We start from the raw sequence: 70,008 nt of genomic DNA on the forward strand, positions 1-70,008 counted from the left end.
TACCCTCCTCTCCAACTGGGCCCTTGGTGTGGTGTGCGGGGCGGGGGCATTAAGGGAGGCTTTTCCCATCAGGCTGGGGGAAATTCCCCAGGGGTCTTCCTTCTGCCTTTCCTGGCCACCTCCCCCCTTAGGCCCTGCCCCCGCCCACATCTCCCCCGGGGTTATTAGGGATGATGTTCGGAATCATCCCCTTGTTGCTTTCATCTTTGACTTCAAAGCCTTTCCAGCACTCAGCCGGCCTCCTGCCAAGAAGGGGGAAATTGCAGCAGAAGGGGACAAATACCTCAAATACCTGAGACTTGGTCAACAAGGCAAGATCTAGGGGTTCCAGGCTCTCCCCTTAATCCCCCAGTTTTAGGCATTTCTCGGGTTAGAAGAGGCCAAAAGGCCTAAAGTGAAAGAGGATGGATTAGAGATGAGATCCCAGTCCAGACGCCAATCTCATTTCTCCTTTCGCCCCAGAGCGTAATTCCCATTTTAACCCAGTGCTGACCCCATGTTTTTCACCACCCTGGGCCCTAACGCTACTTGCAACCCTATCCCCAGTACCTCTCTGGGATCTGAATCTCATCGCGGCCCGATCTCCAGACCAACACTAACCTGCAGCCTTACCCTCACATCCTTCCTGGCTCCTGTTCCTACCCAGACGCTGCCCCTCCCAGAGCCAGCTCACGGCAGACACTCCCATTCTTTGCCACAGGGGCTTCAGGCCCTAGGCCCGAATGACTGGTTGCCTGCCTCCTTCCCAAGTGTCTCTAGCAGGAAAGAGACTCCAGGCCCATCTATGAAGACTGTCCCGACCCTAGCGTGACCCCCACCAGCACACTTGGACTCAGATTCCCAGAGCACAGGCTCCACATTCCTCCAACCTGTGCAATCCCTGCACCCTGGCCCCAGCCTGGCCATCTGAGATGGCCAAGGGACTGGGACTCCCACCTGGCCAGAATTTCTGGGGAAGAGAGGAAGGAAAAGACCAGCTCTGAGTGGGATGGAGGGAGTAAGGAGTCAGACCTGGCTTGGTTGTGGCCTGGTGCTGGGGGGATACCTGAGCAGGATCAAAGTGCCTAGGTCCAGGTAGGGTGCAGAAATGGACAGATGGCCACCCATCCAAGGGACTGAGACTTCACCCCCCCTAAAGTGGCTGGGAACTGTCTTTAATAAAGCATTTGGCAGCTCCCCACGGAGCTAGGTGGGGCTCTATCTGCTGGAGCTAATGAGCTTCCCTCTGGAGTGGCCTGTCCCAGACAGGCCTCAGCTCCTCCCTGCCACACCTGACATGGTGTGCAGACCCACACGCACGTGCGCGCACACGCGCACACACACACACACACACCAGTTTGCTCTCCACCTCCTCCTCCAAGCCCACCTGAAGCCCTCACCTAACCAGCCATAAGAAGCCCTGGATTTCCTACTTCATTTCCTCCTTCACAGCCCTTATTATATTCCTGCCTTTTTCCCCGTCCATCCCTAGGAAAGTGTGGTGCCTGAAAGCCCTGTCTGGAGCCAGCCAGACAGGTTCAAATCCCTCACTAGCTGTGTGACTTTGGTCAATTAACTCCCCCTCTCTGAGCTGACGGTCATCTATAAGATGAGGGTTCGTTTATTTAGCAAACATTTATTGAGCTTTCTTTGTGGCAGGCCAGCACTTTACATGGATTTGTTCAATCCTTTCAACAGCTCCACGACGCAGGTACCGTTGCTCTCATTTGACAAAGGAGAAATGAGACAGAGAGAGTTCGGAAAGGAGCTAGTCACCCAGCTAGTGAGCAGTAGAGCCATCCACAGGGGGGCATATATGTAAAGTGCCTGGCATACAGGGGGCCCTTATTCTCACGATGGCGGAGAGGGGACTGAGGCGTGGGCCACCTGACACCAAGGGCCCAGTTTCTCCCAACTTGGTCCGTAAGTTGCCATCTGCCCCCTCCCACCTCTGATCTCAGTGGAGTGGACCCAGGAATCTGGGAAAGAAACACATGAATCTCCAGTTGCCCACTTTGCTTCCTTGCCTCACTCCATCCTTCCTTCCTTCCTCCCACTTCCCCTTCCCTCCCCCGACCCCAGGGCTCCTGTCAGTGGAAGAGATGAGTTGCTGGCTAGAGGGAGCTGACTGGCTGCTACCCGTTTTCCTCCAACCCCAGGAAGTACATGGAACTTCTTCTCCCCTTCCTCTCCTTGGACAAGATGGAAGCCTTTCTCAGATCTCTGCTGAATTCAGAGTTAAATTGGAGCCCTTTGGGGTTGTGTAGCAGAGAAAGAGGGTGACAGATCTCGATGGAAATCCCAGCTCTGATACTTACAGGCTGTGTAACATCAGCCAAGTCTTTTTAAGTTCTCTGAGCCTCAGTTTCTTCAAGTGTCAGATGGCTAAAAACTAATATCAGCTGCCCCATAGAATAGTTACCTCCGAGATTAAATGTGCTATACTCAGAGTGCTTTACGTGAAAACATTCTTTTTTTCTGTTGCCTTTTGTGGAACTCCTCTCTCTCTCCTCTGAGGTGGTTGTTTGAGGGGTGGGGGCCTGGAGAGTTCAGAGCCAGGAAAGGGTCAAGGAGCTGAGCTACCTCCCTCTCTGGGGCCGGAGCAAGTGCCAGCCCCGGACCAGCTGCCTGGGGTGGGTGCTGGGTGCCTGGGACTCTGGGAGTGCTCAGGTTTCTCTCACCATTCCTGATGCCGCCTGGGGCTCGTTAAGGCTGCCCTGGCCTTGTGTGCCAGGCAGGAGGAGGCAGGCACAGAGGGGAGAAGCCATGGGCAGACAGAGGGGAAGGGGAGATGGTCGCCCTGCCCCATCAGTCTGTCGGTCCCTCTCTCTCCTCTCTCCCTCTCTCCCTCTCTCGTTCTCTCTGTTCTCTGTCCTCTGGTCTTTCTGCCCTTGTCTCTAGCTCTGTGTCCAGCTTCTCAGCAGTGTCTCTGTTTCTCTCTCATTTCACTCTCTTCATCTCTCCATTGTCCCCTGTCCTCTTCTCTGTCGGTGTCTATGTCCCTTTTCTCAGTCGGCTATTCCTGTTTCTGTCAGTCTTTCCCATTCTATCTCACTCACTTTTGTCTGTCTGTCTGTCTCCCTCCTCTCCCCCTACCCCATCTCAACCCCGAGGTGGCAGAGGAGGGAACGGACATGACATACAGACCCCCAGCTGTCCAAGGGCCAAAGCCAAGCATCCTGCCCTTCTCCTTCAACCCTTAGATGTCTGCAGCCCAAGCTCCCAGCAGCCTTGACCCCTCTCTGCCTCTGGCACCCTGGCCGCCCAGTCGTAGCAGTGGATGGAAAAGACAGACCCCTCCAGACCTTCCTGGACCAGCTCCCTGCCCCCAGCTGTGCCTGAGCCCTCCCCACCCCCACCCTCTCGCATCCGATTCCCCTAATCCCTGCTCCCCCGCCCTCCCCTCTGCCCCACTTTTCCAGGACTCTGATTGGCTGATTCTACTGACTGGACTGGGGGGGAGGCTGGCAAGGGAGGGGGCAGGGGGCAGAACCAAGGGAAGGGGACGCTGTCAGGCCCAGGCCCCTGGGGGGCCAGGGCCAGGCCACTGCCTGGGGGCAGCAGGCACCAGACACTGAAGGTATGAAAAGGGGCCGGGGCCGTCTCTGGAGGGAGTAGGAAAGGATCCCAGGGGGACCCTCTGCCCCCGTAAGGTCATGGGAGGACGGGGCTAAGCTTGCAGCCTCCTGGGTTTGCCTTTGTTCCTGGGAACCCCTGTTGCTGGCAGGGGGTTGCTAGAGCCATGAAGGGCAGCCAGAGTTCCCTGACTGGTTGACAGAGAAGTCGCAGAAGGGAGCTGGGCCAGCAGAAGCCCAGAGGGGTCCTGAGGGCCTCTGGGCCAGCCGTGTGGAGCCTGGCAGGGCTCCTCCCATGGCTCTGGGGTAGGAGGAGAAGATTTCAGGGACGGTAGTGGAGTGCCTGGCCCAGAGTTTCATTTCCCCTTGGGGTCAGACCCAGGCATTCCCCTCCCAGGGGCTGGTCGCAGTTCCTCCTGCAGAGCCTGAGCTGAACATTCCCGCGGCTGACAGAGGGACCTGGGGAGGACAGGAAGGTTGGGAGAAGGGGCTCTGAGAATGGCCACAGGCAGCCCACCTCCCAGATCGAATGCCACTTTCCTACCCCGAGACATCGACAGTTAATTAAGAATTACGGCTGGGACAAAATCATAACTCTTTGCGGAGCCTGAAAGATCCAGCAGCCCTCCTCTAAATACAGGCCTCAATATTCCTCTCTAAGCAGTGGGATGAATCACTCACCTGACAGTTCTCCCTGGGGTAAGACTTAACCTTTGGGATTCCCTGGGGGAAAGCAAAACCAGAAGAAGGGAGTAGCCAGGGGGGTGGGACTCCCGAGTCCTTGTGGTCCAGCAGGCTGCCTGCAGAGAAGGCCTGTGATTTTCCTGGGTCTGTAAAATGCCTAAAGGTCTTGGGGGAGGGAGGCTGGAGAAGGGGGAAGTGAAAATCACCCAGAAGGGAAGAACAACAGGTCTGCGCCCTCCCCCAGGCCCCCAGGGCACCGTGCTCCATTGCTCCGGAGCCAGCCAGCAGGGGAAGTGTGTGTGATGGGGGTCACACTTCTGAGTGTGGGCCCCCAGATGGGGAGTGGGCCTGCCAGGCTTGGGTTGGGCTCCCGAGCTTCAGTCTTCCTGCCCCACATAATGTTTTCTCCGGTCTTTAGGCAGCTTGAGCCGGGCAGGGCCCCTCCCTCTGCTCCGGCAGCCCCCCATCATGCAGCCCCCACTGGACCTCAAGCAGATCCTGCCCTTCCCACTGGAGCCAGCACCCACCCTGGGCCTCTTCAGCAACTACAGCACTGTGAGTAGCAGCCTGCCTGCCTTCCCCACCCTTCTGCCATCCCGGCTCCTTCTCTCCCTGCCCTCTTCTCCTCTTGTATCTAATTCCTTATGTCTTCTTAGGGCCCCATCTCCTTTACTTCTAGTCACTTACAAGTGTCGCTGGCTCTCTGGTATACTATTGGCAACAATAACAATAATAACTAATATCCGCTGAAATCTGGCTATGGGCCAGACACTGCTAGGTGTTTTATATGAATCATCTCATTCAGTCCACCATCGAGAGAAGTCACAAGACCTAGACTGGTGGTAGTGAGTACAGGAAGGTGGAAAGAGAGACTCTTCAAGGGCATCAGCAGCCTGTTTGTAAGCTCCAGCTCTCTGGAGCCCACCGTTGGGTGCGTAGGCTAGGGTCAGTGGGGTAGGGCTTGGAGGGCTGGCAAAGTCGTCTAGATTTAATCACTGTGAAATGGGGAGGCATTATCCATTCTTGAGCAGGAGAGTGAGTGGGAAGGAGCAGTGTTTGAGGCAGGTGAGTGGGGCAGCTGGATGGAAGGGAGCTGAGACTGGAGGATGCTAGCCAGTTAGGAGGCTGTCCCAGCAATAAGGGCCTGCAGGGGAACCTGGAGAGCCAGGCTGGGCCCGTGGCATTGGCAGAGTGAGTGAAGGAAGGGGGGTGGGTGAGGTTTTTCCAAGGAAATATTGACAGGCCACGGTGACCAACCAGGGTTTGGGGGTGGGGGAGAGAAGATGAGTCAAGGATGACTCCAGGGCTCAGGTCTCTGTGACTGGGAGAGAGAAGTCACCTTGCCAGGGGCAGGGGGTTAGAGGAGGAGGCTGGCCTGAGGTGAGACTGCTGAACGCACTTTAGGACGTGGTGAGTTGGTGGACCAGTGGGATGTTGAGCCCAAAATGTCCAACAGACAGTTGGAATCTGGCTCCTGGAGAGTGGGCTGGAGCTAAAGGCTTGGGGGAAGTCAGCTTTATTCAATTCAAGTAACCCACCATCAAACCATATTCAGTTACAGACACGTACTGAGCATCAACTATGCACCAGGCACTGCAGTAGATGTGTGTTTGTGTGTGTGTGTGTGTAGTTTTTGTTTGTTTGTTTGTTTGTTTGCCTGCACTGTGTGACTTGTGGGATCTTAGTTCCCCAACCAGGAAATTGAACCTAGGCCCTCAGCAGTGAAAATGTGGAGTCCTAATCACTGGACCGCCAGGGAATTCTATACTTGATCTCAGTAGATGTTTCTATACTTGATCTCATTTAATCCTCACCATAACCCAACAAAGTAGACATTATTATTCCAGTTTGACATACTGGAAGACAGAAACTAAGGCCCAGAAGGGTTTAGGAATTTATCTAAGTTGACGCAGTACGTGCCTAAGGTATGATTTGAACCCAGAGCATCTGACTCCAAATACAGTTTTCTTTATACCTGCTGCTTCCTCCAGACTCCTCCCAGAGAATCCAAACCAACATTTGCAATGCGCTTTGAGGTTTAAAAAGCATTTTTCATATCTCAGTTTTTATAGCAACTCTATGGGGTAGCTGTCGTTTTATCCTCGTTTTACAGACGAGAAAATTGAGTAATGACTATCAGGAAGGCGCTGTCCTAGATAAAATGGAGACATGAGGGTAAATATGACATGCTCCCATGCTAAAGGCGCTATATTCAGGAAAGAAGTATAGATGTGTATGCAGTGATCTACAATGCAAAACAGAGGAAGGGTTATAAATATCGTGACAGAGACACTAACAAAAATTCAATTGAACAAAAAAATTTTTGAGCACCTACTATGTGCTAGGCACTGGTATCAGGGACACAGGACTCAGTCTGTGCTTGGAGAGCTCATGGTGTAGTTGGAAAGACAGCAAGTTAGCATTTACCCTATAGTATGAGAAGAGCTGTGCTGGAGGCATGTAGCTTGTAGGGGAGCCCAAGGGGGTGTCAGGAAAGACTTGTTGGATGTGGTGAGGGACCAACCAGAGCTGAGCAGGAAAAAAAAAAAAGAAAAAGAAACAGCAGAGGAAAAAGGGATGGAAGCTGGAGCAGGTGACGTTATGATTTGGGCTTTGAAGAACTATTAGGATTTTAAAAGGGATTTCAGAGAACACTCAGACTGAAACAAGGGCTAAAAAAGAGCACTTGAGAAACTGCAATTGACTGGGTGTGACTGGAGCAGAAGGTGCTGGGAATAGTTTCCCCCCAGTCTACATACCTGATTTACATTTAACCTTGGGTCTCCTATCTTTGTCCCCATTTTATAGATGAGGAAACACTGACCCAGAGAGGTTAAGTGACTTTCCCAAGATCACAAAGCTACTTAGTTGATTCACATGGATAATCCCAAGTTTCTGACTCCCCAGGTTCATGGCTCCACGGCCTCTAGTGGGGAGGAGCTATTTAAAGCCATGAGAGTGGATAAGCTTGGAGAGAGTGTGGCCAGGTGTTGAGTGATACCAGCTTTGGCATCAGACTGGCAGGATTTGAATTGATGTTCCAAAAGTACTGGCTGTGTGACTTCAGGCAAGTTACTTAACCACTCTGAACCTCAATTTTATCAGCTGTAAAAGAAGACAGTAATAGTACCAACTCGCAAGGTTGTTGTGAGAATCGTATTACATAATCAATGCCTAGCACCTAGCACAAAGTAAGTTTTCAATCAGTGTAAGCTGCTATGATTATTACGTTATTTCATTGTTTTTATTTAATAGAGGATCAGAGAGAGAAAGGTAGCTTCCAAGGCCCAAGCCTTGGGGAATAAGCAGAATTAGGCAGTGGGAACAGGAGGAGGCCCCTGCAAAGGAAATGAAGGAGCCACAGGAGGGGGTGGGGACAGAACCAGGTTCCTATAGAGCTGGAGAAGCCAAGGGAGAGAGTGTGGCAGGCTGCATCAATAGTGCCAAATTCTGCAGGGGAATGAGGACTGCAGAAAAGCTGCAGACATGCCTTGGCAGTACTGTGCAGCAGTTAAGTACAGGGCTTTGGAGTCAGAATGCCCGGGTTTAAATTCAAATCCCAGTTCAGCCACTTACTAGCTTATGACCTTGGGCAAATTATTTAGCCTCTCTAAACCTCAGTTCCCTCATCTATAAAATGAAGGTAATAATAGTACTTCCTATTATAATAGTGGTTGTAAAGATTAAATTAGATAATCCATGCAAAGAGCTCTGTCCAGACGCTGGCACATTCCAAGGGCTCAGTCAACATTAGGTGGTGGTGATGGTATTATTATTCACGGAAGAGTCTCTCCTTCCCTGCACTAATACTTCCAGATGTCTCCTACTCCTACCCCGTAGACCCCTCCCTGAATTATGTGTCCCTCTGCCCTTGGAGATCCCTCACTGTCTCCCAAAGACAGCCTCTCTCTACATCCAGGCCCCTGCTTCGCTCATCTCTCGGCCCTAGGTGGAACGGAGGGGATGAGATCCAGAGATGAGAGAGCCGGAATCCTAGGACCTATCCAGAGAGGATAAGGAAGTGTTTGGGGCAGTGGGCTGTTCTGCCCTCCTGTCCCTCGTCCCCCAGTGCTGCCCCCACTCTACCGCCAGAGGGCAGCAAGTGCACGAAGCATAAGCCCTTCGAGAACCTGGTTCTCCAGCAGGTGGCGGGCGAGAGGAGGAGGCGGGAAGAGGTTAGGAATGATGTCCCCAGTTTGACGTCGCTTCTGCCCTGGGCGACCCCAGCTCCACCGTTCAGAGGAGTCACTAAGAGAGCAGTGCCTGACACCTGGGTTCCTGGGCTCGGTCTTGCATCCCTAGTTGGGGAAGTGACATGTATAAGGGGCACAGGGGTCGTGTGCAGAGGGAGCCGGGAAAGGGTCGTCTGCGGACTCGAAAGAGAAGCTGTCAGCAGAAGAGCGAGGGTAGAAGGGGTGAAAGAAAGGAGAAAGGTCCAAGCTAGAGAAACAGGGTCGGCCATTGGTAGGGATACTGGACCCAGCAAGGGTCCCTATTGGAGGAAGCCCAGTGGAGCATCTGGTCAATGCCCCGTCGCCAGGCCGAGGGGCCCTTCGCCAGGACCAGGTCTTTCTGGAACGAGTGTCTGGACATGGACACCCCGTCCTCTCTTCTTTTCGCCCTAGCGCCCCTTCATGCCTCCCGAGCTCCCTATCCCCGCCCCCGTCCTCGGCCCCGCCTCTGGGGCGGGCTCCGGGCCGGGCCGGCGCCGCCTCCCCTTCTCCGGGCCGGCCCGGCCGCACAGCCCCGAGCCACCCGGGCAACGAGCGCCGCGTCCCCGGCCTGCCCGGCCCGGCCAGGCTCGGCCTCCCCTCCCGGGTCCGCCACCCCGGGCCATGGAGCCGCGTCCCCCGGGGTCCCGCAGGGTAAGCCACCCGGCCCCTCCTCTCTCCCTGGCTCCAGCCGCTGCCGCAGCGCCCCCCCACCCCATCCCCGCCCGCCCCTGCCCGGCTCCCTACCTCTCCCTTCGCCCGGTCCTCGGGTTATCCGGCCCATCCCCCACGACCGGCGCGGCCCCAACCAATCTCCGGATCCCTTCTGGCGCCCCCCAGACTGCTGCCACCATACTGGATACCCCAGCCTCTGTTTCTCAGATCCTTGAAGTCCCCCAAATTTTCAGACTTCCCATCAGGTCCTACACCTACCCTCAAATTGCCACGCCGCCGGTCAGATCCCTTATGCAGCCCTGACCCCATCTCAGCCTTAGTCCCCTTCCTAGCATCCCTCCCCCACCAGCTTCCACCTGCTCTTTAGACACCCTCTAGCTCCTCTCTTTCCTGTTTCAATCCTTCCTGTCCCTCAGGTCTTCCCATCCCTGAGATTCCATCCCCCTTCCCTTTTTGCCTTTATTTGGGGCGGCGGGGGGGCGGTGCGGTGGTCAAACAGGGGCAGCGGTGCCATCAGATAAAGGGCAATGGAAGGAAATATAATCATAGCCCCTCCTGGTGTTCCCGATCTGGTTTCCCCCTTCCCTCCCCCTTGCCCTTCCTGATTCATTTTGCCCCAGCTTAGGGGAGCGATTCCCTTTCATGTCTGCTATTGGAGGGCAGGTGGGAGGAGACTGTTTTGTGGACCTTTCCAGACAGTGTCTAGGCCAAAATCCTAGGGAAGGGGCTCTGGAGTGAGAGGGCTCTGGGAGATGCTGGCCTTCACCCCTCCCCAGAGAGCCCTCATCTAGGTCACCAGGGCCTCTTGACCTTGGCCTGGAGCAGCACTTCAGTGGCTCATATTCCACCTGCGCAGGGATTGGGCCCAGGAACCCTCACCTTCAGCCTGGTGTCTCCTCAGTTCCCGGAGGAGAGGGTGGGAAGGACCCACCTGACTGGGTTGCTGCCCTCCTCTCTGCCCACCTCCCACCCCTAGTTGGTGTTTATGGACTTAAGCCTGAGGAGAGGGCTGTGCAAAGGAAAAGGCTCTCACCCTGGAGGAAGGACCTAAGCGGGACAGGGACCAATTTGCAGGGGGTGGATGTTGGGACAGTCAGCTCACAGGTCATCCTCAGGGCACTGGGTCCTCAGCCACTCTGGGGAGCAGGCTGGGGTCCTGGGGTGGGGCACAGACAGAGCCAGGGACCTCTGCTTTCCCTTCTCCATCCCACTCCTCTCTCCCTACCATTTTCATCGACTTAGGTTTCCTGGCCCAGATTGGGTTTCTGTTTGGGCTGAATTCCATTCCCCACCCAGCATGTGAGGACGTCCAGGGGCTATGGAGAACCCTGGGGCAGAGTTGGGGGTGCCTGGTTAGGGAGGACTGTCGTCCGGAGGCTGGGAGCTGAGTGCAACATCTGTCTCCCCTTTCTGATTAAAGCCTGTCTCCAACTCGGTCTGTCTTCCTGCCAGACACATCATACATTCACACCGATAAACACACAGCTGAAGATTGCACAACCTGACCATTCATGGCTTCGGCAGAGCCCCCGACACAGAACTGTTGATACAGAAATGATGTACACACAGCACGTGACACGCCTTCACACTCCACCCCTGCACAGATTGATCATAGACTGCCTAGACACACACAGACACACCCAGTCTTCCCCTGTTTGGCTTTTCCCTGAAAAGGACCTGGGCTTCCAGGAGGTGAAGAGTAAGCCACTGAGAGGGGCTGCTTCCAGCCAACGGCAGGCCAGGAAATTGACACTGGTCTGTCAGACTGGTTATCTGAACCTGGCTCCTGCCTCTGCCACTGCCAGATGGGATGGCGCTTTTCACAGGGTTGCTAAAGCCCCTTTCCTGACATTAACCCCAAGCAGCCAGTGAGACAGCTTTGGGGAGTAGAGGGGAGACAGGATGTGTGGGCTTTCCAGACCACCTTCTTCCCCCTGCTCCGTGTTCCCATCTCTCATCAGTGTCTCTTGGGGAATCATGAAGACCTGGGCACAGGGAGGGCCTCAGCTGAGGAGCTAAGGACCCCCACGTCTCCAGCAACTTTTTTTTCACTTGATCCTTCCACCTAGAAGATAAGGTTTCAGCTCTAATCTTGTTCCATGCTTATGAGAGATCCCAGCCATCACCCAGTTCTGCTCAGCCTCAGCTGCATTCCAGGCTCGCCTCTCCCTGGCCGCCTGGGGGCCAGAAGGGAGGAGGACAGGGCAGAGAAGCAGTGTTCATGCCTCTAGGCCCCTGGCTTTATCCCCATAGCAGAAAGCCTCAGAGAGAAACTCCCATCCTCTTCCCGCCTCATGTGAACTCTTGGCAGGAGACTGCAAAGACATCTGCTGACCCAGGGTGGGGGCAGAGGCCGTTCCTAATCCCTCCCAGCCCCATAGCCCTGCCCCAGAAGCCCTGTGACCAAGGGGAGGGAGTTCAGAAGATCCCCGGGCTGCCTCAGGCCAGCCCAGCTTCTTACATTCTCCTACTTATTCCCGCTGGAGCCACCTACTCTCTTCTGAGTTCTTTTACTCCCTCTAGAAGCTACTGCTTTAAGAGGTCCAGGGAATGAGTGTGTTAGAGCAACCTGGGTCCCAGAGATGGGAAGCTAGGAACATCTGTCTCCCGGGACCAGAAGCTTGGCTTGGTTGATGGTCTTGCCCCAGAGCAGAGGCCAAAAAAGGCTTCAGCTGAGGGCCCTAGGATCTGGGATGCTTTGGGACTTCCTGAGTGGGCCTCTGGTGGATCAGTCCAGGAGAAAGGTCAAGGTGACAGAGCTTGATCTTCATGGTATAACGGATGGAGACGAGTCCCGGTTCAAGTCCCGGCTCTGCTATTAAGTCATGCTCTGACCTTGGGCAAACCACTTCTACTTTCTGTCAAATGGGAGCACTGGGCCAGGGGATCTCTCAGGTCCCTTCCAGGGCTATGAAGATTGGGCTGGGAGGGAATCAGGGAGCTGAGGCTCAGAGTCCTCTGGCATGCTGGGGGATTGGGAGGAGGCTCTGGGGACTTTGGTTCAACCCAGCTGCTGCCAGTGGGGTTGTGATGGACATGAGCTTGTGCTGGGGTTCCTGGCTCACCCCAGCCTGCCTCCACAGATGGACCCTGTGCAGAAGGCTGTACTCTCCCACACCTTTGGGGGACCCTTACTCAAGACCAAGCGGCCCATCATTTCCTGTAATGTCTGTCAGATCCGCTTCAATTCTCAGGTAAGAAACCCAGCTGCTCACCCATCCACTGGCTGGGGCAGGGACAACCAGGGGATCTTAGGGGAGGGCAGGGTCTGGGAACTCTGGGTGAGGGGCAGGGATTAAGGGGATATGAGGGGGTACTGCAGGAGAGGCAGGGCTGATGGAAAGCACTCGGGAAGGACAAGAGATGGCTGTATATTTTGACATGAAGTATATAGCCCAGTCCTCTAAGGCTGACCCCTCCCTCCCTTGGGGACTGAGGCATCCCTGGCTCGGAACTTCTTGGAACACAGGTGGCCATCTGTGTCTGGGTGGGAGTGTGGCCTCTGGCCCTCTGGTCTTGGGTGCAGGGCTGAGTTATGTCATTGGCCCCCTGCAGAGCCTGTGCCCTCCTTGGCCTCTGCTAAACTCCTCCCCGGCTCACCCATTTCCCTCTAACCTCCTGGCTTCCTCCTCTCTCCACTGTCCTCCCTCCAAATTACACACAAGGCCTGGCCCCCACTGCTCTCCCAAGGGAGAAGCCACCCCAAACTCAGAACCCTGGTGTCTGGCCTCCCAGATTTTCTCCCTCGGAGGCTCTCTTGGGACTTCCGTGTGGGTCTAGAGGGGGCTTTGTGGCGTGCAGGTTCTGAGGACTTTTGGAAAAAAACAGCAGAGCCTCATTCTGCTGAGTCGGAAAAAGAAAGCATCTTCTGTTTCTCTACCCAGCACACGCACACGCACACACGCGCACACACACACACACACACACACACACACACACACACACACACACACACACACACACACACACCATGCCACCAGGCTCTGCACACACCTGCCCCACCCCTGGGCTGTCAATCTTTTCCTGCCTATCCACACCTTTTATTTCTACTTTACGCCTGTCTGGGTGACCTTGTGGTTCCAGGATTGTGTGTTCTTAGCAGGGGGTGCCCACAGTGTGGGGTGGAGCCAGGACCAACCCAGATTTAGACCTCCCCTTGACCTCGACCCCAGGCATCCCCTTTCCCAACCCTGGCTCTGCTCACTGCTGGAGGGTGGGAGACTGGAGGGGCCAGGGGCCAATAGTAAACAGCCCTCTCCTCTTTTTGCACTCCCCTCCCCCACCAAGCGCCTCTGTTTTGACAGCTGTCTCTGCTGCTCTCTCTGTCTCCAGAGCTGGGCTTGGGGCCAGGGTCCTCCAGGGTGTCCGCAGAGGCTTCAGGAAAAATGAGACCCAGAGGGGAGTAGTCAGGGTACAACCCAGGCTGCAGAGCTCCTGGGACTCCCAGCTTGAGGGTGGGAGTCCCAGGAGCAGCAAAGGCTGGATCCTGGGGCCAGGGGACACAGGCACAGAAGGCCCGGGGTCGAAGAGGATGCGGATTGGCTAGATTGCTCGGCCCCTCCCATTTAGGGTTCTCCTATAGGTTTGAGGCCCCCTTCCCTCAACCCTGGACAAGGTGGGAAGCCTGAGTCAGCAGGCAGGCCCTGGGTGTGGTGGTGGGGTAGAGCCTGGGCTAGGTGGGGACCCAGGTTCCCAGCGACTGAGTAACCAGGGTCCTCGACATGGGGCTTTACCTCTCCCTGGTGTAGGGGGAGGTTAAGTGCAGCCTGCTGAGGCCACCCCAGGACCTGAAGGAGCTCCATGGGAAGAATGTTCAGATGAAAGATGATCTCAGATCCCCTTTTCTTCCTCCATCCCTAAAGAGCCAGGCTGAGGCACACTACAAGGGTAATCGCCATGCCCGAAGAGTCAAAGGCATCGAGGCTGCCAAGACTCGAGGCAGGGAGCCCAGCGTCCGGGAAACAGGAGATCCAGCTCCCCCAGGCGGCACGCCCCCTAATGGAGAGGGTGTAGCCCCCCGTCCAGGTATGTCTGACTCCCCCCACAGCATCCTTCAACTGAACTTGTCTCCTCCATTCTGTCCCCACTTCCCAGAACTCTCCTCTGCTTTCATCTCTCTCTTCCTCAGCTCCCACCCCAGCCCCACCCAAGGTGAGTCCTGCAGCCAAACCCAGTGACGCAAAATTTCCATCCTGTCACCCCCACTGCCACCCCAGCTCCTCTCAGCAGAGCCCCCACTGCCTGTCCTCCCCACCTCCCAGTGACTCAGACAGGGGCTAGGGTGAGGCTACCTGGCAAACTTCCTCAAGAAAAAGGGAACCACCAAATCCAGGGAGAGACCATTTCATCTTGGGGAGAGGGGCAGGGGAGAGAATCCGGATATCTGAGGGCCTGCCCATGGGGGCTCCCCCTGGGGAGGACTGAGCCCAGGAAACCCAGGCAACTCCCTGGGTGATCTTGGGTAGATCTTTCTCCCTCTCTGGGCCAGAGTTTTTTGTCCCTCGGAAATGAGGGAGTGAGACTTGAAGATCTGTGAGGTCCTTTCCGGGTTTACAAAAAGCAACTCAGAGATTCTTTCTCCCTCGTGGCTGGTGGCCATCCTCAACCTTACTCCCAGCCAAGAAACTGGAAAGAAGGAATATCAAGACAGGAAGATCCGAGCCACCCCCATCCTGGGATTACCACATCAGATGTCAGTCATGGCAACTCCAGAGAGACCTGACATCCCCATGTCCTCCTTGTCCTTGCCTGTCCTTCCTGCCCTACCCTAAGGAGAATGAAAACTGAGGAGCTGCACCACCAGCTTGGGAAGCACTCCCCACTCTCACCACACATACACACACAAACACACACCATCCCTCAGGGATGCACAGATAGGGCGAGTGAGTGAGCTGAGTTCTAACTGTGTTCTGGCTGCTTCTCAGCCTGAACATCTCAGGTTAACTTGGTAATGTCTCTGTCAAAGGGGGATGATGATGGTGGCGGTGTAGCTAACGTTTTCTGTCTAGCACTGTTCTAGGTGCTTGATACCTATTACCTCACTTAGTTCCTAGGGTATCTCCCTAAGGAGGTAAGGATACCTGCCCTGCTTTTGAAAGCCAGGAGGTTCTGTCCGGATAGAGATGTGAGTGTGCTGTCTGGATTGGGATGGAGATAAATGATGTCAGAAATGAGGAAGAGAAAAAAAAGGGAAAGATCACAGGATGGACCAGCAAATGGACACTGGCAGGGCTCAGGAGGTCCCCTCCCACCAGCTCCCCAGCCCCACCCCCGGCCTCCCCCTGACCCGGAAACTGGATCAGCTGCTGGAGCAAGAATGGGAGCGCTAGAGTTTCCCCTGTGCAGAGGCCAGAACCCAGCGCTGAGGCCTGGGGCCTGTGCATCTTTAATCAAGCCATGAATTATAGAGCAGCCCACATCCCTGTTTCTTCCCTCTCTGGTTCTGCTGTTTCTGTTTCCCTTTTGCCATGTCTGTGCCTGTCTCTCCCAACTTCTCCTCACCTCGCTTCTGCCCCTTCCTAGAGTTCTTTGGCATGCCTCCTGGGGACTGGGCAGGCCTCTTGAGAAGGGGCTGGCCGGGCTGGAAGCCCAGGCTGGCTGGCAGGCCTTGGAGGGGAGGTTCCTTGTTCCATACCCCTCTCCCCCTCACCAGGCTGGCTGCCAGCTTCACCCTGGCTGAAGGGGAGGCTGGTGGGGCTGGACCCCTCAGCCATTCCCAGCTTATGGAGAATGAGCCAGGCACTGGAGTCTCACACCCAGCCTGCAGCAGCTGGACCACATCTGGCTCTGGTCCAGGGCGTGAGAGCATGCATGTTGTCACAGGGTGGGGACTCCTGGGCCCTTGCCCTCCAGGAAACGGGGCTAGGTCTCCTCCACATAAAGAATCTTCTCCGAAAGCCATCTGGGATGATCCCTATGTTTCTCCCCCAGTGACAGTTTCCATGGAAAATGGACTGGGTCCAGCCCCAGGATCCCCAGAGAAACAGCCTGGCTCCCCATCCCCTCCCAGTGTTCCGGAGACTGGTCAGGGTGTGACCAAGGGTGAAGGGGGGACTCCAGCCCCAGCTTCCATGCCTGGGGGAAGCAAGGAAGAGGAGGAGAAGGCCAAGCGGCTGCTCTACTGTGCTCTGTGCAAGGTGGCAGTGAACTCCCTGTCCCAGCTTGAGGCACATAACAAAGGTATGGGCTCCCCTCCCCCACGCCCACTCCCCTGTCCTTATCCCCTCCTGCTCACTATGTCCTAACCCTCCTGGCTTCCAGCATCCCTGGACCCTCAAAGACTTACCCTATCTCGCTCCCTAATCATCTCCCTCATTCCTTAGCCCCTTACCTCCTCAGTTCCCTCCCCGCCCTCGCCCTATTTCTGGTAACTGTGACTCTCCCCTGACCCACCTGTGTCTGGAAGGGTCCCAAGGGCCTTGGAAAGCCCCCACGCTTGATGCCCCCCCCCAATATTAGTAATTGAAAATGTGGGTATTTGAGGCATAGTAAGCCTGGAGAATTGTTTTCCACCTCTTACCTCCTGCCCTCTGGGGGCTCCAGGTACTAAGCACAAGACAATTCTGGAGGCCCGAAGTGGACTGGGCCCCATCAAAGCTTACCCTCGGCTGGGGCCTCCCACTCCCGGGGAACCAGAGGCCCCTGCCCAGGACCGAACCTTCCACTGTGAGATCTGCAATGTCAAGGTCAACTCGGAGGTCCAACTGAAACAGGTGGGTCCAAGGCCCTTTCCGAGAATTCTGGAGAGTGAACCTGCTGAGAGAGGAGGGAGGACAGGGAGCTTGGGTGAGACTCTTCTTCAGGCTCATCCTTTGGTGCCACAGAAGGGGCGGGGCCAGGTGCTGAGGTGCGATCATCCTGCTCCCTGGCGGTTGCTCCTTTCCCCGTGGTTCACAGCCCCCCACCCGCTGGTCCCTGCAGCACATTTCCAGCCGGCGGCACCGAGATGGCGTGGCCGGGAAGCCCAACCCCCTTCTGAGCCGTCACAAGAAGCCCAGGGGCGCCGGGGAGCTGGCGGTGAGGCCTGGGCGATGGAGAATTCGTCCAAGGGGCGGGGACCGGAGCGGGGAGGAGAGGGGATGCCGGCCGGCCCTGGGAGAGGTGGAGTTGGCGGGGCCACAGAATGACTTTTCCCTCTCCCCGCCCCTCTCCCCCCATGCAGGGCACTCTGACTTTCTCCAAGGAGCTGCCCAAGTCCTTGGCCGGAGGCCTGCTCCCCAGCCCCCTCGCGGTGGCTGCGGTGATGGCAGCGGCAGCAGGCTCCCCGCTGTCTCTGCGCCCGGCCCCCGCCGCACCTCTTCTCCAGGGACCGCCGATCACCCACCCCCTGCTCCACCCGGCCCCCGGGCCCATCCGAACTGCGCACGGACCCATCCTCTTCTCCCCCTACTGACCTGAACCCTGAACCCCCTCCCATTCAACGCCCCCCACCTCCAGCCGGGACCCAGGCCTCCGGGCTCCCAGTCCGTCCCTCCTCCCGGCACTCCCTGAATGATCTCTCTCCTTCCCCCCCACCCCGAGGTACGGGGTTCCAGGAAAGGGGAGGGGTAGCGGGGGAGGGGGGCTTCAGAAGGGGGGGAACACCCCAGATCTCAGGGAACCCCGCCCCCTGCCCTTCCCTCTCCCCTAGAAAAGGGGGGGCTGTCTCACCCCCGAGCCCCCTTGGAGACACCCCCCTCCCAAAAGCCATGTACATCCACCCCTTCCCCCCAAACCTAGCACAAAACGGGGTTCACAAGCCATGATCGGGGTCCAGGGGGCAGAAATGGATTTTCTTGGCAATAAGCAGACTCTGGGACTCCGGCCCCCTACCCCCAAACTGAAGCGCTTCCGTGAACACCCCCGTCCTCCGCAGGGGGAGGGGAGCAGGCGGGATCCTGGGTCCCTCATAAGCACTTTGGCTTTACCGCCTGCGACCTCACTGTGCCCGCCCCGCATCACGCCCCAGCCCAGGTCTAGCCGGGCCCATGGGCAGCACTTGGTGGCATCTCTGGCACTTGGGTGGGACCAAGTAGATGCCCCTATAGACCCTTCCCTCACCTTCTTCCTTCCCAGTCTGGATTCCATTCTTTTCACCAGCACCCATCGCCCAAGGGGTACCAAGGGGGGCAAGGGGTGTCCAGTCCAAGCCCACCCCCGCCTCGCCTTCCGCAAAACTGTGAGCAAAAAGCAATAGAAGCCTCGCCCCCGCCCCGCCCCTTTCCGCAGGATTTGCAGAGTCTGTAGCCTACCCCATCCCAGCTCCTAGACCTCATGGCTGTCCCCTCCCACCAGACACCTCTCCACTGCACAACTTGGGCGGGGTCGTGACCTCCCCCCACCCTTGTGGTTTCCGTATCGTCAGTCCTTCCAGCACAGACCCGGGAGGGGGACAGGCCCCCACTGGCCTTCCCCTCCCCATCAACTCTTTCTGCTTGACGATGTAGCAACCCCGGCCCCCAACCCACGTCTTTCCCTTTTCCCCCTCCCTGACAATAAAATCTGGATTCGTTGCCCTCCGTCCCCCAGACTCAGACTCTCTATCTTTGCCCGCTGATTTGGGAGCAATTCCATCAGGAAGTGTATGTGTATGGTGAGGGGTGGCCGGCACACAGGAAAGAGGGCTAGAAGAAGGAGGGGGACGGGAAAACGGGGCTGGGAGGAGGCAAGATCCGAGACTTGCGCAAAGTGAGCAGAGCTCCCCATCCCACTCACGCCTACTCCGGCCCAGCTCAAGTGTCAACTTGGCCCTGGGGAATCATTTCGAGTCCAGGTCTCGGATTGCAGCCACGGCTGATGAGAATTCGCTGCAACTCCACCAGGCGGCGCCAACGACATGGAAAAGGAGACCACTAGGCTCCAGTGCGTGTCTCTAGATTCTAGGCAGACAGGTCTAGACCCGGTCTCAGACAAAGGAAGAATCCAGGATTTTGTACCTCTGGTGGGAAACGCACGCCAGCAACACTCAAGGCATGGGAATAAGTGGGGGCAGGGACTTGGGAATCTGAGCTGTAGGCTCTGCTCGGCCCCATATAAACAGTGACCTTAGGGTTAGTCCTTACCCTCTCGAGAGACCTCAATTTCCCCATCTGCAAAATGAGCGGGTTTGGGTCTCTTAGAAGTTCGTTGAGGGCTTCCCTGGTGGCGCAGTGGTTGAGAGTCCGCCTGCCGATGCAGGGGACACGGGTTCGTGCCCCGGTCCGGGAGGATCCCACATGCCGCGAAGCAGCTGGGCCCGTGAGCCATGGCCGCTGAGCCTGCGCGTCCGGAGCCTGTGCTTCACAATGGGAGAGGCCACAGCAGTGAGAGGCCTGCGTACCGCAAAAAAAAAAAAAAAAAAAAGTTCATTGAGACTTCATGGATCCATGACTAAAGTGCTGGGACCGTGCCATTTACAGATATGCTTGAGTGCCTTCTCATCTGGTTTGCTAAACGGTCTATGGGACAAGAGGGCACACATCGCTCACTGCCTCCCACATGATGCTGGGGGAAGGGGTCTCTTCTCTGTCTTCAGAATTCGACTCAACCACACACTCACAAGAGCAGCCAGTGATTCTGTGACCCACCCCGCCCCCGCCTTGCTCTAGTCCAGCTGGGCAACAGAAGGTCAACAAGAAAGGCCAGACCAGAACCCAGTCTCTACATGGGCCCATCCTGAGTTGCATTTTCTTTGCTCACTTCCACCTCTCTACCCACTTCCCAGTCTTGCTGCAGAAAGGGGGAGGGAAGATGGGAGGGCCTGACGACTGTTAAAGAGGAAGGAGGCGGGGAAGAGGGACCTCCTCAGTTAGTCAGTTATGAAGTTGGGGGTGGGAGTTTGCTGTTGGCTCGGAAATGGAACCCAACAGGGTGTTTTGGGGGGTTTTTTGTGTGTGTGTTTTGTTTTGTTTCAGGTCGATCTAGCTCAAAAAAAGAGACTGGAGATCTAGAAGTCTGAGGGGCAGGAGTGGCTGAATAGGAGAGTGGAATGAGAAAAGCTGAGGCTGGATCACATGTGGGGAGAGAGAGGGGGGCTGGAAGAAATCGGGGTTAGAGGGGCTGAGATAGTAGCGTGTCCCACAGCTACTTCAAATCTGGTATAAAACTGAATTCATTATTTACCCCCTTCCCTAAGCCTGCTATGCTTCCCACATTCCCTATCTCATTGATTAAGAGAACCACCATCCACCTGGAAAACTGGGAGTCCTCCTAGTCTTCCCTCTTCCTAACCCTTTATCTAATGAGTCATTAAATAAATCCTATTTGACCTCTTAAGGACCTATGGATCCCCGATCATTGTTCTCTATTCCCACAACCGCCGCCCTAACCAGGACCGGCTACATCATTTTTGGGGCCCAGTGCAAAATGAAAAAGCAAAATGTTCAAAAGGATCTCAAGGCTGACTGCAGAGCATTAACTCAAGCACTGGACCCTTCTCAGCACAAGGCCCTGTGCGATTACACGCGCAGGTGACACGCCCACCAAACCAGCCCTGGCCCTAACTCAGGCCCTGCCCACCCCTTGTCTGAACTGGTGCCTTTTTTTTTTTTTTTTTTTGCGGTACGCGGGCCTCTCACTGTTGTGGCTTCTCACAGGCTCCGGACGCTCAGGCTCAGTGCCCATGGCTCACGGGCCTAGCCACTCCGTGGCATGTGGGATCTTCCCGGACCGGGGCACGAACCCGCGTTGCCTGCATCGGCAGGCAGACTCCCAACCACTGCGCCACCAGGGAAGCCCTGAACTGGTGCCTCTTTACTGGTCTCTCTCCCTTTGGCCTGCAGGCTTTCACTCCTTACTCACAGCTCTCCAAGTGTAAATCTCCTCCAGGATATAACCCCAGCTCCTCAGCATGGCACACAAGGCCTTCCTTGATTCTGACCCCACTCACCTCTCCAGGATCTTCCATCTTGCCCCCTCCTTCACATGCTTTTTTCGCCTCCACCTAAATCTCCGTGACTCTGTGCGTCCTGTTCCCTTTATCTAGAATGTCCTTCTACTTATCCACCCAAAAAACTCCTGTTCATCACTCACAATCCAGTTCAGGTGTCTCTCTGTGAACCTTTCCCTGATCCCCTCCTTGACAGTTCGCTCCTTTTCTCTAAGTCTCTGATGTACTTCACAGAAGGGTCGGCGAACTTTTTCTTAAAGGGCCAGATAGCAAATATTTCAGGCTGTATTGGCCAAGAGGTAAAATTGAGGGTATTATGTAGGTACCTACATAGGTAACCATTTTAAAATGAAAGAAAACATTCTTGGCCCATGGCCCATATGAAAATAGATAGTGGGCCAGATTTGGCCCAAAGGCCAAACTTTGCTGACCTCTGCTTCAGAGGACCAATTAGGCATTTATATATTTACATATCTGTCTCCTCCCCTAGACTACTCAACAAGGCCATGCACCATCCCCAGGGTCTAGCTCAGAGTCCAATGCATAGTAGACACTCAATATGTTTTTGGTGAGTGAATGGATGAATGAACCAATGACTGCGAGCCTGAGGCCCTGTGGGGCGGGAAGCCAGAATCCTAGATGCTTCATTTCCCACCTTTCTTCGTCTGAATCCTTTTTCAGATGTGAACCATCTCCAAGTTCTGGAGAGAGGGAAGGCAGTGTTCTCCCCAAACAAACCCAAGGCTTCTGGGGTGCCTAGAGTTGCTCCTAGAACTTGGTCTTGTCCTTTGGCCCCTTGAGAAGTGGCCCAGACACTCTGATGCTCTGCCTCCCTGTCCCAACAATTCTCGGCAATGATCTTACAGGTGTCCTGTCGTGCAAAGAGAGGAAGGAAACAGAGCTTGGGTTTCAGGAAGGAGATAAGGCTTTGGGGTAAGTGGCAGGGAAATTTCAACAGAGAAGCCCAGATTTCACTAGCTAAGGCAAAGTGAGTAGGACCAGAGGCAAGGGAGGAGGCAAGGGAGGAAGTGGCTGAGGTTGTGTAACTGGAGAATTTCTTGTTCTTTCAGTCTAGTCTAATAGGAGACAGGAGAGCAGAGTACCTCCTGTCTGAAGCCTGACTGCCCACCACAAAGGACTGCTCGCTCTTTGAGTGAGTTGGACGTCTTCCACCGGAGAGAGATTTGAAGGCTGGGAGACTCAGGTGAGTACTTTGGTGGTGGGTGTACTTTTACGTTCTGTCTCCTCATCTCCCAAGTGGTAAAAACAGAAAAAACAGGCCTGGGACTACAGACAGAGGGCACTATTCTCCTGAATACAGAGGAGAGGGGACTCCTGGGTGGTCTTAAGGGACAGGGAAAGAGTTAGAAAGGTCGGAGGGTGCTGGGGTTACGGAGAGTATCTGGATGGATATTGAAAAGGCTGGGAGTTTGGAGTGGACAGAAATTAAAGTTAGGTAAAACTTTGGGAAAATCTTTGAAAATGGGAAAGGAAGGGGTTGGGGATCTTGGGATGAAGAGGCGTGGGAATGGCTCAGGAGGCTGGTGAGATCCTGGAGTGGTTCAGGTGTTCAGGAGCCCAGAGTTATTCAAGAGATCTAGGGACTTCCCTGGTGGTCCAGTGGCTAAGACTCCACGCTCCCAATGCAGTGGGCCTGGGTTCAATCCCTGGTCAGGGAACTAGATCCCACATGCTGCGACTAAGATTTCGCATGCCGCAACTAAAGATCCCGCACGCCACAACAAAATTTCCTGCGTGCTGCAACTAAGACCCAGAGCAGCCAAATAAATAAATAAATAAAATTTCTTTTAAAAAAGAGAAAGATCTAAGTTCAAGGTCAGGTTCTGACTCCCTCTTCCTTTTCCCCCCACCCCACCCCTTTCAGCCTCCATCATGTGGAACACCTCTGATGCCAACTTCTCCTGCTACCATGAGTCGGTGCTGGGCTATCGTTATGTGGCAGTTAGCTGGGGCGTGGTGGTGGCCGTGACAGGCACTGTGGGCAACGTGCTCACCCTGCTGGCCTTGGCCATCCAGCCCAAGCTCCGTACCCGCTTCAACCTGCTCATCGCCAACCTCACAGTGGCCGATCTGCTCTACTGCACCCTTCTCCAGCCCTTCTCTGTGGACACCTACCTCCACCTGCACTGGCGCACTGGTGCCACCTTCTGCAGGGTCTTTGGGCTCCTCCTTTTTGCGTCCAACTCTGTCTCCATCCTCACCCTCTGCCTCATCGCCCTGGGACGCTACCTCCTCATTGCCCACCCGAAGCTCTTTCCCCATATTTTCAGTGCCAAGGGCATCGTGCTAGCACTGGTGAGCACCTGGGCAGTGGGTGTGGCCAGCTTTGCTCCCCTCTGGCCAATCTATGTCTTGGTGCCCGTAGTCTGCACCTGCAGCTTTGATCGCATTCGAGGCCGGCCCTATACCACCATCCTCATGGGCATCTACTTTGTGGTTGGGCTCAGCAGTGTCGGCGTCTTCTATTGCCTCATCCATCGCCAGGTGAAGCGAGCAGCACAGGCGCTGGATCAGTACAAGCTGCGCCAGGCGAGCATCCACTCCAACCACGTGGCTGGGACAGATGAGGCCATGCCTGGCCGTTTCCAGGAGATGGACAGTGGGCTGGCATCAGGAGGGCACAGCGAGGGGATTTCATCTGAGCCAGTCAGTGCTGCCACCACCCAGACCCTGGAAGGGGACTCATCAGCAGTGGGGGACCAGAGCAACAGCAAGGCAGCTAAGCAAATGGCAGAGAAAAGCCCTCCAGGAGAGCCTGCCAAAGCCAGGACAACTAAAAGAGACCAGAGAGCTCAGGACTCTCCGTCAGAGTTTGGGAAAGTGACTCGGATGTGTTTTGCTGTGTTCCTCTGTTTCTCCCTGAGCTACATCCCTTTCCTGCTGCTCAACATCCTGGATGCCAAGGTCCGGGCTCCCCGGGTTGTCCACATGCTTGCTGCCAATCTCACCTGGCTCAATGCTTGTATCAACCCTGTGCTCTATGCAGCCATGAACCGCCAATTCCGCCAAGCCTATGGCTCCCTCCTAAAACGAGGGCCCCAGAGTTTTCATAGGTTCCACTAGAACTATGTCCCCAGTCACCAGAATCTGGAAATGTCTCCTCCAGAACTAAGGTGGCCAGCTGGTATGAGAGTAGATGAAAGACCTTTGGGAATTTCCACAGACAACCTCTCCCCAAGCCCCAAACCAGGCCTCTCCATCCCTCGCTCAACATTTCAGCCCTAGGCTGCTCAAGGTGCATTATTAATTATTAATAAACAAAATCCGTCCTTTTCACATTCAGGTGTGATCTTTGGGGAAGAAGGAAATAGGCCAGGGTTGGTTTGCAGCTGGAACTTAATAGTTGAGGGTTTGGGGGGACCTAGGTCAGAGCAGGGAGGGGCAGGAAGCAGGAGGCCTGGGACACAGCCTTCAGCTGAGGGGTTTCCAGGTATAAAACATGTGAGTTGGTTTAAGAGGATTAGCCTGCCTTTTGTTTAACTTCCCAGAAATGGCCCCCACCTCTAACTACTGCTGCCAGGATCCCCCATCACTGCAAACAGGTTTTTCAGCTCAAAAATGTTTTGAAATCCAGCTTTGATAGCCCCTCCAGTGAGTCCAGCCTCCTGGCCCTTGCCCTATCCAAAGAGAATGGTCACGGGGAAGAGCTCCTCGCTCTGTGGAAATGGAGCTGAGCTTAGCTGAGGCAATGGCAGAAGGGTGTTCTAGCTGCCTTAGCAAGGTCACGCTTGTTGGAGCTAATTCACCTGGGTCCTGGCCCCTCCCTTCCCCCAGACTTGCTCTATGTCATCCTGGATTACGAAAGCCGAACAGAGACTCTAGTTAAGAAGGCTCAGGGGGCTTCCCTGGTGGTGGAGTGGTTAAGAATCCGCCTTCCAGTGCAGGGGACACGGGTTCGAGCCCTGGTCCGGGAAGATCCCACATGCTGCAGAGCAACTAAGCCCGTGTGCCACAACTACTGAGACTGTGCTCTAGAGCCCGCGAGCCACAACTACTGAGCCCGTGTGCCACAACTACTGAAGCTCGCACGCCTAGAGCTCGTGCTCCACAACAAGAGAAGCCACCGCAATAAGAAGCCCGCGCTCCACAACAAAGAATAGCACTCGGGGCTTCCCTGGTGGTGCAGTGGTTGGGAGTCTGCCTGGCGATGCAGGGGACATGGGTTCATGCCCCGGTCCGGGAAGATCCCATGTGCCGCGGAGCGGCTGTGCCCAGGAGCCATGGCCGCTGAGCCTGCGCGTCCGGAGCCTGTGCTCCGCAACGGTAGAGGCCGCGACAGTGAGAGGCCCGCGTACAGCGGAAAAAAAAAAAAAAAGAAAGAATAGCACTCGCTCACCGCAACTAGAGAAAGCTGCGCGCAGCAACAAAGACCCAATGCAGCCAAAAATAAATAATAAATAAATAATTTTTTTTTTTTAAAAAGAAGGCTCAGGAGCCAAGCTGAGGGGAGAGCACATCATTCCCTTCCTCCAGTGTAACTGACATCTTGTCACCCATGTGCTCGCGAATGCACATGCACGAATTTAAAGCACCTGTGGCCACCAGGTGACGCTGGTTCTCTGTGTTTCCTTTCTGGCTTCCCTGTTGAGGACAGAAGGTGTCAGCAAGACTGGGAGTCCAGAGGCATCACCACCCTCCTGGCCAGCAGGGGTGGAGACCCAGGAACCCGCACCCCTCCCTTTTCCCCAAAGCTTAGGAAGAAAAGTGAAGAATTAGACACTTATTTTTCATGAGATATTTATTGTCTACCTGGTTGGGCTGTGGGGAGCAGGGTGGGCACTGGGGATAGAATGTGAGAGTCATGTTGATGGTGACACTGCTGTGGCTGCGTGCCGTCCCTTCCCTGCCCCCAAGTCCATGGTTTGAGAGAACAAAGTCCAGAGAGATTAAGACAAGGGCAGAAAGAACCATAGTCAGGGTGGACAGATTGATACCCTCACATTCAACACACTTCCAGGGCCCAGGGATCCTGCCTCCTTATGAGGAACATGTGCTTCGGAGTGTCCTCCTCCCGCAAAAATCACAGCAGCCTATACTGAGTCAAATTCAGGTGACTAAGGCAGGGGTCCAGACAGGTGGGGTGAACAACAGAACCGATAAAGAACATCAGCCTGGGAGTGTAGGGACCAGGGCTCCAATCAAGGCCCTCTGATAATTAGTTCTGTGAACTGGAGCAGGACCCTGGATCATTCTGGACCTCAGGTTTTATCATCTGTACAAAGATGGGGGTGGGGTGCACTCTTATCATGTGCCTTGTGCTGTCCTAAATCCTGTAAATATATTATTTTGTGTAATCCTTACAAAATTTACCAAAAGGTATCTATTATAATCTCTTGCTTACAAATGAAAAAAATGAAGCACAAGTAGGGTAAGCAATTTGTCTGAAGTCCAAGGGCTAGTAAGTGATATGATCATGATTTGAGGGCCGAAAGTCTGACTTTAGTACCAGCCCACATGTCTAACCACTATAGGACAGCAGCCTTTTATAACTAGAATCAAGTGACCAGATGATCCCTAAAAATCCTTCCTGCTCAGACCTAAGATTCTGAAAGTTGACAGTTCTCTGAAGGGTTGTAAAAGGCTTCACTTTTCATATTCCTTGAAGGCGATTCAAAAGCTTTGGCAAGTAGAAAGGAGCAGCAATAGGGATTGAGGTTAGACCTCAGGAGGGACTTCCCAATCATCAGTCGCTGGGAAAAAATGACTCAGGGAACACGGAAGGAAACCCTGGAGTCTGAGACCAGAGAAGACGGATCATAGCGAGAAAGAAACGCCCTCCTCTCTCACCCTCCACAGCCCACACACCCATACCCCACCCCTAATCTCGATAGGCGCTGAGTGACGGAAAAGAAGAGGAAGATGATCTCTCAGGCTTTTTCTCTCTTGCGGGTGTGCACGGCGCGCGTGTCCCTCGTGGTGCGGAGCTCACGCGTGTCTCGGGGAAGTGTATGCATTTGTCTTGGGGATGTGGGTCACGGGGGCCCTCCTGAGGGTGTCAGTGTCTGTCTCTCTTTTCTTTTTATCTCTGTCAGTCTCGGGCTCTATCGCGGACTTTCTGACGCTATCTCTCAAGGCTTCTCTTTGTCTCTCTCCATCTGTCCGTCTCTCCTGTAGGCTGTCTTCATCGTTTGTACCTCCGTTATCGCCTTTTTTCTCCCGAGCTTCTTCTCTCCCGCCTGCCCCCCGCCCGCTCTCCCCGCGCCCCTCCCCAGTCCCCCACCCCGGCCGCTGTCGCTCGTCCGCACACTCTCTCTCTCTTTCGCTGTCTCTTATAGGCAGATTTATGGTCAGCCCAGGGCCTTTCATTGGCCAAGCGCTGACAGGACTTGATTTAACGCCGCCTCTCATTGGCTGAGCTTGACAGGCCGATTTACGAGTCACTCTGTCATTGGCCAAAATGCCTTGGCCCTGATTTATGGCTCGGTGGCGGAGGAGAGAGGGGGCCGCCGCTGGGGAATGAGGTTGCCCCTCCCCTCTGCACCGCTTCCGTCTTCCTCTCCCCTGCTTCTTCTCCCCTTGCTCTCCCTCCCCTCAAGGAACCGCACTCCCTCTACCTGTTCCTCAAGCCCTCTCCTCCTCTTTCATCCGTTGGGAGGGGAAAATGGGGCGTGGTGGTGGTAGGAACTGAAGCAGAAGAGGAGGTCTGAAGGGGTAAACAGGAGCTGAGGAATCTGAGGGGTAGGATGGGGTAGAGTAGGGAGAGAAGAGGAGATTGGAGAGGGAGAGAGAATCCTGAGCTGAAGAACGAAGGGGAAACTGAGGAATAGGAAGGCTGAGGAGAAAAGGAAGGCTGAGGAGAAAAGGAAGACTGAGGGAGAGAAAGGGGGAGGGGGCTCTGAGGAGAAGATGGGAGAGACTGAAAAGAAAGGGCGTGTATGAGGGGGGGCAAATGGGCAGAAGCGGGGAGCTCCGGGCACGGAGAGAGACTTTTCTTTTCAAACCTCACTATCCAGACCAAATAAGAGACGGAAATTTCCTCTTCAGACAACGGTTCTGGAAAGGGGGAGACTTGGAGGAGCAAACAGGTAGAGAAAAGCGCAGCAGAGAGGGGAGAGGGGCGCAGGAAAGAACTAGAAGGTAATAGCAAGAAAAGAGAGAGGGAGAAGGATGGGAAACTAATGGAGAAGACAGAACTAAGTCTGGTTTTTATTTGGGGGCGTGAGAAAAGGCTAATCCCTGGAGGAACGATTGAGAGCCACAACTCCTCCTCTCAGCGAAGACCCATAGGCGTCTGCCCGGGGACAAGTCAGACACCACCCCCAGGAGATGTTCTACTTCCTCAAGGCTGCAGTAGGCTCCCCTTCCTACACCTCACTCCTCCCGCTTGCCCACCTCCCTAGTTAAATTTATGAGTTCAGGGCTGGCCTTCAGGAATTAGGAATATTTATGCTTCTTTGAGAGTGAGGCTTGGAAGGTGATATAAATAAGGGGCCATGGAGGGGCTGCAGCGCTGGGCTCCTATTTTTAGCACGGTCGCTTTCCCAAGGCCCCCACCCACCAGTTCCCTCTCATTCTGAGCCAGAGAAAGGAGCACTGAGTGAGGTGGGGAATGGCTTTCAGATATCAGAAAGGGCCTTTGACTATCCTGGAGAGCCCCTCAGGGGACTGCAGAGCTTTGCAGCAGAAAGGATTGAATGAAGGCAGATGGGGGAGGAATCCAATTATCCTGGCATTCTTATCATCCCTCCTCGAGTGCAGTTACAGCATTTCTGCAGAAGACAGAGAGAAATGGGGAGAAGCCATTTTCCCCTCTGCCCCCCTAAACTCAGTTGCTGAAGAATAAGGGAGGGGAACCAGGAAATTCAGAGGCAGGTTTCTCTGGCTTGTCACCTCGCTCACTGGGAGAGGAAGATTTGAAATCCTCCACCGCCCCGCAGACCACAGCCTGGGTCCCTGGGAAAGGAGGCTGGGAATGCAGGGCTCAGGGCATCTCCTAGGAGTCTAAGCCCCCAACCTGTCCACCCCCACTGCTGGCTGGGAATTAAAAACAGCCAGTAGTTCACGATACCCCTGGGCCTCCAGGAAACGAGGGAGAGAGAGAGGACCTGTCCTGTGGGTCCACATGACTTCTCCAGCCCTCAGCTCCAGGAGCCGTGTCTGTGACTCCCAGCCCAACCAGAGGGCTTGCTCTGGCTTGGGGAGGTAGTGAACAAAGAGGGGGTCCATGATATAGGGGGACCTAAAGAGAACAGAGAGAGGTGGGGAAGAGCTGCCCCCTCCGTCCACACGCACACTGTGCCTTAGCAAGGATGGCCACAGCACACACGCCCGGACTGTGCTGCCTGGAGTGGGAGAAGGGAGGTAGAGAAAGGTCTAGACCGGCCCTTTAAGAGCCACTTAGGGTCAGAGAGCCTGGGCTACAGAGAGGGGAAGGAGCTGATGTCAGAAGACGGATGGGCAGCAAGATGGGGATTGATGCTAATGGGGGAGTTAAAGCTAAGTACCCAGACACGCAGAGGGCAGAACTGCAGATCTGTCTTCCTCATGCTCACCCCCCTCCCCAAACCAGTGCTGTAAATCTGCCTTTTCAATTGGGGGAAGAGGGAGTGAGGAAAAACGAGATGCTCACTTCTCCCTTTTCCTGTTTTTTTCCTTACCCTGTGCAAATCCCCACCCCACCCCCAGTTCTTTTGTCCTCTCCCAGTCTCTCCTCCCAACCCATGAATGCTTCCCACTGAAATTTCCAATTTTTGGCTTTCCGTCAAGAATTGAGGGAATGGTTTCAGCTTGCAGAAGAGTTTAAAAAGAAACCACGAGAAGGTCTCCCTCATCAGCCCCTGGGTGGGAATGGGTTGGTGGGATTGTGGTGAGAGGTTGATAGATGGGAAGCTCCCAGTTGCCTCGGTTTCTCTTCCCTCCATCCTCTTTTCACTTGGAGATAACTTGAGCAGCCTTCTCCTGGGACAGTAGGGTGAAGGCGGCAAGCAGGGTGTTGGGTGCCAGGAGCTGGAAGGGGTGCAGCTTCAGAGTTGGGTTTGCGGAGCGCCTGACACGCTGAGATTCTGGAGGGGCTAGTGGGCCTCCAGGGGTGGCTCGGGAAGCTGCAGGAGCTGTCCACTGAAAGATATATGGTCTGGTTTCTCGGAAACTCCTGGATCATACCGTTCCCTCTCCTTGAGCACACACCCTGCCTGCTGAGTAGAGACAATTTCGGGCCAATAATCTATTTACTGTAAAGGCAGGGTCCAGCTGCTCCTCATCTTCTCAGGAGGCAGTTGGAGGTCTCAGGGAGGAAGACCTACTTTATTTTTTTTTAAACAATCTGAAGTGGGTTTTTTTTTTGTTTGTTTTTTGGGTTTTTTTTTTGCGGTACGCGGGCCTCTCACTGTTGCGGCCTCTCCCGTTGCGAAGCACAGGCTCTGGACGCACAGGCTCAGCGGCCATGGCTCACGGGCCCAGCCGCTCAGCGGCATGTGGAATCTTCCCGGACCGGGGCACGAACCCGTGTCCCCTGCATCGGCAGGCAGACTCTCAACCACTGCGCCACCAGGGAAGCCCTTTTAAAAATATAAAATAAATAAATAAATGTATTGATTTATTTATGTCTTTGTTAGGTCTTCGTTGCTGTGCGCAGGCTTTCTCTAGTTGTGATGAGCGGGGGCTACTTTTCGTCGCTGTGCGCAGGCTTCTTATTGTCGTGGCTTCTCTTGTTGTAGAGCACGGGCTATAGCTGCGCAGGCTTCAGTATTTGTGGCACTTGGGCTCCGTAGTTGTGGCTCGTGGGCTCTAGAGCGCGGGCTCAGTAGTTGTGGCGCACGGGCTTAGTTGCTCCGCGGCATGTGGGATCTTCCTGGACCAGGGCTCGAATGCGGGTCTCCCGCGCTGGCAGGCGGATTCTTAACCACTGCGCCACCAGGGAAGCCCGAGGAAGGCCTTCTCACAGGGGCTGGAGCTAGTAACCCTTGGGGAATTCCATTTCTTTCTCTGCTTCCAGGTGAGACGGTATCTTCCATCTTTCAGGACCCATAATCACCTTTATCTCCCTCTTTATTGGCAATCAGGGGCTGTTCTGGAGAAGTCCTTCTAGATTAGGGGAAGTTCATCTCGTTTCACCTGTTGCAGGGCTAAACCTGAACTCCTTTCTAGTCCTGGAAATAACTGGCACCTGATTCTACCTGGTTTCCAAATCCTCCCCAGTATCCATAAGAGAACAACCCTAAGACACCAATCTCATCTCTTCCCTCCGCCCAGGTTTTCCTTCAGAGGCCTAAAGCCACCTCGAGGCCATCGTCTCTGTTTCCTCAGTCTTCAGGGACAAAGGAGAGAGCAAGGTTATAGTGGGAAGGGGCGGGGGGTGAGGGTTGTGAGCAGGAGCCATTGGAACCCAGGCTTCCTGCCTCCCAGCATCTGGCCAAGCACTCCCTGCCATCCAGGGAGGTCAGCCATTGCCCTCAGCCCTAGTCTCCGGGATGCTTCTCAATCCTGGTGATAAATCCTGTCTTTGTCTTCCCTCCAACCCAGGCCCCAGGCGGCTGGGGGTCAGAGGCTGGGGGAGGGGTCAGTGTGGAGGAGGGGGAGATACAAGGAGAGTGGGAGGAGAAGACGGACAGGAGCAGCTGGTGAGCAGGCATGGGGGTGGGCAGTGGGGGATGGGGCCTCTTGAGGCTGCATTCCAAGTGAAAGAGCCGGGATTCCGTGGGATCCGGGAAACACCGTGGGGGTGGCCCCTGGAGCATCAGGACTACTGGGGTGGGGGGGTTGGCATGGAGTGCCTCAAGGAAGGAGGCTGCTGAAAGAAATGGGAGAATGAGAAGATGGTGGGGACCATCTCTATCCCCACCAGACACACCTCCACGCCTGTGCCCTGCATGCACGTGCATAGACGGACAGACTGACACACACACATATGCGTTCATGCAAGATTTCTGGCCCAGCAGTGTGAGGGGGCCCAGGAGGGCCAGCCTGCCCCTTGCCTGGCCCCTCTCCAACTGCCTTCTCTTGCTTTGACTTTCCGGTCTCCACCTCTCCATTCTTTCTCTCTGCTCCCAGCCTTGCTCTCTTTGTATGGGTTTCTCTCACTCTTCCAGTTTGCTATGCTGGCTTTCTGCTAACCCTCAGCCCCTGCCCTCCTTGTGTCTCCGTCACTTTTTCTCTTTCCATCTTCCTGTCCCACTCCTCCCACCTCTCCTACTTCCTTGGACTCTCCATTGGCCTGTCCAGCCTCTGCTGCTCTTCAGCCCAGCCATCCTCTAGCCCACTGCCACCCCAGAGCCCTCTGTCTGGCCTGGGGGTACAGTCAGATTGCAAAGAGGGATGGCAAGGAGAAACGAGTGACTCTGAATCAGAGTCTCTGCTTTGATGGGAGGTCTGGGATCATACTGTGTTATGACGTGGGATGGATGGAGGTGGGGGAGGCCAGGTGACTGCAAGACAAGTTCGACAAATTGAGGAGGGTGAAATGGGAGGGAAGAGAGATTGATAGAAGACACAGAAGGGCAAACACTAAAGAGAGACGGGTAAGGACTAAGGGTTCCCTTTAAGTGTGTGTTTTGGGTCAGTCTGAAGGGTAGGAGCTGAGGGGCATCTACTGAGTCATACTGAGACACAGATCCAGAGACAAGATCTGGAGACCCAGCCAGAGGAACACAGATGCGATGTCCACCAGGCACCCAAACAATTTGAGCTCTCTTGCCTACCTGGGAAGGTCCCACAGACCTCTTTCTCCTCTGTAGATAGTCCTGGAGAGCCAGTTCCCTCTCCACTCACCTCCTCCTCCCTTCCCCCTCCCTGCCCCACCAGTGAGAATGACATCAGCTCTGGCTGCCACTGTCCTCAGCCCTGCTGATGTACACTCCCATGGGTGAAACAGAGGCCAATCACCTCTGCCCCACCCATTCATTCTCCAATCCAGGAGCTGGGGCTTACACAAGCCAGCACCCTGGTGGGGGGGGTGGGTAGTGGAGTGGGAGGAGGCTGTACCAGGAAAAAAGGGGGGGCATGGGCACCAGGGGGAGGGAGAGGAACTGGAGAGGGGTACTGAGGAAGAGGGGCTGCAGCACTAAATCACTCTGTTGTCGGGGCTCCCTCTGCTCAGTGGGGTGGGGAGAGGATAGACATTTGGGGAGGAGGGAGAGAAGAATGGGAAATGGCCACATCTGGCAGGCAGGTGTCTGGCACCATTCAGGCTGTAGTCACTTTCCCAGCCAAAGGGGAGGGAGGGGGATGGGGGAGGAGGGGTTCCCAGGATCCCCTGGGGAAGAGGGAAAGGCTCACAAACAGAGACAGAGGCCCAGAATCAGACAGAAAGAGACCAAGGGAGGGAGACAGTCAGACCCTACTCCCCAGTCTCTGCTTCAGTCAGGCCTGGGAATGGCTTTGCTCATAGTCCTGAAAGGAAACTGTTGGCCAAAGGACCGGGTAGGCCGGGGAACTAGAGTTCCTTTCCTAGTGGGAAACGGAGAAAGCAGGAAAAGTCCAAACCAGGCCAGGCTGGGGAAACAAGCTCAGAGAATTCCAAGTCTGAGAACTGGATAGAACACCATTCTCCACACCCGTCACTGCTCAGCAGCCCTCACCTCTCAAACTGACACGCCCCGACCCCCAGCAGGGTCAATGCTGGGTGATGAGTAGGAAGATTAGGACAGCGATCTTAATTACTGAACACTGCTTTTCCCCCACCTCAGGGGGGCAGACAAAAATCCCTAGCCCTCATCCAACCCCCTGTACCCTAACTCTCAATGCAGGGCTGCAGGGTGCTATACACAAGCATTTTTCTTTTTCTATCTGCTGAGGGTGACCCTGGGCCCAGTTGCCCCACAGTTGCTGAACTGAATTGCTAGGTTCTCAAACAGCAGGCAAGACTGGACAACTGTAGGTTTCATGCCTTGATGCTGGAGAGGCTGCCCCCTCTGGTTGCCCTTCTTCCCTCATCCTTTCCTATCTAAGGTCCTAATGCAGTCTCTCTTTGCCTACCCTCAGAATTACAGGCCTACCTCACGAGCAGTAGAGGTGACAGAGACCCTTCAGATTGCAGTGCAGAGAAGGGCTCCCCACGCTCCCCCTCTGCTTCAAATCCTGCAGAGGAAGGGGTAAAGAAAACCAAAGCATTCTCCTGTCGCCGCGGCAACCATAAAACCCCCAGCCAAATCCATCTTGTGAGCTCACCGCCCCATTAAGATGCAGGGCCAGGCTCCGCGCCAGCCCAGCCACATTCATTTGTGCGAAGAAAGGTGGAGGAGGGGGAGGGGCGCAGGCTCTGGAAGGACGGGGAAATGGCGAGGAGACGTTATTTACACCACTGTCCTGACCTTCTGGAGCAGCACTGGCTCCGATAAATAACCCGCTCAGCGCCATTTCGGAGCGGGAGAGGGAGGTGCAGGGAGGGAGCCGGGGCTGCAGGCGGCCCCCACGCAGGTGCGCGTCTCCAGGTTACTAATGGCTGAGGCGGGAGCAGGCAGCTGGCTTCAGGGGTGGTGGGGGGTGGGGTAGCACTCAGTTCCCTGGGACCCCCACTGAGAAAATACCATCCCTACCCCACCCCTGGCGCCAATTTCCAGGCGAGTGGCCGGGGAGATGCCAAGGAGGCAAAGAGCCCCGTAAATTAGGGATGGGGGGTGGGGGGCAGAATGCTGGGGATTCTCTGAGGTGGGAGGGAAGGAATATTATAAGAGGGGGAGCGGGCGTGGGGGGCGGTGTTTAGAGGAATAGGAGCAGCTGCCAAGAAGAGAGGAAGAGGAATGGAAACATCACACAAAGGCAGTTTGGAAAAAGAAATGTTTTATTCCTCTTTGCGCAGAGCAGTATATGAAGGTGGCCATCATCCTGACTCCGTACATCGCTTACACAAAAATGCCCCCTCCAGGATGCCCAGTTATCTGCCCCACTTGAAGAACTGGCAGTTAGTGGGTGGGGGCAGGACGCTAAGTCTCAGGAAGGTTTCTTGAGACATTTTTGTGGGAAGTTTTGGGTCAAGGGGAGAGATGACCCAACAGTGGGTGTCCCATCCTCCGTCTTCCTGGGGAAAGCCAAATCCCAAAGGTCTTCTGAAGAAAGGCACCTCTCTCAGCGACCTAGGAAAGGGAGGAGCCCAGACCTACTGCCCGGATGTAAGGCTGAGGCAGAGAGAGGACAGGGTTAGCAGAGATCGCAGACCCAAGGCAGAGGAGTGAGGTGCACGTGGGAGAGAGAAGGGGACTCAGAGAGCCCAGAGGCCCAAATAAATTCCACCCTGTCCCCAGTTCTGAGCAGAAACTCTTCTTCCCAAGACTGGAATGGAGTTTTAGATCAGGGACTGGCTTTGCTCCGGAGCACAGACAGGGCAAGCCAGGCAGAGCTCGCACGGGTAGTGAAGGTGGAAAGTTAAGGTATCAGACCGAGAGACAGACACTCCCACACCGGACACTCACAGACCACAGCAGTTTTGAAGCTATAAGCCAGGATCAGGGTAAAAATTGCAGCTGTGTCTGAAATACAGAATTTTATAAGCCCTGTCCAATAAAATTTAAATCACTGCTCCTTCCACTCTGTCCCCTGACTATGAGCTGTTCCCAGTCTTTTTTCCAAGGCTGGGGGCCTGGGCAGTAAGAAGGAATGGGAGAAAATACCGAGTCCAGCAAGTGGGGCTGTGGCTGAGACTTCATAATGCCTCTCCCCACCCGCACTCCTTCTATAGAAAAGAATTCTCTCTCCCCCCTTGCTGGACATATGGACTGTTGGGATGAAGGCCGGGTAAAGGCAAAGGGAGGAAAACACTCAGCACATTCTTTCTCCTGCTTTGATCTGAAGTGTAGCTGCAGCAAAGGGCACAGAAGTGGAGGAGAAAATATGGGGGATAGGAGAGCATGGGAGCATAATCCAGTCGAGCAAGGAAGAGGGTGCTTCCCCTGCCCTGTGTCCAAATCTGCTGAGAGCTTTACTCCCAGGACTGCAAAAAAGAGTGAGAAGGAACGGGAAGCGTATATGGGTTTGCGAGGGGGCAACCACAGACAGGATGGAGATTTAAGGATCCCTGTTATCCCCGAGATGACCCTGAGAGCATCAGCTGGGGGGCTGGGTGAGAAGTCACAGCAGACATGTGGATTTTTTGAGGGGGTGAGGAGCCAGGAACAGTGGGGTCTTCACCGAAGGAGTGACCACTTGATCTGTTCTTTGGCTGACTGCAGCACCTGCAGGGACAAGGGTGGCATTGAGGGGCTTGCTGGGGGGTGGGGGTGGGGGGACGGGGCTCTCCTTCCCCTCACTTGCCTTCCCTGTCCTTAGAAGACTGGCAAATAGAAAATCCCCAAGGGTAGAGGGATGGGAAGAAGCTCTCTAAGGCCCTAGAGGACTATCAGTTTGGGAAATTCCAAAAAAATTCAAGTCCACTGGGGGGATGAAGAGAGAAGAGGTATACCTGGGAGGAAAGAAAAAAAACTGGGGGTTACCGGACATATGTTGAAGCGGGGTGGCGGGGGGAGAGTTTTACCACATCCAGATGGACTTCTTGGTAAGAATTCCAAGTGGGTAGAAAACAGAATCCCTCCCTGGCCCCCCTCCGCATCAGGTAGACAATCTCTGCAAAGTAGCAAGATCGATCTGCAAAACCTGCATATTCTAGAAGGTGCATTTCCAGCTTAGCCCTCATTTGAATAATAAAAGAAAGACAGAGAGTGTGTGTGTGTGCACGCACACAGATCATCTGCTTAAGGCAAGCCTCTGCTGGGGAATAAATCACTGAATGAGGCATCAGGAAGGGAGAGTTTGAAGGGTACAGAGCAAGGCTGACAGCCTACTGCTCATAGGAAACGGATAGGAGTTGGAGTGGGGTAGGGAGCGGCGGGCTATATGAGCCCCAGTTTTCTGGACTAGGAGGGAGCCCAAGAAGCTGTGTCTTCAGTCTCTAGCCTCCTGAATTCAGGCTTGGTGGGTTGGGGTGGAATACTGTGCTAGCCTCTTTAGTGACCCAGTCCATCTGGAGAGGACAAAGGAAGAAAGTCATACCTGAGACACGGTCTGCTCCGTAAGGGGGACATCTTCTCCCTACGGCACAGAGAGACAAGCATTCAGCGTGGAAGAAAGCTGGAGTAAGACCTGACTGAGGTGGGACAGTGGAGAAGGAAGAGGCGGTCCTTTAAACTGAAGCAAAGGGCACGTGCCCTAACCTTCTCAGTCCCTCCTAGGGACTAGTTAGTACAGCCACAGTTTTACGTGGCCAGAGGGACTGCTGAACAAAAAAGGGTCATTTCATCCATCTTCTGTTTTAAGGCAAGAGGACTTCTTAAAAGATTTATTCCATTCCAGGTAATTGGCAGGTTATCTGACCCTCAAGTTGGGGATGGGAGACCAGATTCCCTAGTCAGAGAAGACCTTCCCCGAATATAAATATCACGAGGGAGAGGATAAGGGGGAGCCCAGGGTAGTTTAATGGATCCCGCAAGGCCTGATGGGTAACGACAGCATGTTAATTTGAAGAAATAAACTGCTGCAACAGCAGCCTGAGAAGGGGAAGGAGGGAGTTGGTGAAGGCGGGGCCGGGGTGGGGGGACCTTCTCTCTTGCCACATAGAGACATATGTTAGAGGAGAAGATTAAACTATGCAAATGGAGCCCACGGCAGTTAAGGGAGAAGATTTCCCATTATCCGGCACTGTCAGCCTTCACTCTGTGGAGGTCAGAGCCGAGACATTCTGTGAATGGAGAGACTGGCTTTGCTCAGGCATCTCTACACCCCTACGATTTGCTGGCAGGCTCTCTCTGCACCCAGCAGACTTGGAGCTTTCTCTGGTTAACTCAGAGGCCTCTTTCTGCTATCACTAGCACCAAAGAGGACAGAGGTTCTGGCAAATAAGTACTTCCTGATGGAGAGGTGCTGTTCTCAGTCCTAAAAGACTTTAAAAGACAAGGAAGACATTCCTCTGCCTCAGATAACTGGGATTCATCCCCACAGGAAGAAGCAGCCAACCTCAAATTCCTTTATCGTTTCAGAAGCATCAATATTAAAGTTCCCTTTATTTCATCTTTGATTGAATAAGTATGTATTGAATGTCCACTCTGCAGACTGTATGAGATGCTAGGTACCAGGTGAGGGGCAGAAATATATTCCTCCTGCTTCCCTTCTTTGAGACAGTGAGAATTTGAAAGGGAAGGAGACAGTATTCTACAAGTATGTATTCTACAAGGCCCAACCCTTAGATCATTTGGCAGGTCTGGCCCTGGAGGGTGAGCAGATGGGGGATGTAGGGGGGAGATCGTCCTGCTTACCCTTAACGCCACCCGGTGTACCACTTGCTGGGGATCGCTCTCCAGGATCACCCTGAAAAGACAAAGAAGAGATCATTGTTCACTCTGTCCTGAAGAACCAACTTACTGTGGGGAAACTGGTCACTCGGCCCACTTGCCTTCGGACAGGCGCAGTGGCCTCACCCCTCATCCCAGATCCCGGGAGGTCCAGGGAGGTCAGAGCACTCACCCTCCGTCTACGATTTCATCCACGGCCAAGAAGAGCCCCTCCATGTTCTCCAGCAGAGCTCGCTTTTCTACATTTTTCCTGAGTCCCCGAGAGAAGAGAAAACCCAGCCTGAGTGTGAAACGGATCCCAGGACATTGTCTGAGCTGGGGAGCCTAAACTAGACCAATCTGTTGTCTCCACGGACCACACAAAGAAGTAAATAAGCACTTTCTGGCTAACCCATTCTAACCCCCTTCCTACTCTTATTTGCTGAGTAACAATCAGGGATGCCGGGAAAGAGATTCAAAACATACATACAGTCAACTTCTGACTATTCAAGGGCTGATTTCCAGAGCTACTGTTTCTTTCCTGCCTGCCATGGTGCTGCTCACAACACTGCTCATGAACGCTGACATCAGTGGGTGGAAAAGAGGGAACACACAACACACAGAGCTCAAACTCCATCCGGAGGTGGCGGGACGTGAGGAGGGGCTGAGTGCAAACTCTGTTTGCACTCAAGCTCTGATGAGCCTTCCAAGCTTCTCTCTGCTCCCACCACCAGCTCCCCCAGCTCTGCTCAGGCCTTGAAAAGAAGCCCAGCTAGGGGGCTGGGAACTGCCAGGGCCCGGCATCCACCAGCCTCAGATCTGGTGGTTGGTGCATAGAGCCAGTCACATCCGTCAGCTGGACTCTTTCACTAGATCACCAAAATGAAGTCTATTCCATCACCTGGCTAAGAACTAAATCATCCCCTTCCTGAGGAAATCTGAGCCATTCACCCTGCTGATTCTGTGGGGCTGAGAGCGCCTGCTGTTCTGCTCTGTCTGGATGGCTGTCTGTACTGGGTTCACTTGGGAGCCCTGGATGTTTTCAGGAAAAGGATCTTGGATCTCTTCTATTGCCCACCTGCACGGGGAACAGAGGCTGGCGGGGAGGTGGACGGGGAGGAGAGGGTAAAATGCACATTCTTCCTGCTCTCCAGAAGGAAAAACTAAGGGCCGGACGTGAAAAATTGTGAATGCTGCCTCCATTCCCAGGGTGCTGATGTTGCATCTGGGACATTTCCCAATGCTCGCCCTTTCTCTACCTTGAATGTAAAGAATGAAGCCCGGGAAAGCACCTTGAGGGTGCTTGGAACTCTGACAGAGCCACTGGGGGATGCAAGAGTAGACACAGAGGCAAAGATTCTGCTCCCTCCCAGTCCCTTTTCTCAGGAGAATTATTCCACAGGAGTAACACACTCTCCCATCCAGTCCCCCCATCAGTGCAAATTACTCTGAAATAATAAGCCCGACTTCTCAAGGTAAATCAACTCCCCAGAGCCTCTGCTCATCCCCCACAAATCCCTGGACCTGAAGAACAGTGACCGTCTCTTGCAAACAGATGTCAAGAATGGCCTGCTCACCTCAGCATCTGGCTCAATGAGTCGAAGAGGCAATTCAGAACAGCCATGAGCATCAGCTGTTTGGAGACAGAAGCAGCAGAAGGATAAGGTTCAAGGCCCTGAAAGCTGCTACCTGAAAACAAAGCCCTCTAACTCATTAAGCATCAAAAGACACAGGCTTTCACAAAGGACCAACAGCATAAGGTGGAAGTGAGGGTAAAACAGGAAGAGGACCTGTGGCTTCCCACAGAAATAAATTCTGCTTCATGACCCCATAATTTTAGGTCTCTCTTTGACCAGACTGTTCAAACAGAACTTTCCTGTCACAGTCTTCTTCATGTCTTTACCAACTGTATATGTGTTACCCTATGTCTTCAGTAGAAAAATCATTAACCAAGCAATAGCTGAGGTCAGACTGTTGTCAAAAGAGAATGGACTTTGGAGTCAGACAGATCTGGGCTTAAATCCCAGCCGAGCCATTTCTAGATGTGTGACCCTGGGCAAGTTATCAGTTTGAACCACATGAAACTGCCACTTTTGTAGTCCAACAGTGGTCAAATATAAGTAATTTCATATGGTTCCTCAAGGTTTAGTTTCCTCACCTATAAAACAAGGGCACTAGTGCCCAAAACTCATAGAAGTGCTGTAGGGTTTAAATAACAAATGTATTCTACAAAGCACTTACAGCAATAAGAACTCAGGAAGAGTTGGTTCTCTCCAACTTTGACTTTTGCCTCAAATTATTATGTAGGGGCTTATTTTTACCTATCTACTCTCCTAGAAGTTGTGACCTGAGGTAAATAGCTTTTCCTGAGTTTAGGAAGCAGGTTAGGACTACACCCTCAGTCTTCAGAGAGCCACTCAGAACGTATGGCTTCGACGTGACCCACAATGTTGCCTAACTGACCCAAACTCAGTCAGGTGTGGACCCTTCACAGCAGGAGCAAGCATCCCCTGAACCCTGACCCCACCTCAGAAATCCATCTTAAAAACACTATCCAGGGAAGGCCATTGATATTATACGTTAGTATGTATCAAAACATAGACGGTGTGTCCTACACGGACACAGAAATCTGGGAAAGCTTCCATTTTAGGTTGATTCAGTTGCTCAGCCGTGTCTGTGAGGCTGACAGGGATCTCCGACAACTTCGTTAGCCAGTCAGATGCCAGAGGGACACAGGGACGTGGTAGTCCTAGGGCCCAGAACCAGTCACGAGGTCCTGCCGGTGGTTCAGGAAGGGAGAGCAGAGACAGCAAAGAGGGGTGGGGATTCTCACCTCATTTTCATAGGAGCTACCGATCACATAGAAATAGAGATCGATGCTGCTTTTGTATACCACTGTCAGGCCTTCCAAGAGGGCAATTTCACCTGTGGGGGGAACAAAGGTGGAAACAGTGGGTGGCCTGAGACAAAGAAGTAGGAAAGAGGGAGTTACCATGAACTCCCGGTATCCAGCTGTGTGGGGCTGAGGTGAGGCAGGTCTTAATGACCCCCAAAGACTGAAGTGGACCTGCTTTTTCTTTTTGGGTGGTAGCAGAGGGCAGCAAGTGTAAACTTGGGGGCATCTAAGTATCTTCTCCTCTAACTGCTCCTGCCCCCCAGCCACCAGTAGCCTTATTTCCCTCCTTGTATTCGAGACAGGATACTAGTCAATCCTTCGGAGGTGAAAATGCAGAGCGGTCACCTTTACAGACTTCCATTTACCTGCCCTAATGGATGCGGTACAATAAGCAGAGCTGCAGTTAAATTTGTCAAGTGAGGCTCATAAATCCGGGGACTAGACAGGTAGCTAACAGCCAACCTTCTAGCACGGTATTCCCGCGTGAGGTACACTCACCTCCCCATTACATTTCTGAAGAGTTTATTATATGAGGGGAGGAGGAAGAAAGAAAAGAAAGAGGCAGTCATTTTGCCCTTTCTCCGCCGCCCACCGCCGCCCCCTTCCCACTGTGGCTCTCCCACTGCAGGGAGTAGTGAAAGGAAGATGACCTACTGTCGGTCCGGTGGGTCTTGTTGAAAATGTTCTTCTCAAAGGCCTTCTGCTCCTTGACACTGGGGTAGGTGTCGTCATAGTACTGGTCAGAGGGAAAGGAGATGGGTTGGGTCATTAGAGCTGGGAGCCCAGAATGACTAGTGACTGTTTTGCCCTGGATCTTGGATTTCTCTCCTTCAAGGCGTGGGGTGAGGGAGAAATACTGACACGAAGAAGGGAGAACTACAGAGGCAGGGAATGGGCAGTGAGTAATCAGATACAAAACAGGGTTTTTAAGGACCCTGCTACAAGCCACCCCACCTCACCGTTCTCAGACTGTAAGGGCAAGAGGCCTAGAAGCCCTGTGATGAGGCTCTGCCCCATCTGCATTCTAGGGCAGCAACCCTGAGGCCATTCCCAGGCGCCACCCCAGGTCAGGGAGCACTGCTAGAGAACACAAAAGGCACCAGGCCCTCACTGTGTGGAGCTGAGGAATGGGGAAGGGCTGCAAAAACCTCCTCTAAAGAAGGGCAAGCCCTGCCTGTGCTCTCTGATCTTCTGTATCTTAGCTTCCTTTCCAGCAAACTGAAAGAAGTGGGAGGCAAGCTAACACACCGTGGAGCCCACTCCCAAGCTCTCCCTGGCAAGGGGGTGGAGATGCAGGCTGCTAAATCGCTCTGCTCTTTAGGGGCTAATCCGTTGCAGTCAGCTGAAAACCTAAAACAGGCCTGGCATTTAGTAACTGGATAACTGTTTCAAAAGGTGTCCTGCATAGTTACATCCAATTACAGGGAGGAACAGCTGGTGAATTCTAAACTAATCTCTACCTGCTGATTGATTTATGCTATGCTTGCCCGGAGTTAATCCACCAGGGACAGAAAAAACTTCTCCAGGAGGGGGAGAATATGGAGGGAGAGGAGAGGGGTGTCCTTTCTCTTCTCTTTCAATAGATCCAAAGTTAGAAACATCCCACTGGGGAACTCAGGAGGTAACAAGCTTGGTGGTGACTGGAGACCTAGGACTGAAACCCTGGAGCTGCAAGAGAATTCCCGGGAAAAACCCAGATGATGAGGTAGAAGAGAAAGGGACAGGAGTGATGGGCACAGGCAGGCTGCTTCTCACATCTAGACACTGCTTTGTTCAGAAACCAAGGTTCCAAAGCTCTTTCCTGTTCTGATGTTGATGACAAAGTCTAAGGATGGCAAGTAGGGAAGCAGGGCAACTAAGAGACAGGAGCAGTTTAGATTTTATCTGGAGTAGTCAGAGGTAGATGGAAGAATTCTCAAAATTATGTGTGGATGAATGAATATGAGTTAATAGGGCCAGTCCCAAGATCCAAAGCTCAGAAAAAGTCTGTCTTTGCTCCTAAACTAATCTGAAAGGGAATCTCACCTTGGCAAAAAGTCGATCTCCATCATTGTCCAGAATCAGGATGGCTTTGACAGTATACAGGGAGGGTTCCTGAAGAGATATGAACATACCTTCAGTCTTGAAGGCTCTTGCCACCATTAGCAAACCAGATTCCTTCCCCTGGTCCCACTGGGGCTGCAAGGGGATACAGAGGTGCCTCTGTAGGCCCCCTATCCCAACCTGGTTAGAGTCTGACATTTCCCACTGAGAATGACCAAGTGGTAAATGAACTGAATCGAGGGAGGGGACATTTCAACAAAGGACCCAAAGCAGCACCAGAGAAACAATTTCTATGAGCCAGACTCACAGAGCCCTTAATATTTGTTATTTCCAAATATTATGCTACAGTTATTTTCCAAATTACTCTCCCTCCCTGGTCTCCCATGCACAGGTGGGTATGGAATGTGGAATGTAACCAGATTAATTAATAGGCACTGCACGAGGCTATTTGAAAATAGCGTTGACTGCCCTAGTGTACTTGGAAGTTCCTGCAGTCCCGATGCAGTAGCAATGCAGACGTATAAAGAAAGCCTTCCCTAAACCACCCACACACTGAGCAGATGGAAACAAGCACGACGCATGCACGCACACACTCACACACAGACACACCAGTTCTGAATGCAGCCCAGTGAGACATCCATCTTCCAAGACTTCCCCTAGGATCTCAACTCCCCTACTATACCCTGACGACCACCACTTAAGTTGCCAAGACAAAAAGCAATCTGAATTTGTAGTAGTTAAGAAGCAGTAAGAAGAGGCTCCGTCTAAGAAACACTCTGGAGCCTGGAGACAAGGAGCAGGAGTGGAGTGTTCTTTCACAACCAAAAAGCAACCTTTGAGGAAACTGGCTCCATAAAGAAACCAGGGGCCTCCCTGGCAGTCCAGTGGTTAAGACTCCGTGCCTCCACTGCAGGGGGCACGGGTTTGATCCTTGGTCGGGGAACTAAGACTCTGCATGCTGCATGGCACAGCCACAAAAAAAAGAAAAGGAAAAGGAAAAGAAAAAGAAATCAGAGTCTCAGCCTTAACAGTTACACTAAAACTCAAAGCATATCACTTTGCAAAAGCTCATTCACTCCTGCAACTTCCAGGGAACCAGCTAACAGGAAAGGAAGAAGAGGAAGGGAAGGGAGGCCGTGGGATGTGTACGGAAGGTGTTTGCAGGCTCACATTCCTTGACTTTCTCATCAGCGTTACTTACCGTGGATATCCTTCTCCTGTGCTTTGAGACAAGAGTGTTGCTTTGCTACCTCCGTTTCCTGGCCCTACTTAGGAAACCCACAGCCTTCACAGGGCCAAACATATTCTCTGAGCGTATGTTTAACAAAGACCCAAAGGTGATGAGGACAGATTCACTGCCAAGGATCTGCAGCCTCTACAAAGGTAAACTATCCCATAAGGCTCCAGGAGGTTTATGGTTCCATGCAAAGAGCCAACCTTAGCTCAAGAAGTTAAGAATGAGAGTAAAGGCAACCCAGTCTTTTGAGAACAGGGTGATAAAGAATGTAAGCTTTCCCCACTTGGATTCTTGAGGACAGAAATTTTTGTTTCTTTCACTGATTTATTACAAGCGTCCAGAACAATGTCTGACATATACTAAGCTCTCAATATTTATTGAATGATTATGAGAATAAATGAAGTTTGAAAGTAAAGTAGAAATTTATTGATGCAGTAAGGATCTAGGGGATTCTCTTATAATTAGACATCCACGTACAGGTAGATTTTTTGGTGTGGCCATTTTGGGTGATATTACTACCAAGTCATCCTCCTCTGACAGACATTCCTTAAAGATGCCCATGCTACACACATTACTCTCTGGAACACTCTCTCAAACTAAGGGACTCTGTCTAGCAGAAGGACGTCCTCTAGAGTCTCATCTAAAAAGTCACAAATAAAGCAGCTTTCCTAACTCCTAATTCCCCACAGAAAGATCTTCCCATAAAGCAGGCTCAGTTCTACAGCAACTTGGATCCTCGATTCACCAACAGGGAGACAGTCATGGGAATGAGTTTTCTTAATAGAGGAAAACAAGTCCATAAGGAAGGAAATTTAGAAGAAATCATTTTTCCCACAACATTTTCCCTGGCAATCTTTGGCTCTGTTTCACTATCTGCATTCACAGCAACCTTAGAGAGCTTCCCAATGGTTGAAGCCGGGCATTGATCTGGCGCAGGTAACTCGTGCCTGCAGCCACAAAGTCTGGCATCTCTAGAAAGAATGGGATCCCAAAGCAAAGAAAAACCCTTATGGCAAGACTTCCCTGGTGGTGCAGTGGTTAAGAATCTGCCTGCCAATGCAGGGGACATGGGTTCAAGCCCTGGTCCAGGAAGATCCCACATGCCGCGGAGCAACTAAGCCCGTGCGCCACAACTACTGAGCCTGTGCTCCAGAGCCCAGGAGCCACAACTACTGAAGCCCATGCACCTAGAGCCCGTGCTCCACAACAAGAGAAGCCACCGCAATGAGAAGGCCACGCAGCGCAATGAGGAGCAGCCCCTGCTCACCGCAACTACAGAAAGCCTGCGCACAGCAACGAAGACTCAATGCAGCCAAAAAATTAAAAAACAAACAAAAAAGCCCTTATGGCCACCAGCCAACTAGGACAGTCAGACAGTCCTCTGTGGCCAAAAGGGTGAGAGAGTGCCTAAAACAGCCGGCAAAGAGAGAGACAGATTCCTGGGTCCTGCTCCTGGCTCTTTTCACTGGCTTCCTAGAAGACGCAATCAAGGAAACCCCCAAAATAGAAACGTGGATCTTCCTGGGAAGGATAAAATACAGACAAAGGCAGGCAAGGAGAAGACCAGAAGGGACCGTAAGTATGAAAAGGGTAAGATGGCACTAGAGAAAAGGCTGGTCATTTCAAACTTCCAAAGAAATGACCACACTAAATAAAGCTGAGAACTTAGGCAAGAGCTTAAATGCTGCTTTGATTCTCCACTCTGCTACAGCCAGATCTGGCAGCTTCTCCTTTACTTCTCCTGCCACCTCCTGACTGCAGCTGGTTCCACTTCAGCCCGGGGCCTTTACCTCTCAGGAGTGGGGAGGGCCTGGAGTTCCTCTCATATCATAAAACCAGCCAGTTTAAAGGGCCCAGAAGCCATTACTGATAATGTAATTTCATTTTAAGTTTTTTGCAAAGGGCAAGTTTATAAATAACTCCCAGCTCTTGAGAAATGGGCTTCCTGGACAATGGACTAGGCTTGACCTTGTAACACATTAAATGCTGATTATTGAGAAAGACACTACAAGCTTAGGGCCATGTTCAAAGGATTTGAAAAGTCTATTCTTCCCTCCCATTCCCAAATGGGTAGCTGCTAGAAAGCTTTCGAGACAAAGTTCTGTGATGCACTGACTTTCAGAGAGCCACAGCCTGAGTGTATAACAGAACTTCACCTCAAATGCTAATGGTGCCTGGAAATGATGTGCAGGCAGATTGGTTTTTGGGATGGTGGGTGGCTCAGATAGATTATCATGTCCATTTTTATTATCAAGAAAACTAAACTGGACTCCTCAGGAGAGCTGAAACAACACCGAACGAGCAATGAGCCTGCTGCAAACACGTCTTTTATCTCAATCGGGGGCTTCTGAAGCCTGGTGAAAAACATCAACATCTCCCAGCATCCCCTACCCCAGCACACAGAGGACTAGAAGGGAAGAGTCATTCCTCGTGCTGCCCCCTGTGGGCTTTCAGATGACCTGCAGCTTCCTCAGGATTATAGTCATTAGCAAAAATATTAAAGAGGCAGCTTTGGAGAAAAGCTCTCTATTTGTGTGTCTTGTAGGTCAAACTAGGAGAGATGGGCCCTGAAAAAGCACTGAATTAAGTCTATCCACAATGTATATAGTAAGATCATGATACGCCACCAGAAGAGGACTAGGGTAGTGTTTGGAGCAGGTAGACAGGATATTTGAGGCCTATGACTAATTATTTTATTTGACCCTTTGTGGGGGATGGAGGAGGAGGAAGGAGGGAGCCAAGAGGTCTTTGTGGAGTTAGAGGATGCTATCCACAAAGCTGAAAGGACACAAGTAAGAATCTGGTTGATATTCCTAGAAAGTTCTTCATTCCCCACTTGTAAAGAAATCTTTATGGCCATGCCAAAAAGTAGTACCCTGGCTTGGCAATGGGTCTCCATCAACTAGAAACAAGATGCTCTTCCCTCAACCCGAATTATAAAGTAAAACCAAGACAGTAAAAACTAGGAGAAACTTCTAGACACCACTCCCAGCTCCACATGGCTAAGCAGGTATTTTGCTCCCTGATTCTGTGCCAATTTCTTTAAAATGAAAAGCTCCTCTGGGATTGAGGGCTCCAATTTGCCAGCCACAAGCCTGGGGACTTCAGATGAAAAGAAAAGAAGAATTAGGCAAAGGTTTTGCCAAAGAAGGGCAGTTTTCACATACTACCCAGGGGTTTGCTTAGATTCAGGCAGCACAGCTCAGGAAAGAATAAGAGCCACAGGTACCACAGAACATTACCCACCTGACCTGAGACCAAATATTAGTTATTAAGAGGAAACTGAACACAGGTCTTAAGAAAGAAGAACTGCTGGCAGGAAGAGCCACCTCGAAAGAGTCTTCCTATCTGACACAGATACAAACCATGAAAGCACGGTCACCAGAAGTCTGCCACTACAGGAAAAAATGTCTCTAAACTCCTAAAATCCTTTATTATAGTCTGCACCAGCCATTAACTCAAGTTCTACCTTTCTCTGGGACTCAGCTTTCTCATCAGTGAAATGAGAGGCCTGAGCTAGATCAGTTAAGGTTAATAACTTTTCTGAGTTACAGAAGACCCCCTTTGATAAGCTGACGAAATCTATGGACCTTGTTACCAGAAAAAATACACATTCACAAATTTTTATGATTTCAAGGATTTCATAGACCTAGGTTTAGAATTAAATGAGATTCTCTCTGAAGACAAGAAGACGGTGCAGGGAGGGGAGGAAAAAAGGGGGAAATGAGTGATACTTTTGTAAATCACCCCCTCTCCTCTGCCAGGCACCGAATAATGACTTCAATAAGTATGTGTGTGGCCTTCATAAATTAATAAATGATTGAGAAAACTAGCACAGCCAGCAGGGGGAGCTAAGGTCAGCACCACACCCCTCCAGCTTTCAGTATTAAATTTCGCTGCTGTGGGACAGGCAGGACAAAGATAACCAGGCCCCAAGCTCTTCAGGAATGCAAAGTCTCAGGTCCTTTCTTAAAATTCCAAAAGCTTGTCTGCTAGAGAACTTTTTGCCCAGGGGGTCACACAGTCCCTAGCTCTTCAACTATTATGGAAACGAAAGAATTACAGAAATGAGGGACAAAGCGAGGAGCACTGCTGGGAAGAGATGAAGTGAACAAGCAGAAATCACAGTACTCCACACCTGAGGCCTGAGAGCAACATCAGAACTTCCTGCCTGACCAGTTTGATAATCCAAGAGCTCTCATTTAAATATCATGCAGCAAAGGGAAAAATCAAATGGGGCTAGATCTATTTCTGATGAGTCCTTGCTCATGATTTGTATCATAATTTACTCCCCACCCCACCCTCCATCTGCTTCTGAAAACAAAAAGGTAGTCTCTGAAAGACTGAATTGACAGCCTCTGTGTTCATCTTTCAGTCTACTTGCTCCCCCAAATCAACCCCCAAGACAGAACTGCTATCCTCTCCCCTAGTTTCAGCCTCCCTCTAAAACTACACAAATAGTAGAAAAGGAGTTGGAGAAAATTGGTAGACAGAGCTGTCCAGGTCAACTGGCTGTGGATGGGGATATCTGCCTTAATAGTGGGAATATTAAAAAGCCAGGGCTTCCCTGGTGGCGCAGTGGTTGAGAGTCCACCTGCTGATGCAGGGGATACAGGTTCGTGCCCCGGTCCGGGAGGGTCCCACATGCCGCGGAGCGGCTGGGCCCGTGAGCCATGGCCGCTGAGCCTGCGCGTCCGGAGCCTGTGCTCCGCAACAGGAGAGGCCACAGGGGTGAGAGGCCCGCGTATCGCAAAAAAACAAAACAAACAAACAAAACAAAACAAAACAAAGCCAAAAAAGGGGCTTCCCTGGTGGTGCAGTGGTTAAGAATCCGCCTACCAATGCAGAGGACACGGGTTCGAGCCCTGGTCCGGGAAGATCCCACACGCCGCAGAGCAACTAAGCCTGTGCGCCACAATTACTGAGCCTGCACTCTAGAGCTCGTGAGCCACAACTACTGAGCCCATGTGCCACAACTACTGAAGCCCGCACGCCTAGAGCCTGTGCTCTGCAACAAGAGAAGCCACTGCAATGAGAAGCCCGCACACCACAACAAAGAGTAGCCCCTGCTCACCGCAACTAGAGAAAGCCCACAAGCAGCAACAAAGACCCAACACAGCCAAAAAGAAATAAATGTATTAAAAAAAAAAGCCAAAAAAAGGAGATGTAGGCTTCATCTGCAGCATGTAAGACTTAGGTTACACAACAGGAAAGACTTCCTGAAGAGGTGAGGGTAGTCAAACACCAGAAGAGGTGACACAGGCTAGGGAATCTAAGGACAGAACTCCTCTAATAATCTGATCTGAGGAAAAGCCTATTCTGTGCAGAATCAGCAGAGGCAGAATGTGAAAGGGCCCTTGCCAGTACGGATCTCTTATAATGTGCATGGACCCAACCTCCTAATCCAGCTTCATCAGCTGCCCATGGGCACTGTGCCTTCCATCTTCCTAATTACTCTAGCAGAAGTGGGTAGGTAGGCACTAATTCTTTACCCCTGTTCCATCCTTTATTTGCTTCTCTAGCTCCCCTTTCCATAACTAGTTTTCTTGTCAGTATCCTGACTCTAACCAAGTCACGTTGACGGAGTAAAGTAAAAAACAGTAGCAAGTATCTAGCTGAAAAAGACCCTAAATCTGCCACTAGGCTCCCTCAAATATCTGGATAATTGCATTCATCCTCTGCCTCCCAGGGAATACCTGGCTTCTCAAGGGTCTGGCTTTCTTCACATGGAGGCCCCCTCCTCCTCTTTCGACCGTGTGACAGCTCCCCCAGACCTCTGATATAATTTATACCTTGCCGGGGACCAACTCTTTCCCAGCACTGTGGAGGAGAGGGAAAAAATATATATAAATACGTCGGAAATCTATAACGAGGTCTTCTTGGAGGGCAGGACATGGGGAGAGTTAGAAGCAGCGTCAATTGCTCTTTAGGGGTTTTAGTTCAAGCCGAGGTCTGCTTCCAGCAATCAACCATTAAAACAAGCCGGCCAGAGTAACAGCACAGTTTATTCTGATCATTTAATTTGAAGTGTCAATAAATTAAACTTCAATCAATTAAACTAGGTGTGCAATAACCCAGATGGACACCCCGACACCAACATAATCACAATAAAAATTTTTATGGTTGCCAGGGACCTCGCCGGGGGCAGTGCTGGCACTGCTCGCGCCCTAGCTGAGAAATGTATGTCCACAGAGTGCAGGAGCGAGGGGGTCGCTCCTCCTAACGAAATGGGCGGGCCAGGCACCGGCAAGGACGCAGCTGGGAGCGGGGCACGGGGGACTGCCAGGAACGAGACGGGAGTGCTTTGGGGGCTTAATGTAATTGATACCTTTGCCCAGAGCAGGGGGAGGGGGCATTTAGGCCAAGTACCTCCACTGTTAGTGCCAAAAGAATTTAACAAGAGCCCCATTAAGATGATTCAGGAAGCAGAGGCCACAGAGCAGTATCAACCTTTAAGAGTCACTGATGTATTCTTCAGTTTCTTCCTCCATATATACACATACTCTTGTGCACTCTGTATGCCCTGATTTTTGAATGAGGCTTAGAATTCAGGATCTGGTCATTGTTTTAGGACAGAAATTTATTAAGGGGAGAGTAAGAATAAAATTAAGAAGTTTAGTCCAAAAAGCACTGGAAAAGCACTCAGAAAGTGAATCCAGAGAGGATTAGGAAAAATGAAACCTATGAGGAAAGATGTAAGGATCTAGACTGCTAGAGTAATTCAGTTTTGAGGAAAAAAGGGTAAAGAGGGGAAGGAGGAAGGGGATAAGTCATTATCTTTAAGATTCCATAGGTGATTAATGGAGAATGGTGACCTGCAGCGATCCCTCTCTATTCACAACTAAGAGAGAACCAGCAGAAGACAGCAGGAAAGAGGAAGCTGAGTCCAAAGATGCGGGCTGGGGGCATTATTATCAAGCACTGGGAATGGAAGGAGATGAAAAGAGACCCGAGAAAGATCAGACAAATCTGCTTGAAAGGTAGGGCTGGATTACTTAATTCAAGAAAGAAACGTCACCCATTGTAAAGTACCTAAATGAAGGGAACCTATTGGTATTTAGAAATTCCCATAATCAGATCAAATTTCAAATGATGGTTCTTCTTGCCCCCCTCTAGCTTACTTTTCCCTTCTTCTAAACATCCTGTGGCTATGTGCCTCGTAGAGGTGAGGAGACAAGAATATGCTTTGATCAGGTTTCCCCAGAGGGCCAGGCAAACCAGGAAACAGAAATGTGAGAGGAGGAAGCCTAAAGGAATTTTAGAAGGTATGTGCCCTAAGGAGTGGTTTGTTAAATACTATCCAGGCACAGTAAACTCTTTAGCTCAGCAGAGAGCTAAGGTAAAATCCAGGGAATTCGTTATACTTTTCATAACAAAGATGTGACCTAAGAATTAGGGGTTCCCGCTGAGTACACAGAGCAGATGAGATAAAAAGGAACAGTAAGGAAGGGTGATTCTGAACCAGATGAAGCTAAATTTCGTGGGCCAGTATGTGAGGGTAGTGAGAAGAGAAATAAAAATTTAGGAAATACCATCTGATTCTCAACCATAGTTCCTCATCTGAACCACTGAATACTGAAAATTATTTAAATACTGTTTTGTCACTTCTCCCAAGGATAGTACAAAACTAGTGTCACTGTGTAAACAGAGAAGCTGATCCATTACATACAATGATGCCTTAGGGCATTAGGGCTTAATTCTCCCCTGGAACTCCAGTTGAGAAGGGCTGGAATGATGAGAAAGGTACATAAATTCTTAATTGGGGGCCCAAAATATATTGAAAATAGTAAACAGCACACACACACACACACACACACACATGTTGGGAAGGGCTGACACAGAGGAAGGAAAATACTAATTTAATATCCTAAGAACTCTGGTGACCAGCACAAGAACTGATACCTATTGGTACTTTGTCCCCAACAAAAGCTTTATATAACTGATAGTTGAAAGTACAATTTGGCATATTGAAGATGTGGAAAGCCCATGATGAGATAACATCAGAGAGACACTTGGTCTAGGAGGATTAGGAGTCGAAAACTAATCCTAGTCTTGATTGGGCTTCCTTGAGGAAGCCCTTTGCCCTAAACCTTCGTTTCCCCTTACCCCATCGAACAGGTTCCTCATGACAAAGAATCAGCAAGGCTTTTAGAGCAAACTTCAGAGGTACCTGACCAGGTCAGCAAGGATCTGTAAATGCAGCATCTTAGGTATAGAATAAAATGGATATAAGGAAGAAGCAGGTTTAAACAGACTTCGCTGAGGAAGCAGAGACAAGAATTGAGGTAAGAGAGACTTTCACATGTAACTCCCTCAGTTCAGCACTACACACAAATCCCTTGTTAAAAGGGCTCCTCAAGGAATATCGCCCTCACTCCTTTACCTCTAGGCAGGCTCCCTTCTAAACAGATCTAGGGGGCAGTCTAAAAATTTCTTAAACTTCCAAAGAAACTAATTCCCTAGAATTTATCCCAGTCTGTTAACTGGTTAAGAATACTGGTTAATGGCAGGGGAGGGGGGGATGGGGGGGTGGGATGAACTGGGAGATTGGGATTGACATATATACACTAATATGTATGAAATAGATAACTAATAAGCACCTGTTGTATAAAAAAATAAATCAAATAAAATTTAAAAATTAAAAAAATATAATTCACATACCATTTACTCATTTAAAGTGTACAATTCAACTGTATTTAGTATATTCATAGTTATGCAACTCTCACCATAATCTAAGTTTAGAACATTTTTATCACCCCAAGGAAACCCCATACCCACTAGCAATCACTCCCCATCACTCTTCTCCTCCCACTAGCACTAGGCAATTACTAATCTATTTTCTGTCTCTACACATTTGCCTATTCTAGACATTTGATATAAATGAAATCATATACTATGTGGTCTTTTGCAACTGGCTTCTTTCACTTAGCATATGTTTTCAAGGTTATCCATGTTGTAGCGTGTATCAGTGCTTTATTTCTTTTTACTGCCAAATTGTATTCCATGGTATGGATATGCCACATTTTGTTTATCCATTCAGAAGGAGATGGACATTTGAGTTGTTTCCACTGTTTAGCTATTGTGATAAAGCTGCTATAAATATTCACGTGCAAAAGAAAAAATACTGGTTAACTGCTTGGTACAGAAAATGTCTTTAATAAGATTTTAAAGCTTTCTACCTAGACTTAACCAACCCATATCATGGGAAGGAATTATCTGTATCTTTGCCATTTTGAAGGAGGGGAATTGAAACCTGTTATTCTCTTTTACCTGATGAGGATCTGGATGTGTACATGTGAAGAGCTGAAGGGAAAAAAAAAGGCCTAGAGTTCAACTCAGTTAAGGAAGGAGCTGGGAGCTAAACTCCTACACCCACATATATCTATGTTAAAATCCCCAAATTGAAAAGGGGGGGCGCTTTTTTGAGAGACACGCTCTGGTTCAGTTCTAAAGAAGGGGTAATAGTATTTTATTTTTTTGAACAAGAGAAAAGGATCGTATGGACAGGGGAGCGAAAAGGCGCCCTTTAGCCACCAAAATTCTTATATAACCAGAGGAATAGTTGGCATCCCAGATCCTACAGTAAGAATTCCCAAAGTTTAAATGAAGAGAGAAAGGAGAACAGAATAAGGAGTTGAGAATAAGGAAAAATATTCCACAATCCATGCTGACTCTATCAGGTATTCCAGAACTCTGATGGAATACTGATTCCTCATGAGGACAAATCTACATAGAAGGAAGCCGAAGAAGAAAATCGTTTTTTTTGAAGGAATATGACAGGGAATTATCAACGGAGAGTCACACTGTGACAACTTTCAGGAGAAGCCTGTGATGACAAACACCTGCCCTCTATTCTGACAATTTGAGGCGAATTTGGAGTTTTGGGGAAACTCAAATCAGGATATCATCCACAATGATCATAATCAGAGGGAATCTGAAGGACCCAATCCAGTACGCTCATGACCCTATGTGTCCTAAGAACTCCATGTGCTCCCTTCAACTTTCCACTGCCTGCCCTCTCCCCGGCAGAGCTTCCTACTCTAAACCGAGGCTTTAAGCTCCTGCACTAGGCCACACGCTTATTCCAGGGACCGGCAGAACATTCGGACCCCGAAAATTACCCGGAACTCCCCTTTCTACCCCCTCCCACTCAGGCTGAACCCCGACTCCCGGCCCCTCTGGACATCGCAGCACCTCGGCCACCCCTCCAGCTCCTACCAAAATCAGCGCCTCCATCTTGCCCCGCAGCTGGTGCCGACGTGGAGCCGCAGAGACAACGCCGCCGCTGATTGGCCCTAAGTCCTCATTAGATCCCGCCCAGGATGAGGGTTATTGGACTCCCAGGTGTCAGCTATTACTGTATTGACCAATCAGTATACTAGCTTACTTAGCGGAAGCAAGGTGTCCAGCCAGAAGGCGCAGATATTTGATTGTCAGTTTAAACACTCAATAAAACAACAAAACCTCACTAATGAATGGGGCGGGAGGGTCAGTGGGGCGGGGGTTGTTTCCATGGGGAACAGAGGAAGCGATTATTATTTTCAATTGGCCGGGCTGAGGGCACATGATATCGTCGGCCGGATTTAGCAACTTTAATTCGCACTCCCTTTAGGGAGCGCTGTGTCTCTTTAGCCCTTAACACAGGCAGCTCTCGACGGAATCCTACCCTAATCCCCATTCCAGAGCCTCCATTAGGTCCCTGATGTCCACGGTTGCTTTGGGAAACACTGCTAGCTCTTCCTTCAGACTCGCTCAGATCCCTTCAGCATACTCGCAGAAAGTCTGCACAGCCATAGAGTAAAGGCACAAGATGCCCAGCGTGTTATTTAGATAAACCAAGGCCTCTAGAGGTTGATTGCTAACAGTAACAATCTTCCTGAGGTGGAGTCCTACACTTTGCTTGACCCAGGGAGTTTCTAAAAGCAGATTTTCTTTGGCCTGACGTGAAACGGGATGTTAGAGCTTTGGAGACTAGAGAGGGGAGAGTAGGAAGGACAAAGGGATAAAGAGTCCAGGATAAGGAAGGGTATAGGGAACAAAGCCTGCGGTTTTCCAGTAGGGACAAACCGTTGCAAAATGAGAAAAGAGAAGTTTACTGAATGCAGAGATTTCACAATAGGGAAGAATTTTGATGAAGTTTAGCTTTTCCCCACCCCTCAGTTCCTTGGTCCCTGACACCCCCTTAGGTCAGCGACACCTTCTATTGCGTTGTATTGTCCCCCAAAGGTTTTTGTGGGTTTTTTTTTCTTCCATCTCTAAAAATTATGTCTTTAGGAACTCTCCAAGAAGAGCATCCAAACCCAGGAGTTTTTCTAATAATTTCAGAGCAGAGTCAGAGTGCCTAAGAGAAAAGTATAGAACAATACAAAACAAACTACAGAGCTAACGTATGCTATGAAGGAAGATATATGATTTTCTGGTAAAGTCCTAGGTGACAAGCCCCAAATCTGGAAGAAGCAAGGGTATATCCTTTATCTATTCCCATGAGGAGTCATTCAAACATTTAGCATTGTGCCTAGAATCACAAGATAGTCCTTGGCTTGGCAGTTTAATGATAATACTAACATTTATTGACCACTTACTATGTACCAGGCACATGCTAAATCTTTGAATACATAATTTAATATATTTTTTTAAAACTTATGAAGTAGATGGTTATTACTCCCATTTTACAGATGAGAAAAGTGGAGCTCAGAGCAGTTAAATAATTTACTTAGGCCATACAACTATTAATTGACAGCTATACATTTGGGCATGGGAGGTCTGGTTCTAAAACCATGCTCTTACCCACAATCCACTCCTCTGACCTGTGATACAGCCTCCCTGTATCCCAGTCCTACCTGAAGTACCCTATACCAGTGCCAGATGTTTTATAGGGACCACGAGGAGGAAAAATATGTGATGTGGTTGGTTTCGGGGAGGGGGTTGTGTCCTCTTTCTTTGTGGAGTAACTGACAAATTTTAACAGTCAGACATTGTTCCAGAAGATGGCTGATTCTTAGCTCTCCAGCCTCTTGAGTAAATGCGCTGTGGAGGGAAGACAACTGGCTGGATAGGAGGCATTAGTTCTTGTTGTGACTTTGCCTTAATAAAGTCCTTGTACCCTCTCTGGACTACAGCTGCCACTTTGGAAAATGGGGAGGCTCAGACCAGAGTTGTTTTTTGTTTTTTTGTGTTTTTTTTGCAGTACGCGGGCCTCTCACTGCTGTGGCTTCTCCCATTGCGGGGCACAGGCTCCGGACGCGCAGGCTCAGCGGCCATGGCTCACGGGCCCAGCCGCTCCGCGGCATGTGGGATTTTCTCGGACCGGGGCACGAACCCGTGTGCCCTGCATTGGCAGGCAGACTCTCAACCACTGCGCCACCAGGGAAGCCCCAGACCAGGGTTTTTTCGGGTCCTACCTAGCGTTAAAGCTCTATGGTCATTGCTGTTCCTGCTTCCCTCTCCTCTTCACCTGGAAAACCTTTAAAAACCAATCAAATGGAAAATGCATGTTGCCCTCCTCCTACTCTCTCTATATACCCACACAGTATAAAATCACGTATATATGGTTACAAACAGTTTATTAAAAATATGTGGAGGAGAAGACTGGAAGTAAGTACACCAAAATGTGACCAGTGGCTGTTTTGAAGTGCTAAGACTTTTTTCAGTTTCCATATTTTCTTTTTTTTACATTTTATTTATTTATTTATTCATTGCCACGCGCGGCTTTCTCTAGTTGCGGCAAGCGGGGGCTACTGTTCGTTGCGGTGCAAGGGCTTCTCATTGCGGTGGCTTTTCTTATTGCGGAGCACTGGGTCTAGGCTCACAGGCTTCAGTAGTTGTGGCGCGTGGGCTCAGTAGTTGTGGCTCACAGGCTCTAGAGTGCAGCCTCAGTAGTTGTGCACGGGCTTAGCTGCTCCATGGCATGTGGGATCTTCCCAGACCAGGGCTCGAACCCATGTCCCTTGCATTGGCAGGCAGATTCTTAACCACTGCGCCACCAGGAAAGCCTAATGTTTCCATGTTTTCCAGGTGTCCTAAAATGTGTGGGTGCTGGGGAATTCCCTGGAAGCCCTCGCACCACAATGAAGAGCAGCCCCCACTCGGCGCAACTAGAGAAAGCCCGCGCGCAACAATGAAGATCCAATGCAGCCAAAAATAAATACATAAACAAATAAATTTTTTAAAATGTGTGGGTGCTATTTCAAAAGGAGAAAAATAAGCTATTTTTTTAAAGGATAAAATCAATCAATATCCTCTCCCATGAAGCCTTGCATGATATCCCCAGGTGGAGTTGGACACTTCCTCCTTGCTGCCATCCATGGCTCTGGTCATAGTCATGTTGTAATACATCAATCTAAGTCATCAGACTTGCCATCTGGGGCAGTGCTTTGTCCCATTCATTTTATTTCCTTAGCACCTAGCCCTCAAATCGTAAATACTCAGTGTTTACTGAATGGAATGAATATTTGTGAAAATGCAAAATATAAAGAAGAATGAGCAATATCAAAGGGGAGTTTAGGATTAAATGCCAAAAAAGGGGCACAGATATTGAGAAGGAAGTAGTCCCTGGGGATTTGGGGGTGGAGATGTCAAAGTTCAGGAGAAAAGGAGGTGTTGAGTTAGGACTTGATTCATTCATGCATTGATGGAATGATAGGTAGGGTTTGGTATGAACAAAGGGATAGAGGCTGGGATGTGTAAGAAATTATTTTTCATTTTTTAAATTGTAAAATAAATTCAAATATTTTCATTTATTTTTATTAATAACATAAAATTTGCCATTTTAACCATTTTTGAGTGTAAAGTTCAGTGGCATTAAGTATATTCATATTGTTACACAACCATCACCACTCTCCATCTCCAGAACTTTTTATTATCACAAACTGAAGCTCTGAACCCATAAGCAATGACTCTTCATTCTCCCTCCTCCTCCCCAGCCTTTGGTAACCACTATTCTACTTTCTGTCTCTGCGAATTTGACTATTCTAGTACCTTACGTAAGTGAAATCATATAATATTTGTCCTTGTGTGTCCAGCTTATTTCACTTAATATAATGTCTTCACGGTTGTGTAAATCTTTGAGGGATTGATTTCATGGGACAGAGGATTCAAATAAAGAAATAGGAAAGAGGCTGGAGAGGAAACTGGAAAGGTAGCCAGATTGTGAAACACCTTGAATGCAAACTTAGGTAGCGACTGTAGTGGGACCAGATGATTGTGGGAGTTGGAACTGTTACGCTCTCTTGGGAAGTAGTATGGCAATATACTGTAAAATTAAACGTGGACACCTCCTCTCCTAGAGAATTAAAAACACAGCCAGCACATAATGATACATACATAAGAACACTTATTGCAACATTGTTTATAATGGTAAAAAAATTATTGTCTATCAATAGGAGAATAGCTGAATAAATTATTGTACACTCGGACTGTAGAATAATATGCAGTTTATAAAAAAGTATGTTAGAGCTGTTGCATTTACCTGGAGAAATGGCAACAGCATGTTAAATGACAAAAATAAGTTGTAGAGGGGAACTTCCCTGGTGGTCCAGTGGTTAAGACCCTGCCCTTCCACTACAGGGGGCACAGATTTGATCCCTTGTTGGGGGATCCCACATGCCTAGCAGTGAGTCCAAAAAAAAAAAGAGAAAAAAAAAAACTTGCAGAGGAATTTATGTGGTATGATTCCATTTTATTCATTAAAAACTTAAGACTCTAATCATGAGTAAATGTTTCTTTCTATTCATTCACTCATTCAACAAATATTTATTGAATGCCATCAGTGGGCCAGCCTTTCATTCTGGGATACAAAACAAACAAGTATCGTGAAACTTGCATTCTAGTTGGGAAGCAGAAGCAGACAATAACCAAAGAAATAAGTAAACTCTATAGGAGGTTAGGTAGTGATAAGTGTCATGGAGAAAATGAAAACTGAAAAGGAGGCTGGGGGCAATTCCACTATGTTGCACAATTTGGAGTGCTACAACTCACATTGTAGAGAAATGCTCTCACTTTTTTTTATGGCCATTTTTTGGGGGGTGGGGGGAGCCAGCACTGTGAGGCTTGAAGGTTCTTAGTTCCCCCCACCAGGGATCTAACCCACTTTCCCTGAAATGAAAGCTGGAAATCTTAATCTCTGGACTGCCAGGGAAGTCCATGAAGTGGTGTTTCATTGTGGTTTTGATTTGCATTTTCCTAATGACTAATGATTTGAGCATATGTTCATGTGCCTGTTGGCCATTTGGATAACCTTTAGAGAAATATCTATTCAAGACATTTACCCATTTTTTAATTGGATTGTTTGCCTTTTTGTTGGTGAGCTCTAAGAGTTCTTTATATATTCTGGATACTAGACCCTTATCAGATATATGAGTTGCAAGTATTTTCTCCTATTTTGTAGGTTGTATGGAACAGATTTCAAGATGATTAATTTGATAACTCTGTGTGCAGGAAAGATTGGAGGAGAAATGAAAGGCAGTAAGACCGACTAGGAAGCCACTGCACGTCTTCAGTTTGCAGTGAAAGCAAAATAGTAACAGTAGGAAAATGCTCCCAAAAGATTGTGTACCACAAGTGAAATTAGGAAAACTCAAAGTGTAGTGGATGAGAGCCATACTTAGAAGGAGCAAATAACCTGGTGTAGTTTCAGGAAAGCATTTTTTTTTTTTTTTTCGGTACGCGGGCCTCTCACTGTTGTGGCCTCTCCTGTTGAGGGCACAGGCTCCGGACGTGCAGGCCCAGCGGCCATGGCTCACGGGCCCAGCAGCTCCACGGCACGTGGGATCCTCCCGGACCGGGGCACGAACCTGTGTCCCCTGCATCGGCAGGCGGACTCTCAACCACTGCGCCACCAGGGAATCCCTTTTTTTTTTTAATTTAATTAATTAATTTATTTTTGGCTGCTTTGGGTCTTCGTTGCTGCATTGGGCTTTCTCTAGCTGCAGCGAGTAGGGGCTCGTTGCAGTGCGCGAGCTTCTCATTGTGGTGGCTTCTCTTGTTGTGGAGCATGGGCTCTAGGTGCCTGGGCCTCAGTGATTGTGGCACATGGGCCCAGCTGCTCTGCGGCATGTGGGATCTTCCTGGACCAGCGCTCGAACCCATGTCCCCTGCATTGGCAGGCGGATTCTTAACCACTGCACCACCAGGGAAGCCCACGAAAGCATAATTCTATCAACATATCTAAAGCTCTAGCAGCCTAATCACTTAAAGTAAAATGGCTGAAGCCCTAACACAATCAGACTCTAACCCGATCAATTATAATAAAATGGCTGAAGTGGACATAAACAGAATCAGTTATATTAACTTGGCTGGAGGTGAAACACAATCAATTGAATTGTACCTTGTCTTCATAGAAGGGAGAGATAATCTGCATAGAATTCTCCCTCTCCAACCAAAAAAACAAAGTTTTTTTTTGTCACTATGTCTCCTGCGATGTTTAGGGAAGAGCATTCCGTTTGGCCAAGTGAATATCTTATATATTTACAAAGGTGAGGGATGCAGTTCTATTAGCCATTAAAATTATCCAGCTAATTTGAATCACTTGTTCACTAAACAGCCTTCTAATTATAATATTTGACTTCCAAAATTGTCAACTATTTCGATCAGTCAATAGAATTGCCTAGGCTACTGTAAGTTTTATGTCGAACTATGTAAATGAACTGTATGGCTAATGTATCATGCTCTTTTAAGTTTAGTCATCATAAGTGGGCTCTCCCAAGATGAATTAATTGACCAAAATCAGTTTCTGGGAATTCACGCTGAGGTTCGGATCCTCTTAAAGAAAAAAAAAACAATGTTTCTATCTCTTGTCACTCTAACATAAACCTAAGTGTGGAAGGAACCATATTTCATGTCCTCAGAGAGAGATAGTGAGAGGAGTTTTTGTTATTCTGTTTTTCCATTCTAGAACGGAACCAGAGACTCAGAAAAGTGACTCAAATTGCCTAGGGCCATACACAGTTCACAAGATTGACTGAAGCTGAAACCTAATCGTTTGAATTGTACTTTGTCTTCATAGAAGGAGATAGTCTGCATAGAATCCCCCTCCTCGGCTTCCCTGGTGGCGCAGTGGTTAAGAATCTGCCTGCCAGTGCAGGGGACATGGGTTCAATCCCTGGTCTGGGAAGATCCCACATGCCATGGAGCTGCTGGGCCCGAGAGCCATGGCTGCTGAGCCTGCGCGTCCAGAGCCTGTGCTCCGCAACGGGAGAGGCCACAACAGTGAAAGGCCTGCATACCGCAATAAATAAATAAATAAATAAATAGGGACTTCCCTGGTGGTCCAGTGGTTAAGAATCTGTCTTGCAATGCAGGGGACGTTGGTTCATTCCCTGGAACTAAGAACTCACATGCCACAGGGTAACTAAGCCCGTGCACCGCAACTACAGAACCCACACGCTCTGGAGCCCACACACCACAACTAGAGAGGAGTCCACGCACCACAACAAAGAGCCTGAGTGCTGCAACTAAGAGCCAACGCAGCCAAAAATAAATAAATATATAATAATAATAATTTAAAAAAGATACATGCACCCCAATGTTCATTGAAGCACTATTTGTAAAAGTCAAGACATGGAAGCAACCTAAATGTCCATCAACAGATAAATGGATAAAAAGATGTGGTAAAGGGCTTCCCTGGTGGCGCAGTGGATAAGAATATGCCTGCCAATGCAGGGGACACGGCTTTGATGCCTGGTCCAGGAAGATCCCACATGCCGCGGAGCAATTAAGCCCATGTGCCACAACTACTGAAGCCTGCATGCCTAGAGCCCGTGCTCCGCAACAAGAGAAGCCCCTGCAATGAGAAGCGCATGCACCGCAACAGAGTAGCCCATGCACAGCAACAGAGTAGCCCCCGCTCACTGCAACTAGAGAAAGCCCGCGTGCAGCAACAAAGACCCAACACAGCCAAAATAATAATAATAATAATAATAATAATAATAATAAAAGATGTGGTATATAAATACAATGCAGTATTACTCAGCCATAAAAAAGGATGAAATAATGCCATTGCAGCGACATGGATGGACCTAGAGATTATCATACTAAGTGAAGTAAATCAGACCAAGAAAGACAAATATATGATATCGCTTATATGTGGAATCTAAAAAAAAAGATACAAATGAACTTATGTACAAAACAGAAATAGACCCAGAGACATAGGAAACAAACTTATGGTTACCAAAGCAGAAAGGAGTGGGGGAAGGGATAAATTAGGAGTTTGGGATTAGCATATACACACTACTCTATATAAAATAGATAACCAACAAGGACCTCCTGTATAGCACAGGGAACTGTACTCAATAAAAATAAATAAATTTAAAATTTTTTAAATAAATAAGGGAATTCCCTGGTGGTCCAGTGGTTAGGACTCGGCGCTTTCACTGCCATGGCCCGGGGTCAATCCCTGATTGGGGAACTAAGATCTCTCAAGCCTCGTGCAGCCAAAAACAAAAAAAACCCGAAAAAGCCAAAGGAGATGAGTGCATATCTATTCGCTGAGCATTCTAAGTCCTAGCCCAAGGCTTGCTCTGCCTCTTGCTAAAGCAATCATAGATTGCTTGTACTCCAGCCACTGCAGAATGGGAAATAGCACAAACAGCGGTAATCACAGACAGCAGTGTTGGCAGCTACAGCTTATGGCCTGGAGATGTGGGCACATGCCCTCTACAGGATGACTGGTGAGGACACCTCCCTCAAGTCTTGGGTGCTCAGTGGGGCACTCCCTGACAGTGAAGCAGGTCTTAAGGAGACAACAGAAGAAGGTAGCATGTTTCTGACCTAATAACAGTCTGGCTTTGTCTCAGAGGTGTAGGAAGTGTCTCCCGAACATACAGCTATGATGAAACTTAAGATGCAAAGAGGAAGCTTCCTGGGATTATATAGCTGCTGTTTTCATCCAAGGGAATGGGTGGGGAGTTCTACCTGGATAACTCTTAAGACTGGCACCTTGTGATTCAGCTGTACCTCTGAATTATTTTATCATTCTTCCTCATGACCGAATCCATGCAGTCGGCGGCACTTTGCCGTGGTGCAGAATTGAATGTTAGCTATACACTCAGAGGAATCTAATTTTCTCAGCTCTTCACAGAGCTGAGAGGGTATGGCTTAGGAACAGGGATACTTCTTTCATCTTAATAAGGTAGAAGGTCAAGCATGTAGATGCAAGTAAGCTGGTAGATTTGGTATTGGAAAGATAGGGCAGTCTCATCTAATTGCATCTATTTTATCCATGAAATATGGGCAAGGTCATCTAATGAGAGGGAAGTGGAGGGGGTGTTGGAGATTTTAGAAGAGGGAAAGTGTGAAATAGTTATTGAGCAGAGTAGAAAAAAGAATCTACTAGGGAACTATAGAATTATTTGGCAATGTTGAGTTTGGGGGGCATAAATTTGAAGTATACTAGTCAGCAAGATTCTGAGATTTCCTCCATCAATATTTAGCTGCCCAGGTATAGATGTGGAGAAGCTGAATTGTTGGACTTAACCAGAAATGTTTTGTTTTGTTTTGTTTTGCTTTCCAGGAAAGTTCAGTGGAGACAGAGGGGGCAAGGATGTTTACAGTGTCTACAGGTTTATAGTTCTGGATATGAAGGGGAGTGGATGGATTATTTTTAAAATAAAATTAAAAATAGTACAAATGGTTTAGAGGTCCTTGAGGCAGGAAGGTATTAGGTTGGGAGGAGGGGTGTTAGGGTATGAGAAGGAAAGGCAGATGGTAAACAGAGAATGGGTTTTTTTGGCCATGCCTCACAGCTTGCAGGATCTTAGTTCAAACCCAGACCCTGGCAGTGAAAGTGCCGCGTCCTAAACACTGGACCACAAGGGAATACGTACTTTCAGTTTCAGAGGATTTTATCTGGATTGAATTGCTCCAGCTCACTCTTCTTTTCCAACCCTTGGTTTTCCCTTCTTCCTTCTTTCCATCTCTCCCCCCACCAGAGAGGGAGAAGCAATGAAGTCTGCTTTTCATTTCCTGTCTGGACTACTGAGAGGCTGGCTCTCCACCAGTCCTCAGACGGATCTCTCTTTTTCTCTCTCTCCATTCTGGAAAAGCGAAGCTGATATTTGGGGGATGATGCGGCCCAGGAGCCCTTGACCTCCCTCCCCTTGGGTGTCTCATTCTCTGGCAAATGATCTCTTTGGGGAAAACAAGGCCAGAGATAGCAGCAACCAGGCTAGGAACGTGGTTTCAGCTGCAACCAGAAAGAGCACAGACAAGAACCAGGGAGAGTGGGAGGACCTGGTGTGGAGACAGCCTTCAGGGGAAGAACTTTCAACACCAGAGAATTTGGGAAGTGACCCAGGGACACTGAGCAAATTAGACAACCCTCATTCTGGCTCTCCATCACCATACATGAGACTTGGGGAATCAAAGGGACCCGGGCTCACACAGTGAAGACAATCCCAGGATGCTCCCTTCTTGTTGGTTTGGCCCAGATGGTCACTCCAAGAGACTGGAAGCACCTCAGGAAAGCCCTCTGAGTCTTCCCAGGAGAGGCCAGACCAACCTGCCCCAGGGTCCTTGGAAGGAGAGGACTATCTGAGAACTTTGATAGGTAACTAGACTCCTGGCAGGGAGTGGGCCCTGAGCCTGGTCACCATGACATACCCTACTGTCCCAGGAAAGTGTGGGAAACTTGCCCTCCACCCAAACCTCCTTTTTTTTTTTTTTTTTTTGTGGTATGCGGGCCTCTCACTGTTGTGGCCTCTCCCGTTGCGGAGCACAGGCTCCGGACGCGCAGGCTCAGCGGCCATGGCTCACGGGCCCAGCCGCTCTGCGGCATGTGGGATCTTCCCGGACCGGGGCACGAACCCGTGTCCCCTGCATTGGCAAGCGGACTCTCAACCACCGCGCCACCAGGGAAGCCCCACCCAAACCTCCTTTTATACCCCCTGGACTTCCAGACTCTGTAACTGATCAAACCTTTATAGACTTTTCCCCCACAGCTATGTATTTACACATATTGTTTCTTCTTCCCAGAATTCTGTCCCCCATTTTTCTCCCTAGAAAATTCAGATTCTTCTTTTTTCAAGGCTAGTTGAAAGGTTACCTCCTCCCTGAGGCCTTCATTGAGAAAGTTAGTTGCTCCTTTTTTTCTGTTTCCCCGAATGTAACTTATCCATTCTCATATCACATCACATGTTTATACATGTGTCTGCCCAAAGGCAAGGCTCACTCTTTCTTTTTTCAATATTATTTATTTGAACCAATTTAGCACTTTATTCATTTTAGTTGGTGTGGCATTTATTTTACTTATTTATTTTCCCTATTATTGTTATTATTATTTGGCTGCGTCGGGTCTTAGTGGCGGCATACGGGATCTTTGTTGAGGCATGCAGGGTCTTTTCCTTACAGCAAGCGGTCCGCTCAGGTTTCTCCCTAGGTGTGGTGCGGGCTCCAAAGTGCACGGGCTCTGTATTTTGAACCGCGTGGGCCCTCTCGTTGAGGCACGCAAGCTCTGTAGTTGTGGCACGTGGGCTTAGCTGCTCCCGCCCCGGCGTGTGGGATCTTAGTTCCCCAACCAGGGATCGAACCCGTGTCCCTTGCATTGGAAGGCGGATTCTTAACCACTGGACCAGCAGGGAGTCCCAAAGCTCACTCTTTAGTCATCTCGGTATCCTCCAAATTTAGCAATCTGTTAAATACTCTATAAATATTTGTTGAGTGAGTGACAGTATATTGTACTCAGAACTAGACACCTTGAGGTATATATAAAAAAGACAAAACATAAAATGCAACCCCTCACAAGAAATTTACCTATTAGCTAACAATAAGTTAATTTAATATATTTAATATTTATTTGATAATAATAGATGTACCATATACGTGCCATTTAATAGTGCTTACTATATCCCAAACACTGAATCGCTAAGTTAAACATACATACCCAGTTGTTAACTTCTCACAATAACATGTAAGGTAAGTATTGTTATTATCCCTAAATTACAGATGGGTAAAATTAGGCTCAGAGAGATTAAAGAATTTGCTTGAGATCTCAAAGTGACTGTCAGAGCCAAGATTTGAATGCAGGCATTTCTGATTCTAAAACTTGTGTTCTTCTCCATTAAACTATGATGCTCGTGATAAGTTTTGTATAATACTGTTTTGTCATCACTATTACAAGATGATGTAACAAAACACAAAATCATATGGTTCAATTGGAAAAAAAATTTTTTTTTGATAAATTTATTTATATTTTTTATTTTATTTATTTGGCTGCATTGGGTCTTCATTGCTGCGTGCAGGCTTTCTCTAGTTGCAGCGAGCGGGGGCCACTCTCCGTTATGGTGTGCAGGCTTCTCATTGAGGTGTCTTCTCCTGTTGCGGAGCATGGGCTCTAGGCGCGCGGGCTTCAGTAGTTGTGGCACGTGGGCTCAGTAGTTGTGGTTCATGGGCTCTAGAGCACAGGCTCAGTAGTTGTGGTGCACAGGCTTAGTTGCTCTGGGGCATGTGGGATCTTCCCGGACCAGCGCTCAAACCCATGTCCCCTGCATTGGCAGGCAGATTCTTAACCACTGTGCCACCAGGGAAGTCCCAGAAAAGAAAATATTTAAATGAGGTTATTAATTCTCTGGTACATATAATAATTGCAAAAGGAGTTAGACAAGAGAAATATGTGTAAGTGTTGAGGTAGCCAGAGAAAATGTTGTGGAGACAGAACTTGAACTGAGCTGTGTCTTGGAGAGTAGATCAGAGGAAGGGATCCAACATTAATGTCCTTTGTGTATAAGCACTATATGTACATTGTCTCATCTGATCCCTAACAAGAAGCTCTGTTCTCCCCAGTTACCAAGGGGAAACCGAGGCTCAAGGAAGCTATATAATTTGCCCAAGTCCACACTGCTAAGTGTGAGCTGAGACTCAAACCCAGATCTCTTTTCCACTCTGTACTGACCCTGGTTGGTAAAAAGGGCCAAGGAGAGCATTCTGGTGCAAGGGAGCAGGAAGAGCAAAGACAGGAGGCTGGAATGAGCAGGATGCCTGTTTAAAGGAGGAAATAAATAGTCAGGCATCAAGCCTTCCATCCTCTAAGGAGCAGAGGGTGGGACTTCCTAGGCAGCTCCGCCCACTGCAGAGGATTGCAACAGGGTGGGGTGAGAGTGGGGGTTTTGGGGTTCCTGGAAGGTGACTGAAGCCCATAAGGCTGGCACTATGCCCATGGTGTGGCTACAACTGGCCCCGCCCAATAGTGCTGGGGTGGGAGAGCCATGGCCCCAGAGCTAGTTCCTGGAAGTGTACCACCCCTTCCCCCCAAACACTGCTGCATCCTGGTCCTGGTTCTCTCCCAGAACCAGGCTGCCTACTGGCTTCAGTTCTGGCTCAGGTATCTCTCCACCAGAGTCTGGCTTCCAGATAGACTGTTCTCAGTTCCCAAGCCCCTGAGGCACTCTGGCCTCCAGGTTTCTAAGCTTCTATCTCCTAATAATAACAGACTCACTTTCTTATTGATCTCTTTTTAGCTTCCCCAAAACTCCTTTTATCTTCTCTAAAACTCCATTATCTCCATTTTCCCCGGTGAGGAAGGAAAGCTCAGAAAGGTTGAGTTGCCCAAAGGCACGTAACCCGTGAATGCAGGGACTCAAGTCCAGGTTTTCAGGTTTTAAGGTTCAAGATCTGATCCTCCCTCGTTCTATTCTACACCATGCAACCTACTCCTCTATCTAGATTTAGAATTAAGCTCCAGGGGTTATTTCTTCTGGACTATTCTGGACTCATTTATCAGCCTTCATCTGTTTTGGATTCAGTGCAGGGCTCTGCTAGCAGGGCATAACTCACAGTTGCCCAGGTCTGGGAACCTCAGTCCTACCCAACTATCTGGATCCTTTTGGCCTGAGAGTGGGGCTCAGTGTCCTCAACTCCTGAGTCAATCCTCTAAGAATTCTTATCTGTGGAAAGGAACCTCTTCAAAGACTTTTTTATCCTATCCTCACCCAAACCAGAACACAAGGAAAAACCAGTGGATGGCTTAGGAGATCTGTCTCCACCATCTGGGCCTCAGTTTATATCTCTCTTTTCTTACTTTAGTAAGAGGGGCCTCACTATTCCCTGGTCCCAGACCCCCTCCAACACCTCCCCCAGCCATCCGGGGTAACCGCCGGGCTCTGCAGCCTAGGATAACGCTCAGCCCTCCCTTGCACCCTGTGGCTGCCTCCCTTTCCGTCTGTTGAGAGAGGAAGCCAGGGGGTGGCGGGTGCAACCCTGCAGGGCACTGATAAAAGGGCCAGCCCTGCCCCCGCCCCCTGGGGCCACTGCGGTCAGCCCAGCAGGCAAGCAGGCCAGGCAGCCAGCTCCCTCTGGGACCTGTGGCCCTCCCCAGGTTCCACCTCTACCCACCCCGCCCTACTCGGGAAGCTGGTTGCATAACCCAGCGGAGTGTTTAGCAACACTGCTTGTGGCTTGCCCTGATGCTGCTGGTGGTGTGTGCACACGCGCTGGGGTGAGGGTGGGGTGGATTGATGGGGGGGTGACGACAAGTCAGCCTTTTGGGGGTGCGTGAGCAGCATAGATGGAGAATGGTATAACAGTAAAGATATGTGGTCATGTTTTTCTCCATATTGTGTCTCTGCCACATTTGCTGAAGCAGGAGAATCTTAGGTATCCCATCTTAGGGATAGGAAAATCTTAGGTATCCTGGCTTGTCCAGCCGCAGACACTATCCAACCCATTCAGGCTCCTAATCCCCTGTTCATCTTACATCAAGCGAAAGAGATTTAAGATAGAAGGAGGTTGACTCTGGACCTCAGGGATCTGAGAGGAGGGAGCTAAAGGAGTCATCCGCACCCCTGAGGGCTATAAAGAGCGTTCTGGAGGCAGGACAGAGCCTGGGAACCGCAGTAACAGCCTCTTCCTATGGGAGGGGAGGGGAGTGAGGTGGGAGACACACCCTGGCCCATCGCCTAAATGAGGGCTGTCTGTTCACTTAGCTCAGCCTGCACGACCATGCCTGTCCCCGCAAACAAGTAAACTGCTTCAAACACATCTATGACCCGCGCATGGGATGAAATACAACCTCCCTAGTTTAACTTTCAAGACTTTACTATCTAGCCCCAGTCAAATTTCCCAGGCTTACCTTTTACTACTTCCTACCTCACACCCCATCCTAGGAAACCCCAAAATACTCCTCTGTGTTTGATGCCTCTATGTCTTCACACCTTTGTTTGGAATACCCTTCTCCCCTTCTTTTCCTGGTGAACCCTGAGTCATTCTCCACAGCCCAGCTCAATTGTCATCTCCTCGTGAAGCCGGCTCTGAATTTCACCAGCAGCAGTTCAGCTCCATAGCACTTTATATAGACCTTTACTACTGGAATTCCCTGCCTAGACTGTTAATGAGGACACAGACTATGTCTTATTCATCTTTGTGTTCCTGGAGTAGGAAACATGGTAGATACACAATAAATATTTGTTGAATGAATGAATGAATGAGTAGACACTCAGTAAATATCCATTCATTCATTGAACAACTTGTGTTATCCATAGTTGTATCTGCAATGCCACAAATAGCGTCCTGAACTGGTAGCTTTCATTCAGTAAATGTTTGTTGACTAGCTGTAACCCGATATCATTACTGAATCAGTCACAAGTGTGACTGTCTCCACCCCTCATCCCCTCTGAGGGGCCCAAATAAGTATATAAATGAGAAAGCTATCTGAATGCTCATGTA

General features: G+C 50.5%; 3 protein-coding genes across 3 annotated transcripts; 2 read left to right on the forward strand and 1 right to left on the reverse strand.

The window, feature by feature from the left end:
- The first annotated feature begins 8,969 nt into the window (after positions 1–8,969).
- ZNF385A (zinc finger protein 385A) lies at positions 8,970–18,625 on the forward strand. Its single transcript, XM_060112495.1, has 7 exons — positions 8,970–9,103; positions 12,208–12,318; positions 13,987–14,149; positions 16,055–16,303; positions 16,667–16,836; positions 17,045–17,140; positions 17,286–18,625. Exons 1-7 carry the CDS (start codon positions 9,074–9,076, stop codon positions 17,514–17,516), a joined length of 1,050 nt encoding a protein of 349 aa, XP_059968478.1. The 5' UTR covers positions 8,970–9,073; the 3' UTR covers positions 17,517–18,625.
- A 4,237-nt stretch (positions 18,626–22,862) lies between these two features.
- On the forward strand, positions 22,863–24,053 carry GPR84 (G protein-coupled receptor 84). The gene has a single exon (XM_060113852.1). It carries the CDS (start codon positions 22,863–22,865, stop codon positions 24,051–24,053), a length of 1,191 nt encoding a protein of 396 aa, XP_059969835.1.
- Positions 24,054–34,689: 10,636 nt separating this feature from the next.
- Positions 34,690–54,642, reverse strand: COPZ1 (COPI coat complex subunit zeta 1). The gene is made up of 9 exons (XM_060113472.1): positions 54,577–54,642; positions 43,104–43,172; positions 41,733–41,814; positions 41,016–41,107; positions 39,760–39,815; positions 38,376–38,453; positions 38,168–38,219; positions 36,909–36,947; positions 34,690–36,094 (listed from the first exon to the last, which is right to left on the reverse strand). The coding sequence occupies exons 1-9, from the start codon at positions 54,592–54,594 to the stop codon at positions 36,047–36,049; spliced, it is 534 nt and encodes a 177-aa protein (XP_059969455.1). The 5' UTR covers positions 54,595–54,642; the 3' UTR covers positions 34,690–36,046.
- Positions 54,643–70,008: the final 15,366 nt, after the last annotated feature.

The sequence above is a fragment of the Mesoplodon densirostris genome, chromosome 11 (assembly GCF_025265405.1).
Source record: "Mesoplodon densirostris isolate mMesDen1 chromosome 11, mMesDen1 primary haplotype, whole genome shotgun sequence".
Classification (NCBI taxonomy): Eukaryota; Metazoa; Chordata; class Mammalia; order Artiodactyla; family Ziphiidae; genus Mesoplodon; species Mesoplodon densirostris.

Bases quoted from the DNA above. Each gene is read 5' to 3' on its own strand.
- ZNF385A (XM_060112495.1), top strand. From the start codon at position 9,074: ATGGAGCCGCGTCCCCCGGGGTCCCGCAGG. The intron at 9,104-12,207 runs GTAAGCCACCCG...CTGCCTCCACAG, and splicing joins GTCCCCCGGGGTCCCGCAGG to ATGGACCCTGTGCAGAAGGC. The intron at 12,319-13,986 runs GTAAGAAACCCA...CCATCCCTAAAG, and splicing joins AGATCCGCTTCAATTCTCAG to AGCCAGGCTGAGGCACACTA.
- GPR84 (XM_060113852.1), top strand. From the start codon at position 22,863: ATGTGGAACACCTCTGATGCCAACTTCTCCTGCTACCATGAGTCGGTG.
- COPZ1 (XM_060113472.1), bottom strand. The intron at 38,220-38,375 runs GTGAGTGCTCTG...TTGTCTTTTCAG, and splicing joins GATGAAATCGTAGACGGAGG to GGTGATCCTGGAGAGCGATC. The intron at 36,095-36,908 runs GTATGACTTTCT...TTGTCCCTGCAG, and splicing joins CGGAGCAGACCGTGTCTCAG to GTGCTGCAGTCAGCCAAAGA.